The sequence below is a fragment of the Cornus florida genome, unplaced genomic scaffold (genome assembly GCF_030987335.1).
Source record: "Cornus florida cultivar Cherokee Brave unplaced genomic scaffold, ASM3098733v1 CherokeeBrave_3.0.0_Hap2_Chr10, whole genome shotgun sequence".
NCBI lineage: Eukaryota > Viridiplantae > Streptophyta > Magnoliopsida > Cornales > Cornaceae > Cornus > Cornus florida.
Genome location: NW_026775580.1, coordinates 70,137,037 through 70,209,125, shown reverse-complemented (window position 1 = coordinate 70,209,125; position 72,089 = coordinate 70,137,037). Strand labels below are relative to the sequence as shown.

General features: G+C 33.8%; 1 protein-coding gene and 1 pseudogene across 1 annotated transcript; both read right to left on the bottom strand.

Moving 5' to 3' along the window:
- Nucleotides 1–18,669: 18,669 nt before the first annotated feature.
- On the bottom strand, nt 18,670–25,868 carry LOC132277815 (LOB domain-containing protein 29-like; annotated as a pseudogene).
- A 23,239-nt stretch (nt 25,869–49,107) lies between these two features.
- LOC132277813 (uncharacterized) lies at nt 49,108–50,268 on the bottom strand. The gene is made up of 3 exons (XM_059779656.1): nt 49,866–50,268; nt 49,520–49,738; nt 49,108–49,433 (listed from the first exon to the last, which is right to left on the bottom strand). The coding sequence occupies exons 1-3, from the start codon at nt 50,266–50,268 to the stop codon at nt 49,108–49,110; spliced, it is 948 nt and encodes a 315-aa protein (XP_059635639.1).
- Between the last annotated feature and the right edge of the window lie 21,821 nt (nt 50,269–72,089).

The window sequence follows — 72,089 nt, the reverse complement described above, 5'->3', positions numbered from 1 at the left end:
CTGGAAGTTGGATCGATCGAAGATATTTGATCGATCTAAGAATGAGTTCGAACGATGGGACCGAGAGCTAATTTTGGATGCAAGTCGAAAATTTTTCTAAGTGTTGAATGCAATCCACAGTTCGATCGATCGAACTCCAATGTGGGATCGATCGAACTTTGCCAAATGCTCAATTATGACATAAAAGTTTATGCAATCCTCACCAAAGTTCCTTTCAATGCATGTGAACCTAAAACAAGTATCTAGACTTCGCAAGAAACAAAATGAAAGATACAAATGGGGGAGGAATAGGGTTTTGACACCATACGAATGTCTTTTTGCTAGTTTTTAACGTTTCTAACAAGATATTGGGCTCTTTTAGCCCGGATCAAAGATCTTGTAATGCATCCCCTCCTTGTTGGGGTGATAGATGCTTTGAACTCCACCCAACAAATGGTCCTTTGAAGAACTTGTTGGATCAAGCTCAAAAGAAGCTTTTGATCCTTTATCTATGCAATTAAAACCTTTGGGCTTCCATGCCCTTTCAAAGCAAGAATTTGAAACAACACTTTGAGAATGCAAGGTTGAAGATGATCCTTTGGAAGTTTTGGTTTTACACAAAAGCTCATTTCTTTGGCATTGAAGATCATGACATTTTTCTACAACATTGACCTCTCCTTCATACTTGTCAAGTGAATTGGGTGTGGGATTAAAGATATTCAACTTTACCTTCATGTGGCCAAATGAAATCTTTATCACCCCCGTCCTACAATTGATGTTGGCATTGGCGGTTGCCAAGAAAGGACGGCCAAGGATAACGGGAATTTGGCTCTTAAGATTGGAAACCGGTTCCGTGTCAATGACAACAAAATCAACCCGGAAGAAGAATTTATAAATCTTGATCAAAACATCCTCAATGACACCCCTAGGTTTCTTAATGGATCGGTCGGCAAGTTGCAAAACTATCAACGTCGGTTTCAATTCACCTAGGCCCAATTTAACATAGACTGAATATGGAAGAAGGTTAACACTTGCTCCTAAGTCAATAAGTGCCCGATTAATGATATGATCACCAATGATGCATGATGTAGTGAGTGAACCGGGGTCCTTAAACTTTGGAAGAGTGTTATGTTGCAAAATTGAGCTTACTTGCTCGGTCAAAACCACTTTTCTTGGTGCTTGGCTCTTGTTCTTTCGCTTTTGGGTGCACAAGTCTTCCAAGAATTTGGCATAAGCCAGAATTTGCTTGATTGTATCCAAAAGTGGAAGATTAACTTTCATTTGCCTAAACATTTCCATGATTTAATTGGTTTTTGCCTTTTGCTTGTCTTTTGAAATGGACCCTTTTAAGGCATCCGAAAATAAAATTTTTGGTTCAAACACTTTTTCAAAATTTTCTTTTGAACTCTTTTCAACAAAACTTCTTTCTCAACATCATTTTTTAAGACTTCTTTTTTAAACACATTTTTTAAAACTTTCTCATTTGCAAGATCATGTGTATGCAATGAAGAATGAATGGGATATGAAACGGGACGAGTGGTAACTTAAGGTTGCACTGGTTCACTCTCTTTATTGGACATTTCAACTTGATTGCCCACAACTCTACCACTCCGCAAGGTAGTCACCGCATTAACATGTTCAATAGTATGCCCTTCCGATGAGAAATGGGTTTCCACAACACATTGTTGTTTAAGTGGGGCATCTTTCCCTTCTCTCTTGCATTAAGAGTGCTTGCTATTTGCGCTAATTGGGTTTCTAGCTTAGCAATGGATTGAGAGTGAGAATGAAGTAATTGTGTGTTTGCCTCAAGAGTCCCCAAAGCATTTAAAACTTTTTCTTCAAAGGTGGGACTTCTAGTGTTTCCTTGGGAATAAGATTGGTTGGGAAAATGAGAATTAGCAAATTGATTCCCTTGTGATTGATAAGGTCTATAACCTTGGGATCCTTAGTTTTGAAGTGGAGGTGGAATGTATTTCCCTTGGAAACCGCCTTGAGAAGGGTTTGAGCCTTCTCTTTGGTTTTTCCAAGAGAAATTCGGATGATTCCTCCAACTTGGTTTGTAATGAATACCATAAGGATTGTTCCCTTGGTTCACAAAAGTTGCATTGACTTGTTCATTAGCTTCATTTTGCACTTGTCCATGAGGACAATGAGAAGTAGAATGAAGAACACTAGAACAAGTCATACAAGTTTCATTTGATGCATGATGAGAATGGTTAGGAAAGGAAGATACTTGGTTCGCCGAGTTTTGGTTAATCAAGAATTGATCAAACCTTTGAGCTAAAGACTTCACCTCGGCGGCTATTTCATTTGAATGGTCGACTTAATGTAAGCCAACACTCTTCCTACCTTGTGAATTTCTACCATTCTTGGATGATAATGTTCTATGCAAAGAATTTTCACTCATGCTTTCATAAAGACGCCACACGTCATCCTCATGCCTATCAATGTAAGAGCCACCCATGGAAGCATCAACCATATCCTTATAGTTGTCCGATAAGCTCTCAAAGAAATATTGAACTAATTGCCATTGGGGCATGTTATGATATGGACACTTCCTAAGCAATTCATTGAAGCATTCCCATGCCTCATGAAATGTTTCTCCATCCCCATGTGAAAATTCTCGAATTGAGGTTCTCATGGCATTGGTCTTAGAAACCGGATAGTACTTCTTTAAAAACTCTTGTTGCATTTCCACCCAAGAAGTGATTGAAAAAGGTCTAAGATTGTTAAACCAATATTTTGCTTTGTCCTTTAAGGTGAATGGAAAAAGTTTGAGTCTTAAGACCTCTTCCGGCATGTCCGTATATTTTACGGTGGAACATACTTCAAAAAACTTATCCAAATGCTTGTAAGGTTCTTCATTAGGAAGTCCATGAAAGTTAGAAAGCATTTGAATAGTTTGTGCTTTAATTTCATAATGATGTGCTCTAAATGGTGGCAATTGAATGCATATGGGTGCATTGTACTCATTAGGCACATAGTGATCTCTCAAAGCAAGAGGTGGATTAGCTACTTGAGGTGCAACATAAACACCTTGATTTTGAATTCCTTGATTAATGATGGGAGGTTTTGGAGCATACATTGGCCTTGGCATTCCATATGGAACTTGGCCTTGTTATTGTGGTGGTTGGATGAATGGCCTTGGCATGCCTAATGGTACTTGTATGTTTTCATTGTGCACATTGGGATGAAGGATACCTTGTTGGTCTATGTGACCAAGGTCCTCAATATAGTCATCATTATGGTCATCCATTGATAGATTGGTTCTATTTGAACTTCCTTTTCCCCTAAGATTTCTAATGATGGATTCAAGATGCAAATCAAGAGGGACAAGAGTTAGTCTCAATAAACGACGTCCATGCATGCACAATGCAAAACAACAAACACAAAGAATGACACACACTTCACCTTCACAACAATGCAATAAAACTCCCTCCATAAACACTTAACCTATATTCCTATGCTTTAACAAAGATGATGCAAAGAACAATAAAATAGCCTCCACGCGGGCTCACGATTTATCTAAGAATTGAATTACAAGCCTCTATGCGGGCCGATGATTTAACTAAGGGATTGAGTAAAGAAAGTCTCACAAAGGCCCTTAAGCACTTTAACTCCAAATTTAAAGCTTAGCTTAGCAAATTTTTTTTAAGTTTTTAGCATTTTTCCTTTCTTTGCTTAGCTCCTTTGCTTGGATACTCCTTTGCTTGCCTCTTGCTCAATGCACCTTGTCAAATATGAACAAACACAATAAATAACTAAAAGAAAAATAAAAACAAAGTAAAGACACGATCAAAAGAGTACTAATTCCTAATCGATTCCACAACTACGACGTTGCCTAATCCCCGGCAACGGGGCCAAAAACTTGCTGGTCCTTTTTTTAGGTCGCGGTGACCACAAGCTTGGAGAAGCGTGCAATTTAGGCGAGGGCCAAGTTTTACATTTATAAAAGCCACTAGGGCGAGTAGGGATTGTCCCAAGGGATTGGAGTCGGATTTGATTGTGGAATCACTATTAGGGTTAGTAGGTCGAGTGATCAAACAATTGATTGGTTGGTTGATTAGATTAGAGAGCAACTAAATTAAACTAAGTAATTGAATGCAATGGAGAGTAAGTAAGAGAGAGAAGAGTCTTGAGGTTTAGAGATCACCACCAAGCAATGCATTCCTATATCATTGACAAGTGACTAATGAGGGCAATTAGGGTGTTGCAATATTGGGGTGTGTGTGTTTGGTTGATTCAACAAGTAAGGATGACTAGTTAAGCATGTATTGTCTAAACATCATGTGAAAGGTACAATATATCTAAGCGATGACGTATATATTGTCTAAACAACATGTGGAAGGCACAATAAATCAAAATAAGTCATTAATCCTTTTCCTTGAACTTACAACCATGCAGAACACAAAATTAGAGACATATGCTACTTGTATTCAAAAGCTTGGACCATCAAACAACAAGCATGGATTGTCCTCTCATTTAACACTACACTACATCTAAACTACTAGCATGAAAGTAAACTAGGAAAGAGGCGCAATCCATCAAGGAAAAAGTATGAACCATCAAGAGAATCACAATAACATTCCTTTAAGCACTATGTTTTGATAATCTCTAAATCCATGGCATCAACATACATAGACATGCATCAACAACACAAAATCTAGAGACAAGAACATGAACATCTATTCTAGCATACATAGACATATGAATAGAATGAAATGATCAATTGGAAGCATTAAACCACACAAATCATTAATTAAACAAGATCTATATATATCAAAGTGTCAAAACATTAATTACAACACTAATCCCTCAATAATACACAAGATTAAGATATAGAAAGCATGCTTGGGGCTAACTCTAGCCCCAAGAGGATGTCTAGCCACTCATGGTGATGATGCTCCAACCCTCAAGGGCTAACTCCATGGAAGAGGTTTGCTCCTTGTTGATGAAGATCTCCAATTGTGTTTCTAGCCTCCTCCTCCAAGCTTCCTTAGAGATGGTATATCTAAAAAAAAATATTCAAGTATTGGTCTTCTCTTTCCTATGTGTCCCTCACTAAAAAACAATCCTTATCCTTATATAGGTAGGTTAAAATCACTCCCCAAATGAGCTAGGGTCGTGCACAAAATATTCTCTAATGATTGGATAAAGGACAACTTTCAATGAGCTGGAATTTTAACTTTTTGCACTTGGAGGAAATTCGATCGATCGAATCTTGCACTTGAATCAATCGAACTGGCTGAGATCGATCAAACTAAGGCTAGATCGATCCAACTGGCTAAGCTTTTTGGGAAAAAACAAATCCGAGATATTTTGGGAGATATTTTTGGGAAAAGGACAAAGGTGGTTAGTGGGTGGACAGCTATGGATTAGATCAATCATTTGGATAAGGATAAAGGTGTTCGATCGATCGAAGAATAATGTTGGATCGATCGAACTTTTGGACTTAAGTGCTTTTGGGTCAAGGCTTAGATCTATCTTGAAGTGTTGAGATCGATCAATGTTCGATCGATCGAATCTTGGACTTGGATTGATCGAACTTGCTGCTTTGCTTCATTTTGCTTCTTTCTTCCTCCACTTTGCTCCTTTCTTTGTTTAATCTCAGAATTGCTTCAAATAAACTCTTATTTGGTTGAGTTAGCTTATTTTCGGGATAAGTGCTTGAAAATGGAAATAATACGAAATTAATCTAAAACGGCAAAGTAAGATAGATAAAGGTACTAGAATGCCTAAGCTTAAGAGGTTTAAATACGCACTTTTCAGTGCTCATCAGTCAACTCAACCTCTTACTGCTCAGCCTTCCCTCCTCCTAGGTCCAACCTTTAATCCACAGCCGAACCCTCAGTGCAATTGCTTTGTTTTTCTCACAATCGCTCTCTGTTTTCTCTCTATATTTTAAGTACATGAATAGGGTTTTTCCAACCCTTTTTGCAGACTTATAACACTATACTTATAGGCATGAATAAACCTAAGTCCAATTAAAACCCTAAACTGAACCCTAGTTGACTAAAAGAAAAACCTAATTTAATTAAACAAACCACTTAATTTAAAACAAATAAATAAAACAATTAAATACATTTTTTCATATAAGCATACATTAATGAAAATAAAAATAAAATTAATTCAATTAAACCACCAATTAAACCAAAAAAAAAAAAAGTAATTAATACATAATGAAGCAATTAAATAACATAAATAACAAAACCATTAAACAATTTAACAAATAATCAATTAAATCAAACACAAATGCAATAAAACCATAATTAAAATACCGAAACTATCCTTTTAAAATTAGGGGTATTACACATTGGTCGTGGCGAGGGAGGAATGAGAGGCGACAGACAGGATATATACCTTATATATATATATATATATATAGCAAAATTAATATATATAAATAATAATATATATACATATTCCTATATATATATTGTGATACCCCTCGGATCCGAGACACGGGTTGATCAGGGCCAAGCCCAAACCCGAGGAAATATCAAACAATTAATATTTTAAAGCGAACACAGAATATAAAGATTTAAGAATTTAAATTACAAAACTGAAAGAATTAAGAAATATAAAATCCTCCAAATAAAACTGAATAATAAAACTCCAATTCTCCAAAACCTCCAAAAGTATAACTTGGGAATCCATCTCGTGGACCCCTAAATAAAATCCCAACTGAACTGAATAACTGAAAACATTATTAAACTAGAACATCGAGAGAAGTCCTACGTAAGCAGATGAATAAGAGACTGTCCTCGACTAGCACGATCAAGCTCTAAGGCTGGAACCGTCCTGTACCTGAAAAGAATAAAAGAGTGGGTCAGACCCACAAACAAGTTCTAATCTAACTGCAATCCATACAGTGACCCGATACGCAGATACACCCTAGATACCTCACAATAGCTATCTAGTCCATAAGTATATATATATCCACACTAAGGGACATTCACTGGACTACAATAGGGGTCTCAACCTGAATAGAAGGCAACATGCAAAAACGCACCCAAAGATGGGCATGAGTACCTAGACCTAACAAGGTACACCTCAACCTACCATAGCCAGCTACGCATCCACTGTATATACGCACCATAACCAACGAGCCTGAGACTCAAGCTCATCTCGTGGTACCATAACCATATATCTAAAGTACATCCCAAAACTAGAGTATGTCATTCAATTATTCATTGAGGTGACATACAAAACATAATCCAGTTAGACACTCAACTTATTCAGTTGATATGACCTAACTACAACCAACTAATCCAAGAAGTCATTCAACTTAGTCAGTTGATCTGACTTAAACACAAATATGATTTAATATTTTACAATCTATTCATTTCATCCAATAGGTTTGGTCTTAGCGTTTTGAGCTAAACCATCCCTAGTATGCCACCGTCCCATACCGGTGCATACAATCCTCCAGATCCATATAAATTACCACACATAAATAATAGTTTAGCAATTTACAGTCCAAAATCATAATCCAAATAATTGTAGAAAAATGTTTAATATTTCAGCAACTATAATCTAAGCGTTAATCTATGCAATTACAGAAAAAGGTTAAATATTTCAACAATTGACATCCAGAGCATTCATGGATCAAAACAAACAAATAGATGACCCCATCATGCACTTAAAATATGTTTTATAATCATACTATATCCCATCAATTTGCTAAAATTTAGTTAAGCAATCAATTTGCCTTTCATCCATTAATAGCGTAAGAAGTTGTATACTTTTCTACTATTCCATTCATTAGCCTATGGGTATAATTTATGCTATATGAGGTTTTAGTAATTCATGAAATTATATTTAAAACCCTCGGTACACTTCCAAAATTACTTCAGAATACTAAACTAGTCCCAAACAGTGCCCCAAAGTCCAGATTTTACGAAAATAAGGGAGTCTGCTCTTAAACTTGTAGAGCAGGCTCCAAAAATTGGTAGAGCATGCTCCAATATTTATTGGAGCAACCTCTAGATGGGTAGAGCCAGCTCTACACCTCCTAGAGCTCGCTCTACACTTGGGGGGAGCCGGCTCCCTCATCCATGGAGCCGGCTCTCTCCTTCTTTGAGAGCCGTCTGCTACTGTCGACTGTCGTTTTCGACTCTGGCCACTTCCAGCATTTCTGTTTGGTTTTTAAACTATTCCTAAGAGTCTTATTAATACCCAGTAGCATCCCAATGGTGTGTTTACAGCAGTTGGAATTAAATACAGAGATTAAAATTTCTATAGACTTAACATGCTTTAAGAAACAAAACTGAAACTAGACATGCACGAACTGTAACAGAATAGATTTCAACACATACAGATCATCAATATAGCATATAGTATACATGTAAATCTCAGTTAATGATCAATTAAACCCTAGAGACTATCTAGGTGTACAGAACATGAGCCAACGGGAAAGAGGAAGAAAAGAACTTGCATGTGATTTCAGTTATGAAATCCCGATGTCGTGTCCACGTTTCCGGCAACACTGCAATACTGTCTAGCCTCCTATTATTTCTGCTCCTCCCTTCTCCTAGGTCTGACCTTTAAGCTGCAATCGAAACCCTCACCGAACGTATTCTGTTTGCTCAAAACCCCTCTCTGTTTCTCTCTGTAACTTTGATACGTGAACAGAGGTTGTGTATTCTAAAACCCTAAGTCGACATATTGTTCTATATATAGAGAGACTTAAATAAAACCCTATTCCCTGTATGATTAGAGTCAGAGCCCTAATGTCGATCTTAGTCGGCCTATAGAGCAATCTAAGATAATCTATGTCGGCTACACATACTGACTTCCTAGAGGACCCTAGTTAATTAACGTAATTTAAAAAAAAAAAAAACTCATTTAACTTATTTACATTAAAATTAATAATTACTAAATTAATTCAATTAAAGAACATACAAAAAACAATTAAATAAAACAATTCAATTACTGAAAACAAGAAATCCATTAATGCAATTTAAACTCATAACACATAATTAAACAATTAAATCAAATAACAAATTAAAACAATTAAACAATTAACAAATAAGCCAAATAATCACACAAAATACAATAAAACAATAATTAAAATGCCGAGACTATCCTTTTAAATTAGGGATATTACATATATCAAAGTTAATATATATATATATATATATATATATATATATATATAATTGTAAATTTGTAAAGTATTTAGGGATATTATAGTCTTTTTATTTAATATTTTAACTTAGATAGTACTTTTGACAAAGTCAAAGGGTATTTAAGTCATATTACATAGTGTTAGAGCTCAGTACATGACAGTCGGGGTGTGACTAAAAGACGGAACAAACATTTGTAGTGTAAGTGATAGTTATTTTCAAAAGATATTTGAGTGTGATATTTGGCCAAACCTGAGGGGGTGTGAGTGAAATTAACCTTAGTATTAAACTTATCAAAAAATATATATTAAACTTGGAAAATGTTTTTTACCTGTACGTCCCACACTCCCACTTCATTGTGTAAGAAAACGTGTGTATTCTCAGGGTACTTAATTAGGATCTGTATTTTTATATATATTCATGTAAATATTGGATGGTCTCGGTAAAGAGGTATTGCCATTTTCTGATCAATTGAAAGCTTCTTTCAGATTAATTACTCACCTTAGGACTTCACATGATAATTTAATACAAACACGTCCTTTTTTTCTTATTCATATATCTATCTTTCTCTGCATAGGTTACTTTTTATTTGTAGTTTTGTGCCCCAAAATTGTTCTATTTTATTTATTATTATTATTTTTTTGTGTTTTAGAGTTGCAATAATATTTATCGAAACAAAATTTCAAGTTATTATATATAAATGTTCCACAATCCATTTTCAAAAATCAAAAAAATCAATGAAAAACATTTGGTAATACCGTAATAGATCATCATACATTTGGTAATCTAAAAGCAAAAGATCTGAGAAGATAAGATAGGTACGAAATACCTACCAAACTGAGACCGAAAGTCAAAAATTTGAGAAGACAGAGACCGATCCGACCGAATCAGAGGCGAGTCGGCGCCGCGAGAGTTGCGAGACTGTGATCTGAGAAGATAGAGACTAGTTTGAAGAGACTTCTAAGAAGATAGAGACCAGTGAGTTAAGATAGTGAGAGGCTGAGAGGAGATGAGGGGAGGCAGAGCCGCAGAGTGAGTTTGAGAGGTTAGGTAAAGTGGTAAACGTAAAACTTAGGTTTAGGTTTTGAGTTTTGATAGTTTTATGATTTTAATTTTTAATATTTTATCAAGATTTGAGAAAGATGAGAATATCTGATAATTTGAATATGTGGATTGTGGTAAGTGGTTTAAGTTACAAACTTATAACTAGTAGGCTAGCAACCATGGCCCATAGCCTATAAGTATAATTATATATATATATATATATATATATATATATATATATATATATATTACGGTTCGGTTCGGTTCCGGAACCGAACCGTGAGACCAGAACCGGAACCGAACTGAATCTCAACGGTTCCTCATTTTAGGAACCGGGACCAGAACCGAAACTGTGAGAACCGGAAATTAGGTTTCGATTCTCACGGTCCAGGTTCCACGGTTCTTTTGTGCACCCCTAATGTGCAAGTTATGACGACTATGAAAGGCTCCAAAATATAACTCCAATATCCTCCATAAGCACGTTCACAGAGAGACAAATCACCAAGTCTTTGTGTCATGTTGCCCATAAACTCTGAAAGAAGTAAGAACTCATTTATTTGTTGGAATACTTTTACTATTTATAAGCTACTACATGCTTATTCACGAAAGGACATGTCTTTTCTCAAAAGACTTTTCACCATTAACTTTTCATACCCATTCAAACATTTTACGATTACAAAAGTTTTAAAAACTTTATTGTAAAAAACCTAACAATCCCCTGCAAGTTTTTAAAACTTTTTAAAAAATCATATGGAGATTTATAATCCCCACAAGTTTTTTAAACATTTTAAAAAATTATATGGAGATTTAAGTATAAATATAAGTATATAAAAAATAAAATAATTATGGCAACTGAATACTATGCAATAGGTGCAAGTGTCTTCTGGACTTGAACTTGCACTTAGTGATACTATCTCCATCTGAGGAACTCAAGAGACTAGGTCTTGAACTCAGCCCTTTAATTCAGACTTCAACATATAGCACACACAGTATTGACTTAAGACTTGGTTAGCGGTGTAGCGCTATTAATGGCTGGTATTTTGATTCTCATGAGAGTTACTAGAGAACAACCCAATTCTCATAATCATGGCCTCACGACTACTCTCACTGAGGTAAGTCCTTCAAAGGTACATGTGACCAATACCTTGCAAAAGTTTGCTTGCCTCGAGCTCATTCAGGGCAATGTCCTTCCTAACGTCACACTAAGCAGCACTGGTGCCATAGGGATGGGTAGGAGTGGATCTTCATGAAAAACCTCCTAATAAGAAAGTGTTGTAAATAAGTCACGCAGTACGGATTGTTTCTACCCTTTGAACCTAATTCATGGGATCTCCATTCACAAAGGATGGGTTACTTCCGAAGGTGACTCCCTTGGGGCTTAGGCCGATACCCCTCGACACTTCTAGGACTACACTCCTAAAAAAAATAAGACATCACCAGTCTCATTATTATTTTATTTCTCTAAAGAATTCTAAGACTACACTCCTAGAAAGAAAAGACATTTGCTCTTTTTAGTTTAATTCATCTTTGTAATACATGCAACTTCCAACTTGAGTTGTCAAATTAGATTATTAGCTTGTATAATGGACTAAAACAGCATAGTGGTTAACTTACATATAAAATTTTCCTTTGAAATAATATAAAGAAGTTTAATTGCATATTTATATGTTGCAGTATACAATACGTAATTCTAAATTCTTCAAGTGACGCACCTCTGTCACTTCTTCTGCATAAAATAATGCGCTGAAATAATATCTCTAATTTGTGCCCCATAAATGCATTCTCAAATAAATAAATTTATTTTGAGTAATAATGAAGCATATAATTGTTGAAATAAACAAATTCTCAACTTTAAAATAAATTATCAGAAAAATATAGCTTCAACTAAATTTACCCCACATTTCAAAGTTATGATACAGATAACAAATATCATTTTTTTTTTAATTATATTATATATATATATATACATATATATACATATATGCCTACCTTTTTTATATATGTATGTATGAAGTATGATTCAAAATATTGTCAAGTAGCTAACATCATTAATAGTCTCACTCTCATTCATGTTATAACTAAATTAAACTCAAAATGACATTATGTAACTATGACCATTGTAAAATTCTTACAAGATATGTTTAAGATTTCAGAAGAAGCATAGTCTTTCTCTGTATACAAAGCCTTATAATTTAAAAATTGAACAATTCACAAAAGTCATTGTCAGGCGTACAGAAACTAACACTAGACTGTAAATTTACATTGTCAACAACTCTTAGAAACTAAAAAGATAAAGACTGATTTTCATTCTTATGCAATTCTATTTATATGTGAGACAGTATATAATTTTATTTTATTTATAATTATTATATATTTTTTTTTGAAAGAAAACTGAACAATAAAATTTTAACTTTAACAAGGTAATAAACTTCCTGAATTAATATCAATTTATACAATTTGTTTATTGTATTTTTGAAGACAAGACATTTCATTATTTTCCAACTAATCATTAACAAAATTATCAAAGAGGTAGGGACCAGAATACAAAAGCGTCTTAAAAATAATTTATACTAAACGGAATGGTGTCTCCCAAGTCCCAACGCTGCTCAGAGTCAGTATTTCAATAATGTTATAATTACTCATAATAAAAACAATTGTAATTTTAATCAAATTAAATTACTATATGAATATATAGAGATCCAATAGTTATATCAGACCAAACTTTCTATAAACTTCTTCTGGTTATACATTTTTGCTAAGAATAAGAGACGTGACTTTCACTGTTAATTTTATGTAAGGATGAAAAACTGTTTCACTTCTCGGTTAATGTAAGTGTCCCTATATGAACGCTATAAGAATGAGGGCAGGGCGCACTCAATGCCCGAGTTCAAGTCTTGCCAGCCCCTTTATTTCCCTGGATTACATGGTGCATCCTATGGGGCCGGACGCTGCACTCTCAGTTTGTAGCCTAGGGTAGGTCCAAAGGCCTGCCTAGGTGAGTTCTGAGTTCCAAAAAAAAAAAAAAATGATACAACAGCCACTTTCACATGCCAGATATAAAGAAGTTAACAATTAACGGCTACTCTCATTCATGCTGGAAAGGAGTCTAAGTTAACACTAAGTCCCTAACTAACCAATCACCCAATCACCAATGTCAATCAAATTATGTGTTAATTGTATAAATGCGTGTAGATATATTATAGTTACTGTTTAGAGTTATTCTACGAAGGATTCTAACTAGTCATTCAAATATATATATATATATATATATATATATATATATATATATATATTAAACATTCAAGAAAGTATCAGTTTCAGGAATTAAAACTAATCAAAAACATTTTCAATAAACTTAAAATGCTACATATATAACTGATACATATATAGATACATATATATATATAAAGATATACCACTTTTGTTTTTCATATAAAATATTATTTCCATAATTACCACATTTAGAGACCGAGAACGCAACTTACGACTGAACCGGTGTATATCGCTCTTCAATCTTTTAATAATGTTGTACTTGTAACCATGCATAGCATATAATAAAACAATTTTAATCAAATTAAATAACAATATGAAATATTAATATATATATAATTTGATTAAAATTGTTTTATTATATGAAATATTAATATATATATATATATATATATATATATATACACATGTGTAATACCTCTAATTGTAAAAGGATATTTCTGGTATTTAAAAGGATATTTGGTCATGTGTCGTTTTATTTGATTATGTGCTTAGTTGTTTTATATTGTGGTGTGGTAATTGATTTTTTATTTAATTAAAATTATTTGTATCTGATGATTTGAACTATTTGTATTATTAAATTAATTATATTTATTTATTTGTGTTATTTGAATTAACTAAATTAATTGCTTTAATAATTAGTAACTGTAGATCGTTTTGTGAACTGTTTAATTATTTAGGGTTTTAGGTTTCACGGATGGGCCGACTGAATTGTAGCTAGGTTTTATAGTTATACACGGATTAGGTTTATTGTTTTCACCTATAAGTAAAAGCAATACACGGTTTAGGGTTTTAGAAAAATAAACGTAAATTCTGTAAAAACAGAGACCGTAAGATACAGAGGGAAAACAGAGAGAGATAGGAGAGGAAGGCTAGGTGGGATCAAGGGAGAAGGAATGTGGTTTTGTGGAACAGCAGTGGGGAGTTTAACAGACAATTCAGAAAACAGTGGTGTTGAGTTTCAAATCTGAAACTCAAAGGTAAGTCTCTGATTCTTCTCTTTCCCGTTAATTCGTGTTCTGTGCATGCCTAGTTAGACTCCAGGGATTTAATAAAGACTAAAACGGATTTAAACAAATGTTATAACAAGTCTTTTATGCATATATAAATTTTATTTGATCTCGTGGAATTAACTGGTTTGCATGAATCTGTGATATTCTGTTATTTGTTCCTCTTGTTGTTCATGTTTAAGTTTTGGTTAATGAAGGTTAGTAATGCGAATGGATGCCTTGTATTTGATCTGGGTCTAAGATTAAATCCTAGAACAGGTATTTAAAACAGTATTTAAAATCCATTGAATAAATCTGTTTTGAGTTGCTTTAAACTATTAACTAAATTTTTGAAATCGTTGCTTTAACCTTGTGTTCCATACATGTTTTAATTGGATATCAGTGGTCTAAAATTTATTTAGGACTAAGATTGAACCTATAATAAGAATTAGAACACATTACAGAGGTTCTGTAAATCACTGGAATTGAAGAAAAATGAAGCTAGAACGGACGACGTTGGTAAGAGGAGGGAGAGAAGGCTCCCAACCTTCTTAGAGCCGGCTCCCAAAGGGGAGAGCCGGCTCTTGGTGTCTTAGAGCCAGCTATAGGTGAAAAAAATAGAGCAGGCTCCCATTTTGAGAGCCTGCTCTCTCTTGAAATGCACTGTAACGTGGATTTTTAAAACTGTTTGGGTTTTCTGGGTTTCTGCAATTAATTTAAATTGTTTAAATGATGTGTGGGATTGTATAAGGCTGGAATTGTGATGAAAAAATATAAATTCACAATTGGATTGAGGAATAGAGCAAGCAAAACCCAAGAGGAAATTTGTAGCTTGCACACTGTTATGCTAATTTTATTTACTGAAGATTGGCAAGAGTTTTATATATGATCTAATTATATATAATTATATATTTTTCCAGTGTTATAGGTATGGTGAATTAATTAAAATCAACTATACTTAGTATGGATTTAATTGGTACTTCAATTGTATTAGATTGTATCAATTCATAAATCTTGTTGGAGGATGTAAATGGTTGCATATGTTATAACAGTTTACAACATTGGATATGATTTTAGGCACTGTATTGAATGCCTAATATTTATGTATATAGATTAATTTATCTTGTGCATATTTTGGAGTATGGTTGATGACTACTTAATACTGTATTGTCAACCATGTTAACCGAATGATTGTATGTACCGGTATAAGACGGTGACATATTAGGTATGGACTACTTAAGGTATGGATTAACCATATAGGTTAAGTCCATCACCTACTTATGTCATGTCAATCTAATAATTGAATGACCTATTGTGGTTTTAGGATAGAGTTGTTATACATGTATCAGACCACTATACAGATGGATGATATTTTGTATTAGGAGTACGGACTTTATATATTTATTATATGATGCCGTGGTATGAGCTTGAGTCTCAGGACCATGGTTAGGGCACGTATATCGCTTAAGATGGATAGTTGGACAGTAGTTGCTATTCCCTGGTAGGTCTAGGTACACATGACCACGTAATGTGCGATTTGCATAGTATCTCTACTAAGGCTGAGACAGACCTATTGGACTAATGAGCGTCCTATAATGTGTAATATATACATATATGGACTACTCTAGATATTGTTGAGTCTATCTAAGATGTATCTACGTATCGGATTCTTGTTTGGATAGTAATAGATCAGGACTTGCATGTGGGTCTGACCCACTCTTTTATTTTTCAGGTGCTCGTCAGTTCCAGGGTTAGAACTTGGTCGTGCAGAGCAGATACAGTCTTCTATTCCACCAACTACGTAGGATGGCTTACTTTGTAGCTTTGGATCTTATTTCAGTTATTTCATTTACAGTTGGAATTTTTATTAGGGGTCCACTAGATGGATTTCCGAGTTGTTAATTGATTGGAGGTTTTGGAGTTTGGATATTTATAACATTATTTTGAGGATTTTCAATTAGAGTTCTTTTCAGCTTTTAATGTTTATTCTTAATTCATTTTGTCATCTGTGTTCGTTTTAAAATACTTTAATTGTTTGATATTCTCTCGACTTTGGGCCTGGGCCTGATCAACTCGTGTTACGGATCCGAGGAGTATCACAACATGATAGTTATATCTAACCACATAGTCCTTGTTATATAAGGTATCATTAAGACTTGGGCAAATTTTTAAAATTAGCGTGTTTGATAACATTTAGGTTACCACTAAAAATATTAAACGGTATCTTAAAACAGGCCAAAATTTTAAACAAATATTATATTTTTAAGTTCTCCATCACTTTTTCAACTCTTGAAATTAAACGTATTGATACTACTTTTGAAATTAAACGTATTGATGGACTTTCTATTTCCACTTTGCATTTCTATTCCGATGGATTTTTTTAATTTCTTAAATGTTTTATTGTACTTTTCTTCTCAAATAATATAAATATAAATAATATTCAACAAAATATAAATATATATATATATATATATATATATATATATATATAACTGCATAGTTCACTCAAGTTTATAATCAACAATCATACAATGAAACCTTCATACCATTGTTATGATGCAAATCTACTATATAAATAAAAATCAATTGATTTGTGTGTGAATTCTAATCTCCTTCTCATAAATATTTTATTTTCATAAGTTATTCATTTTATATGTTGATTTTAAAATTTTTATGATCAATTTTGACATTAATATCCATTGTTAAATTGATATACTTCTTTGGTGAAATTTATTATTTTATATATATTTTTTAATATAATATATTTTATAATAATATTATGTGTAGAAGATACTCAAGGCAAAAATGTAATATATATAACATTCACATTTCAAATTTTGTATTTAACAAACAATCTTAATGAATTAAGCGCTTAAAATTAATACAATATCAAACAAGTTTACAGATTAATATATTCAGCGCTTAAAATTTTAACGCTTAAAATTCAGTACTTGAAATTTTCAATGCTTAATTTTTAGTTTTATCAAACAACACCTTAGTATTCTTCTTTTTCCAAACTGTCCTCAATTACTACCAATCATAAATTGCAGCATATTTATTTCATATGGAACAAACTTTCAAAAGAAGAAAAAATAGATAACAAGTCATTCATTAGCCACGTATAAAACAAAATAAATGTGAATGAATTCAAATACAATAGAGATTATATAAGTACGTAAAAGACTAATAAAGGCTTTAAATTGTTGGAGATTTTTGGATATTTTTGTATATTCTTATTTAATTTTAAGTCTATTCAAGTAATTATATCAAAATTCACTTTAACTAAAACACTTCTATATATATATATTTATATATATTTTTTGAAAATTAAACACTTCTATATTCATATCACAGTGTAATCATACATAATATATATATTATAAATAAAACATATAATAAAGTAATACGCCAGTAAAATATATAAAATCAATAAATAAAAAAAAGAGTAAAGAAACTTCTGGCTTGTGTTAGTATGCGTTGTCCTAAAACTTTTACAGTCGTGCAAGTTATGACGACTATAAAAGGCTCCAAGATACAATTCCAATGTCTTCCATAAACTCATTCACAAATAAACGAATCACCAAGTCTTTGTGTCATGATGTCCATAAACTGAGATATATAATTGAATATACATAATATAATATTTGGTTGAAAAATGAAGGAACGAGTTTTAAAAAGAAACTAAATGAGAGAAGTAAGAACTCACTCATTTATTTGTTGAAATACTTTTATTATTGATAGGTTACTACGTGCCTATTCACGAAAGGACATCTCTTTTCTCAAAGACTTTTCACCATTAACTTTTCATACTCATTTAAATATTTTTACTATTAAAGAAGTTTTAAAAACTTTATTGTAAAAAACCTAACAGTGTTAAAAACATAACGGTCAACAAGAGACTCAGGGAAATGCCAATGGCCATCATGAAAGAGTGTAGGCGATATCTGGTCGGGGTGAAGAGGTGAGCTAACTATTATATCTCTTGTGACTCTCAGCGAGAGAGGTCCCCCCTGCAGCCAGTAATCATCCTAGAAATAGGTTGTAGATCCATCCCCAACTAGTAGTGAATTACTAGTTGTTCTTCAAGTATACTGACTGAAGATCATTGGTATCCTATTGAAAAGTGCACAGAGAATCCATGGAATGAGAAGCCCTTTCAAATCTAGTACGTATAAGAAACATCTTCGCCCAGTATGACTGAATTTGCATGATCTTCCATAGAGTACTCCATGAGTCCATTCTGATAACATGAAAGGGTTTCAACACCACTGGTTTGGTTTGGTTTGGTTTGGATTGAATTGTGGCATCATGTTTGAAGTTTCAGACTGAAACCAACTTTGAAGATGATGATGACCTTGTGAGTAACAAGGAAATTTCCCATGGAGTCCCTCATTAGAGTTTGCATTTATGGTGGGATTGGGAAAGCTTTGAGCTGCTATTTCCGTTAGAGAAGCTAGTTGTGCTTGTAGATTCACAGCCTGAACAAGAGAAGCTAGTTAGTGGTTTTTTTTTTTTTTTTTTGAGTAGAAAAAATAGTTAGGGTTTCAACCTCTTTAACAAATGCAGGGTTAAATGGGTACTAAACATGTTTTTGAAGCGCGAAAATATACAAAACATAGCCATAAATGGGATCTTGAAGCCTAGCTTAAGCTTCATATGAGATTGTAACCACGGCTTCACACCGGTCAGTGGTCACTCAGGGAGGTGAGCAAGGAGCTTTGAGGCATTGCTGTAACAACCAGATATATATATATATATATATATATATATATATATATATATATATATATATATATTTTAATTTTTGAATTCATGTTTATCCATATAATATATATCTATGTGGAATTATGAGGGTTATCGTATAATGGAATTTGAGAGATATCAGGCTATCAGTTTAGTTGATTTTTATTTTTTTTATTTTTTATTTTATTTTAAGAGTCCATATAGAACTCAACTACTAGATATATATCTAGACTTGGTGTATCGGCATTATTTTTTTTACGGGCAATACTATTCTGTGAGTAACGAAGAGGCTTAAGCAGATTCCATTGTCAGGCAAGTTAATTCTTGCTTTTATTTTCGTGTATATGTAGTAGCATGACCTGTTATTTATTATTGTTTTATAGTATATGTTATTTTAGGCAAGGAATGATAGGGTAATCATATTTAAGATTGCACTATATATGATCTGGTTGTTGCCATTTTGTAGTTGGTCTCTGTTTCCAAATTAATCAGAGGTTGCAGAATGAATATAGATCTGTGTACATAAATATCATATATATATATATATAGTTATCCACCATGAATCATGATTTAAATAGGTGATAATTTAGATAATGAAGATGGATCGGTGGACTGGGGTGAATGAATATTGAAGAAAACATGGGTATGGTAATTACTGTTAACTCAATCATGCCTCGGTGGAGCACCAATGTTATTAATTATGGATTACTCATATGATATCTTAATGAGCATGTACAGGACTAGTGTAAAATGAGAATGCATCAGTAAGTTGGTTAGTGTGTGTAAGTCTTTACACGCATGGTAGTAAGTGGGTCTTCAGTTAGCAGATATTTTAAATGGACATGGATGAATTTTGTATGAAGCCTATAATTATGGTAGTATTTGGACTCCCCTAGAATTGGATTTTAAAATACTGAATTATTAATTTTGGAGGCATTTGGTTACCAATCAGGTGTAGGCATTAATTGAACAAAGTATAATAAATGATTTGATGATTACATAGATGTTATAATGGACTTTTAGAGATATTTATACACATGGCAGATGGTGTATATCTACGTATGTATAGGTGGAGCAAGTGTTCTGTTCAATTAATCATTCAATTTTGGTTGCTGGCATGTACATCTATGCTATTAAATTATTATTATTTACATATAAGTTATGTACTGATGTTAAGTTCTGAGGATGGCTACAGTGATGTGTTAAAGGATCTGTAATTGGCCTATTTCTAATTGTAGCCTTATTGAATATTCGATTGACTCGGTGGAAAATAAGCCAGGTTTCGCTAGTGCAAGGCAAGGGATCACCATGATTAAAAAAAAGAGAAAATTTCCACTATAGAAGGGAAAAAAAAAACAGTTGGGTCTTCATGGGTTATATTGATTTAGAATTATTAATTCTTAGTTTTGTTATTACTGGTGACCACAAGAATTTATACTAACTACCAATGAAAGAGAGATTATGGGTACTGGTATGTTAGTATTAATTAATTTAAGGTGTTTGATAAACTCATGATATTATGAGTAAGAATTATTTAAATGTATTTAGTGATTAATTGATGTGTTTAAACTAGCTGGAGCAGTAGTCTGGAACTTATACAATGATGAGTTGTTGAGCGCAGTCAGGGACTGTCTATGGGAGGGGAATTACTTTTTTGTTATGGCCATTGGGCTAAAGGTGCCCTTAGTATGTGGACGTGGTCAGGGGCCATCTGGGTGAGTAGACGTACAACCCAGCCACATGTGTGTATTTGGTAGTCAGGGACTATGCAAATCACACCATTTATTTGGAGTGGAGCCAGGGGCTCATGTGAGGTAATGGCATTAGAATGCCAATTAGTTGAGGGGAGCCAGGGGCTCATGTGAGGTAAGCGGGAATTTTAGTAACTTAAATTCTAGATGGGTTACAATTTTCACAGGTTGAGTTAATATTATAGAATGACGATGATTAGTAAATATTTCGCGGTCACTTATATATGTATATATATATGGATTTTAAGTAAGGATTAGCTTGCTGAACGATGATAGTGTTTAGCAATTTCTTGCTGAGCTTGTGAGCTCACCCCTTTATTACTTTCAGGTGCATATGGATTAGCTTGCAAAGGAGGCTCAGTGAGAGAAGGAGATTTCCGGATTTCTACATTATGATTTTATTATTGTTTCTTAGTGAACACTTTATAATAAGATTCACTTAGTTGGTGGAATTATGAATTAGTTGGGGATGTAATAAATTTCATTTGGATTGATAGATTTTTGAATAAAAAAAATGTTTTCTTATTGATTTAATCATGGATTATGGTGGATGAATGATATGAGTCACGTACCAAGTTTTAGTATAAGACAAGGGTTCTTGTGTTAGAATGTGCGGGGCGTGACAGTTTGGTATCAGAGCATAAGGTTTAAGAATCCTAGGGTGAAGGGAATGTTGTAAGAATGGAATTTAAGATATGAAATGTGTTATGAAATGCGTAGATTATCTGCTTCCGTAGCATGCTCCATCTTAGGTTTGATTGATCGTTAAGACTAATGATTATATCATTTTTCATTAAATAGGATGTCGGGAGCTGGTAGAGGCCGAGGACGACCTGCTAGAGGCAGAGGTCAAGGAGGCGCCGATCAGGGTGGTGCAGGCCGTGGCATAGCTCAGATGGATGAGGCACTTCAAATGCTGAATCCTAATGCGGAACAAGTTCCCATGACTACATACATAAGGGACATATGTAAATTAGGAGCTATTGAGTTCGTTAGAGCCGCCGATCCACTTGATGCCGAAAAATGGATCGATGACATGGAAAAGTATTTTGAGATGATGGACTGCACTGAAGTGCAGAAAAGGATGATAGCTGCATTTTTCTTGTCGGGTGAGGCGCGCCAATGGTGGCAGACCGTGACTAGGACTACTGTGGACATAGCCGCTATGACTTGGGAAGAATTTAAGACACGGTTCTATGAAAAACATTTTCCGCGGTCCGTGAGAGAAAAGAAGGGAATTGAATTCATGGAATTAGAACAGAGCAACACAATGACGGTTAGTGACTATGAGACAAAGTTCACGGAACTCTCTCGGTTTGCTCCTCACATAGTGGCTAATGAGGAACATAGGATTCGAAAGTTTGAGTGGGGTTTGATCTCCCATGTTAAAAGATTGGTAGTCGGGCATAGGTGTGACACTTATGCAAAGGTTGTGGAATGTGCCATGGCAATTGAAGAAAATAACAACAATATTTTTCAAAAGAAAAAGGAGCAACAGTCAGAAAAGAAAGGAAAAGGAAAGGGTACTTTCCAAGAAGCTCAAGGAAGTAAGAATGATCAGTTCCAACGTGGCCAATGGGGTTCAAAAGACGAACAAAATGAGCAGAAATGGAAACGACAAAGAATTGAAGGTGCTGGACAAATCAAATCAGTAGGGCCAACAAAAACGGGACAGGAATCATATAAATTCTGGGGAAATTGTTATAATTGTTTGGAGAGTGGACATATGGCAAGGTTTTGTCCAAAGCCACGTAAGAGTTCTGAGACAGGTGAAAAGGAACCGCAGCCGCAGAAGTAGGAGGAAGAGATTATGAATGAAGATGTGGGAATTTATTATTATGATTATTTGTTTTTCTCTCTTTAGCTTTTGGCATAGGAATAAAGTAGAGGTTTGTGGTTACCTGTTAATGGTTGCTAAGCATTTTTTTTTTTTTATCCTTGAACATTTGGTTTGTTCTTTACATTTGGACATGAAAAAAAATTTGGATTTATAAGTCTTGTAAATTCATTGATTATTATTGGATGGTTGCCATTGATTTTTTTTTTAGGAGTGAAAAAGTTAGACGGACTTTTATTTTTTATTTATTTATTTATTTTTTTATCTGATTGCACTTTAGAATCAAGATGACTGGAAAGAAAATTAATGAGAACAAACAGGAGCAAAAGATCAATTTATCGGCTTGTATGCGAGGGAGAACTCAAAAGATAGGAATGGTTATCAAAAGTTCTATTCCAATATGTGTTATTCCAAAGTACAAACTGAGAAAGGTATCTAGTGTACGAGATTGGCCTCCATTTTACGGACCCAATGCAAACCCAGTTCTTCTCAAAGAAATGAAAAGTGAAGCGGATGATCCTGAAGAGGATCCTAAGGCGGAGTCGTTGGACCATAAATGAAGGTACATAAATTTCGAGGACGAAATTTTAATTAAGGAGGGTAGAATGTAACAACCAGATATATATATATATATATATATATATATATATATATATATATTTTAATTTTTGAATTCATGTTTATCCATATAATATATATCTATGTGGAATTATGAGGGTTATCGTATAATGGAATTTGAGAGATATCAGGCTATCAGTTTAGTTGATTTTTATTTTTTTTATTTTTTATTTTATTTTAAGAGTCCATATAGAACTCAACTACTAGATATATATCTAGACTTGGTGTATCGGCATTATTTTTTTTACGGGCAATACTATTCTGTGAGTAACGAAGAGGCTTAAGCAGATTCCATTGTCAGGCAAGTTAATTCTTGCTTTTATTTTCGTGTATATGTAGTAGCATGACCTGTTATTTATTATTGTTTTATAGTATATGTTATTTTAGGCAAGGAATGATAGGGTAATCATATTTAAGATTGCACTATATATGATCTGGTTGTTGCCATTTTGTAGTTGGTCTCTGTTTCCAAATTAATCAGAGGTTGCAGAATGAATATAGATCTGTGTACATAAATATCATATATATATATATATAGTTATCCACCATGAATCATGATTTAAATAGGTGATAATTTAGATAATGAAGATGGATCGGTGGACTGGGGTGAATGAATATTGAAGAAAACATGGGTATGGTAATTACTGTTAACTCAATCATGCCTCGGTGGAGCACCAATGTTATTAATTATGGATTACTCATATGATATCTCAATGAGCATGTACAGGACTAGTGTAAAATGAGAATGCATCAGTAAGTTGGTTAGTGTGTGTAAGTCTTTACACGCATGGTAGTAAGTGGGTCTTCAGTTAGCAGATATTTTAAATGGACATGGATGAATTTTGTATGAAGCCTATAATTATGGTAGTATTTGGACTCCCCTAGAATTGGATTTTAAAATACTGAATTATTAATTTTGGAGGCATTTGGTTACCAATCAGGTGTAGGCATTAATTGAACAAAGTATAATAAATGATTTGATGATTACATAGATGTTATAATGGACTTTTAGAGATATTTATACACATGGCAGATGGTGTATATCTACGTATGTATAGGTGGAGCAAGTGTTCTGTTCAATTAATCATTCAATTTTGGTTGCTGGCATGTACATCTATGCTATTAAATTATTATTATTTACATATAAGTTATGTACTGATGTTAAGTTCTGAGGATGGCTACAGTGATGTGTTAAAGGATCTGTAATTGGCCTATTTCTAATTGTAGCCTTATTGAATATTCGATTGACTCGGTGGAAAATAAGCCAGGTTTCGCTAGTGCAAGGCAAGGGATCACCATGATTAAAAAAAAGAGAAAATTTCCACTATAGAAGGGAAAAAAAAAACAGTTGGGTCTTCATGGGTTATATTGATTTAGAATTATTAATTCTTAGTTTTGTTATTACTGGTGACCACAAGAATTTATACTAACTACCAATGAAAGAGAGATTATGGGTACTGGTATGTTAGTATTAATTAATTTAAGGTGTTTGATAAACTCATGATATTATGAGTAAGAATTATTTAAATGTATTTAGTGATTAATTGATGTGTTTAAACTAGCTGGAGCAGTAGTCTGGAACTTATACAATGATGAGTTGTTGAGCGCAGTCAGGGACTGTCTATGGGAGGGGAATTACTTTTTTGTTATGGCCATTGGGCTAAAGGTGCCCTTAGTATGTGGACGTGGTCAGGGGCCATCTGGGTGAGTAGACGTACAACCCAGCCACATGTGTGTATTTGGTAGTCAGGGACTATGCAAATCACACCATTTATTTGGAGTGGAGCCAGGGGCTCATGTGAGGTAATGGCATTAGAATGCCAATTAGTTGAGGGGAGCCAGGGGCTCATGTGAGGTAAGCGGGAATTTTAGTAACTTAAATTCTAGATGGGTTACAATTTTCACAGGTTGAGTTAATATTATAGAATGACGATGATTAGTAAATATTTCGCGGTCACTTATATATGTATATATATATGGATTTTAAGTAAGGATTAGCTTGCTGAACGATGATAGTGTTTAGCAATTTCTTGCTGAGCTTGTGAGCTCACCCCTTTATTACTTTCAGGTGCATATGGATTAGCTTGCAAAGGAGGCTCAGTGAGAGAAGGAGATTTCCGGATTTCTACATTATGATTTTATTATTGTTTCTTAGTGAACACTTTATAATAAGATTCACTTAGTTGGTGGAATTATGAATTAGTTGGGGATGTAATAAATTTCATTTGGATTGATAGATTTTTGAATAAAAAAAATGTTTTCTTATTGATTTAATCATGGATTATGGTGGATGAATGATATGAGTCACGTACCAAGTTTTAGTATAAGACAAGGGTTCTTGTGTTAGAATGTGCGGGGCGTGACAATTGCGGTCGCCAAAAACTTTTTGGATGGCAGCAAAATGAGTAGCACCTTGTTCATGGCAGAAATAAGGTGTGAAAATACAACCCCTCACACATTTTCTCCTCAAGAATTTGCAGGCACCACAAGGAGAACCAGAGCCAGTCATGTTGAATTCTTTGGGGTTATGAGTGCAAGCAAGCATTATCATGATGTTTATAAACACCAGGGGAAGAGGGAAGTGGATCATATTTCAATGAATAATTATATTTCATTATCAGATCCGTGAAAGAAGGAAAAGATTTGAATTACTAACATCTACTTTTGCTTTTATAAAAGCTGTATTATTTCTTGGGGGTCTTGGCGGTTCTTTCCGTAACTTTATTATCCTAAAAGCAAAATTTTTTTTTTTATTTATTTTTATTGGAATACTTTTATAAGAATTCTATAAGAAATTAATTTTTACAAAATTTAGAACAAAATTTTCATTTGAAGTTTTGAATATAAACAAAAATTGATGATTAAAGAATCTAACTTATTATTTTATTAATTTGTTTGTGTTTTTTTATTATAGTTATTTTTTTTTTAAATTTTCAATTGTTACTTTTTTAAAAGTTATTTTTGTTATTTTTTTTTTCTTTTTGTAAGTAAAGAGAATTATTTTTGTTAATTTATTTTTGGATAGTTTTTGTTTAGAAAGGCATTTTATATTTTAATTTTAAATTACCTATTTTTCCACTGCCATTTAATGCTTTTCATCCACACTTTTGACCCTTTTGTTTTGTCGTGTTCCCCCACTTGAATTTGTTTGCCCTTTTTTTCCTGAGAGAAAGAGAGTGTAAAGAGACAAGTTTCACATACAAAGAAAGATTATATCCTTACAATCTTGATTATATCCTTACAATCCCTTATTTCAATGTAACTTCCGAAAATAAAAAAAAATAAAAAAAAAAATCCCTTATTTCATTGCATACATGTATTGATTTGACTTAACGATTCACTTCTTTCTCACTGATATACATGATTTTATGCACACGTACTGCAATCCAGGTTAATCTCAAAGTTTTTTTTGTTCCTCTCTCTATATAAATTTTGCATGTATATATGTATTTTTGTGTGGGTGTGTGTTTGTTTTTTTTAGCTTTCTTAAAATTGGATTGAATTACACTAATTAGTTATGATTTTCTTAATCTCTAGAAAAGTTGAATTTCTCAAAATTTTACTTGATATATTGTTGTATTGAATTTTAGTTTATAAGAATATATAAAATTCTTTCCGGATCTAATAGCTTCATTTTTCAATATTAATACTATGGTATAGTTTTGTTTTGAATCTCAAATAAGTTTCTAAAAAAATAACAATGTTTATTTATCACTTTTTTTTTTCTTTTTTTTTTTTCCTTTTACTTGCCAATATTCTTTGATTTAAGTTAGTCAAAATTGATTTATTGTTGTTTGTTTTATATTGATATATTGTGTAATGATTATTAATTTGTGCAAGTATTACATCAATTTTTTATTTTGTTTAATTGAAAGTTTTTATAATTTTGGCATAAATCTTATTTGTGTTTGTTGAGAAAGTTTGATAAAAAGTTTCCTTAAATAACTAGTTTTTTTATTATTTAAATAAATTGGCAAAAGTTTAAATAGATATATTTTTGGGTTAATTTCACTGACACCCCCAGTAGTTTGGCCAAATATCAGTCTAAAATATCTTTCGAAAATAACTATCACTTAGGTCCATTTTCGTTTTTCCGTTACTGCCTCCGTTAAAAACATGAGAAAAGACATGTTTGCCCCTAATTTTTTAATCACATTTATTCTAAAGAATTAGATAACCTAATTACTATTTAATAATTGAAATGACATATTTACCCTTCTTTGCCATTGAAATCAACTAACCACCTCCCCTTCTATCTCTCTCCTTCCAACACGAAGACCACTCGATGACATCGGACGACTGGGTGACAGCGGTTCTGGTAAACGATGCGGTGGTGGCAGAGCTGTTGTTATCGATGAAGCATTCATCGGAACCTTACGCACCGCTGCCACTACAGCTTCCGCCGCTCGGGTGGGGACACCACCAGCAGCGTTCGAAGCCGTCGACGAAGAAAGACCGCTACTCCACGAGATGCAGCCCCACAACGCCGCTCTCTCGGAGCGGCGCCACCGCATCTCCCAGCGACGCCTGTGACGAGTCCAACCGACCCTCCAATCCCTCCTCCGCCACCAGATCCAAGGTCTGTATTCGTATCTCTCGCACAATCTCACCTTCCTCTAATTGTTCTCCTTATCTCCGGTGTTGGGTCAGTTTCCGGGCACCTGTTATCGTGTGTCAGATTTCCGGTTAACTGAAACACTCTCGCAAGTGAGGCTAATTATTAGATTAGATGGACAAGGGGATGAGGAAAATTGGAATCCTCGCCGGTGTTGGTAGGAAAATTGGAATCCTCGCCGGTGTTGGTGGTGGTGTTGTGCTTGTGTGTAATATATATATATGTGTGTTGGGGGGGGGGGGTAAAAATGTTATTAGAATACTTAAAAAAATAATTTAGTTAGTCAAATTAAAGTCAAATGAGGGTAAACATGTCATTAAGTGGGTCAAACCAAAGTCAAAGGGTAAGAATGTTTTTTTACATGTAAAAAGTGGTCTGACACACCTGTCAACTAACTTTTAGAGTGTGAGTGAAAAATGGAACAAACGTTTGTAATGTGAGTGATAATTATTTTCGAAAGATGTTTTAAACTAATATTTGGCCAAACTACTGGGGGTGTCAGTGAAATTATCCCTATATTTTTATATGAATATAATGAATAGTAAAATATTTTTGCCTATGTAATATATTTTTTTTCTTCAAAAATTCTAACTAGATAATGTTGTTTATAATTTTTGCCCACAATCTCAAAATCCTCCGCCCCTGTTTGTTGGATAATGCAAAACATTACTACAGTATTTTGTATAGTGGTCAAGTTGATAGATCACTAATCATAGGATTCTTTAAAACATTGTATTGAGGTGGGCCGTCACCATTTTTTACCACATGTAGGGAAAAAAAACCGTTATCTTAATAAAAGCCAGAGCATTTAAAATATTCAAACAAACAACTATTCCACTGAAGTTTGCTTATGATTTTCATCGCAAATCCATCAAAAAAAGGTAAGTGAAGGAATTATCAGCAACTAATACAAATTATAGTTAAAATTTGAAATGTCAGCGTTTAATGTAGTCCTACAAGTATTCCAATACTGTTAGTTGTAATAACTCCAATTTTCTCTGTTAAGTAAAGCTAATGCTACCGTAAATGATGGCCAAAAAACAAAAAATGCAGTGTAAAGACACATTTAAATTTCATGAGTTGTCCAGGATTATCCTGTATAGGGTAAGTGCAAAAAAGTATTTTCAAAAATGTGCAAATAACACCCCTATTATTCAAACTTCACCCCTCTAGTTTCAAAAAGTTGCAAATAAGGGCTTTTTGTCAGAGGCGTAGGTAAAAATACGAAAATACCCCCCAATATTCTTTATTCAATAATAATAAAAAAAAAAAATAGAGAAGTTGAAATTACCCAAATGGACATTGACCTAAACTACATCGTTTTGGGTAATGAAACAAAGCACAATTGCAAATTACGTCGTTTAGAATCCATCAACCATGCTTCATCACCACCACTACTCACCCCCTTTCTCACTACCGACATCGTTGTCTCATCGGCCGACCTCATCAATCCAGCCAACATCAAACATAGAACCCGTGTATGAGGGTGTGTACATGTATATACACGAACATATAACAAAGCAAAAAAGACCCAATTGGAAAATCGCAGAAAAACCAACTGGGTTGAAAGATGAAATGAGAATTAGATGTACCAGCACGAAATTGTTCTCGCAACCACGCTTCTTTGGATTCAAATCGTCGTCGTGAATGGTGATTGTAGTAGAATAGTTGAAGATGAGTACAATTACTGCACAATGTCCATTGAAGTTGACGAAGCTTTGTTTGTGCATCTCCATTGAATCCGGGAAGCATTTGTCAATGCCGAGTTTGGTTGCGCAACCGATGGTGGTGTTGCTGGGTTTCAATTAGGTTTTGTAGACAATTCAAATTGGTGATGGTGGTGGTGTTGGGTTCGATTAAGGCTCTGCAAGTTGTCTGCGATGATGGTGATGGTTTGATTTTGGGTTCCTCTTGGGTGCGAATGGGTTCGTCATGGATCCGATTAGGTGGTGATGATGGTGGTAGAAATAGTGATATATATATATATATATATATATATATATATATATATATATATATATCTTAGATTTTGGGAAAGAAATCCCAACATGATTCACGTCGGCGGCATGGTTCAGCTTGCGACACCTGCAATCTTTGGCGTGATCCAACTCTTCTATCGTTGTCACAACAATAAACAAATCGATTTACACCTGCCATCGTCGCTTGATCAAGATCCTCACCAAACTCGCCCAAATCTGAACTCCCAAGAACCTTAAAAAATAGGAGTATCAATCATCTCCCACAACCATAATTCGGCTATGATCTAAACTCTTTCATGAAGATAATCGAACATATCAGTCACCTTACTTCAAAAATCGCCTCCCACCGTTGATGTCCCCAAAGAAAAAAGACGATCTTCCTCAACCTGGACGAGACTGTGGTTCATTCCACGCCGGAAAAGTACAATTTCATTATCCGGCCGACATGACAGTGTAGAGAGAGTATGTAAAGTTGATGTGTAAAGATTATTGATGAGGTGTAATTTTTCTGGACAGATGGATTGCTAGGATTGTCTGGGACCATAGATGAGGTGGTGCACCGGGACTACCTAATAATCTCATTGACGGGTAGTATGGGAAGTCCAAAAGGGCAATGTTGGTATTTAGGAGCATTTTTTGGTCACATGACATGCACATGTCGCTTTTTGGGGTCAGAAGCCCTCATTTGCTCACTTTTCATACTACGGGGATGTGATTTGAATACGAGGGGTGTTATTTGCACTTTTTTCAAACTAGAGGGGTGTTTTTTGCATTTATCCCTAATAAATTTTACCTGGGATAGATATTTGGGTCAACCTTAGATGTCATGAGATCATTAGCGCGGACAATCTTTTTTATTTCGGTCCTGATAAAGTAATTGTACGAATCCAGATGTTGCTTCACCAAACCTCTCACCTGCAATCAGTAGGGGTGACAAAGTTTGACACGACCTGCCAATACGACATGAGTTAAATGGGATTATGTTGACTTTAAACGGGTTCAGGACGTAAACAGGTCGACACGATTAACCCGTTTAGTTAATCGTGTCGTGTTTAAGTTGAGGAGTTCAACCCACATAACCCATTTAACTATATGTGTTGTAAACAAATTTCTAATTAATTTCTAAAATAACTATCTAAACTTGTATCTTATAATTTATTCTTTTGTAAATTAGAGATTATTTAGTAATTTGGTTGGATTGATACTTATATTTTTCTAATATTTAATGTTTTATAGAGTATTATTAATAATTTAAATAATAAAATATTTAATTTTATTAAACAGATCATTAAACGGGTTACACGAACACGTCGGTTTAGTGTTTGAGGGTTCTTGACACGATTATTAAACGGGTCGTGTTCGAATTGAACTATTTAGTAGAATACCCTTAAATCGACACGACACGATTACGACCTGCGAACACGAATTGTCACCCTACGTACAAGTCCCAAAAGATCAAAACATAATAATCTTTCTATATATGCTCATCAAACCATTGTCCCTAATATCTTGAGAAATTTTGTAAATACATAAATAATTGCGCTCTTCTCAAAATTATATATGTGTATATATATATAAATTAATAAATATATATATATAGACTTCATAATTGCTGTAGTGCAAAATAAAGTCATGGAGGCAAACTAATTGAACAGAAAATTAGTACAAATGACCAGACCATTTTGTTTTATAAAAAGGGTCACGTATTCAAAAACAGATTGCGCCGATTTCACCGGAGCGGCCAAGCGAACCTATATTCCAAAGCTAACAAAAAGATTACAAAAATATTAAATAATTAAACCCTTACAGTAGCAGACTTGCTAATTTTCTTCCACGTATAACAGAGAGAGAAAGCGGAGTGTGATTTGATTTGATCATATCATGGGAGAGAAAGAACAATCTTGATTTGATTTGATCATATCATGGGAGTCAAAGAACAATCTTTTGTGCATGGCAATAATAGTAAAGAGTAGGTTTTTCTATATACATTTATATACACACAGATTCTGAGTCACACACACACACACACACACACACACACACATATATATATATATGTGCACATGTTTCTGCATATTGAATTTAAGTATAGAAGAGTTTGTTTTACTTATTTAATTATTTAATTTTTTTGTAATCTTTTTGTTGGCTTTGGAATTTAGGTTCGATATTGACAAGCAATTCCTGGCCACTCCGGTGAAATCGGAGATCGATAAGTCTCAACTTATTTCAGAGTTCTTGAGGGTAAATCTGTTTTTGAATACGTGATGTTTTTATAAAGCAAAAGGGTCTAGTCAATTTGTACTAATTTTTTGTTCAATTAGTTTGTCTTCATGACTTCATTTTGCACTACAGAAAATATGAAGTACTGTATATATATATATATATACATACATACATAATTTTGAGAAAACTGCAATTATTTGTGTATTTAAAAAGATGATTATGTTGTGATCTTTTGGGACTTGTAGGTGAGAGGTTTGGTAAAGCAACATCTGGATTCGTACAATTACTTTATCAGGACCGAAATAAAAAAGATTGTCTGCACTAATAATCTCATGACATCTAAGGTCGACCCAAATATTTATCTCACGTAAAATTTATAATCTATATAAGGCAATCCTGGATGACTCATGAGATTTAAATGTATCTTTACACTGATTTTTTTTTTTTGCCATCTTTTACGGTGGCATTACCTTTACTTAACAAAGAAAATTGGAGTTATCACAACTAACAATACTTATGGGACTAGACATTTCAAATTTAACTACAATTTGTACTAACTGCTGAAAATTTCTTCACCTACCTACTTTTGATGGATTTGTTATGAAAATCATAAGCAAACCTCAGTGGAATAATTGTTTGTTTGAATATTTTAAATGCTCTGGCTTTTATGAAGATAAATATTTTTTATTCTTACTGCGGGTACAGGTACAAAGATGTTTCAGTTGGTGAACCTTCAATGACAATTGATGGTGTGACTGAAAGGCTCAGTCCCCATAGTTGCCGGCGCTCTGATATCGCGTAAGCAATTGAACCCCTTACCATTGGAAATTCAATGATTTTATCTTCAAAATTTTCATATATTTATCTATTGACGAACGTGAGTTCGGAAATTTCTACTTCTTGGGAATCATCTTGAGACATTTCCTTCAATTTCTTAAATGGTTCCCACTTCCTCAACTCAAATCCACGATATACAGACTGAATAATTATAGCAGCTTCAGTATTTGACAAGTTCTTAGCTTCTTTTTCAGACTTTACGTCTTCTGCCTCATGTTTTTGTTGGGATTTATATGCCCTGGCATAGCAAATTCCTGTTTGGATTAATTGACATATGTTCCTGACATTTCTGAAATATTTATGTTTTATACAATTGGTGAATTTAATGTATTATATTTCGATTCACTATGAAATTGATAGTGTCCATTTAATTACAAGAAATATTTATATATATGTATGTGATGGCAATCAATGCATGATATATAAATAGTAATTATAAATTGTTCATAGTCGGTAATTATGGATGGACTCATAATTAATTAAGACTTGAACTGGATCCGCGTTAGGTTGAGATATATTGCGAGAGCCGTCGTATGCAATTACTCCCTATCACCGTCATGGTATTTGACTCTTAAGCATGAGAAAATTATAGACTCTTTTATTAATTAATAATTACTTTGATTTGTTCAGCGGATTCTTCGGGATCCTTAGACCGACACTTCGGGTAGTTATGTAATTAATAGTTAGAGGGTTATATTTTCAATATTTGCATCATTGCTACTTGTATTTATTTTGTATTGATTATGGTTGATCACAAAGTAAATTCGAAGGCCTTCGTATGATTTTAGACAAAATGATTTATTATATATATTTATTTATTAAATTATTATTTTTGTCAAACAAATATTTTATTGTGATCGAGCCAGAAATAATCAAAGGTATCAAAATAAATATATTAATTAAGTAGTCGGATTGATGGCTATATTTATCCGATAACTAATTATGCATAGAGGGGTCAAAGTGCAATATTGACTTAGAGGTTATTTATTATTTAATTGGAGTTCAATTAATTTCTTTTAGTGGAGTAGAAATTAATTTATGAATTAATTTAATTGGGTCCATGGACCGGGCCAATCATTAATTCATTGTAGCCAATAAAATAATAGGCCCAATGGATTCTCACTCATAGCCCAACTTGATATTGGAATCATATTAGATTTGAGACATGTAAATTAGAGATTGAGAAGGATTCGTTGTTTCCTTTTCTTTACCTTTATGTTGCCTATAAATATACATGGTTTATGTATATTTTAAGGGTGAATTTTATGAGAAGGAAAAAGGAATATATTTTCTCTCTCTAGAAAATTAGGGTTTATGTTCTCATCTAATGGAGGCTCCCACAAGCCTAGTTTTCCAAGGTCATTCATGGAGGCTTATGAGTGATTCCTAAAGGCAAAACAATTACCAAGAAGATGGAGATCCATGGAAAAGGTGTCTAGCAAAAGGGATTTACAATAAGTGAGAACATTCACTTTAGAGGAGAGATCTAAGGTTTACTCAAACCTTGATGTAAGTATTCTATCTTTTAATTGAATGATACATCATGTTTTATTTTTGCATAAAACTTGTCTCTATGTGATGAATCAAGATCTATGAATTTAAATCCCTCGAAAAGTTTTTAAAACTAGTACGTTTCCCAACAGTGGTATCAGAGCATGGTTTGATTCATTACTAGAGATCATGATTTTATGAAAATCATCATTCATGGATCCAAAATTATATTCATATATATTTTTATTGATGTATGTTGATGTATGATTTAATATGTTGATATATATTGATACATGATAATGTATGAATAATTGTGAATGAATGATGATGTATGTATGGGCCATGGATGAAGCTTATAGGAATATTGAATGTAATTTTAACTTTGGATGAATGTAATTAAGGCTTTGATTTAGCCGTTTGAAAGTTCAATGATGTAATTTATTTTTCCCATTGTATTTCAAGTTGTAAATATTTTTAAAGCCATGTAACATTCATCAAAGGATGCTATGAAGCTTCAAGAAGGTCCAAAAGGGTTAAATTATGCTTCAGTAATTTTCTGGAATTTTTCCGAATTTTTTGGAATTTTTCTGGAATTTTTTGAGGCTTAATTTAATTTTCTGGGAATTTTTCTGATTTTTCTGGAATTTTTCGGCGTTTTTCCGGTGGCCGGAGCATCGCCGGCGGCGAGAAGAGGCGTCGGAGGAGTCTGGGATCAGATGTGGTGCATGTGGGGTGAGCTTGGCGCGTGAGGAACACGCGCCAGGAGGTGACATATGCTGGCGCGTGCATTGCACACGCCAGCCAAGAGTGTAGGACCTCCACGCGCGTGTAGGCGCGTGGAGGCGCGTCCCACGCGCTACACGCGCGTGCCAGCGCGTCCCAAGCGCCCCAGGCGCGTGCCAGCGCGTGGGGGCGCGTGCCTTCACCTGCAGCATGCCCCAGGCGCGTGTGGGGCCCTCCAGGCGCGTTCCAAGCGGTGTTTTGCTTCTCCCGGTGCGTACCAGCCTTATGTGGGTGTTTGCAAGCCGATGGATGATCTTCCCGCGATACTTAGAGTAGTTAAATGTTAAAAGCTGATTCCATTAGCCGTTTTATTTGTTTTATCTGTTATTTATTTATTTATGCAATGTATGAAATGCATGGAATATATAATTGTTAATTAATTATTATTCATGCATTGGATCCATGATATTTATTTAAATGGCTTGATTTATATTAGTTAAGTTATGAAAATTAATTGGATTTGATTACTAATTAATTTGAGGACACTTATTGGGAAACGCAAAATTATTTTTGTAAATTATTTTTAAAGTGTGCTTCAAATTAAATATTAGTGAATCGTTTAATGTCCAAATATTTTCTAAATTTAATTGGATTAAAATCAAGACGTTTTGCATGCATTATATCATGTAAATAAATAAATTCAAAACCCTAATTATGGATGATTAAAAATTGAGTGGGAGCGGGGATTTTTATACATTGCCCCATGGCCTTCGTTATTAACACCATTGTAATTAGGTCTTCAAAAATAAGGCCCCACGCATGATTTGAAGAGTCTTAATATTACAAGAATGGTTATCTCATAAAAATAATAATATTAAATGTTCATTGTAATTAGATCTTTAAAAATAAGGTCCTACGCATGATTTAAAGAGTCTAGATTATAATGACAAGATATTTAATGTTTTATTTTTATTAGAGCATTAATAACGTTATACACTCAATCTAAAATCAATAGTGTTAGCTCCCCAACGGAGTGGTCTATACTAGGTGATTTTAGAAAGGCTAAACATAATCGGAAATCATTTCATATAGATAGACAAGGCATTGTCTTAAGAGATATGGAAATGATGGGATTTGCCCGCCAATAACAACAATGAACTTCGCCAACCGAATAAGTTATTGATGTATTGGTTATCCGATTTTTCATGCAGTGGTTAAGGGACCCACATATTATTATTTTAATGGAAGTGCTCGCCTAATAGCAAATGAATCTCAATAATAGTAATAATGAACTCCTCCAACAGGATAAGTTATTGACATATTGATTGGTTGATTTATTATGCTACAGAATTGAGGGACCCGCATTAATTAAAAGGGATTGTTCACCAATAATGATAATGATCTCTTGTTCGATTGAGATTTATTATATTATGTGGTTAACAAACTCATTTTAATTTTAAATATGCATGACAGAATTAATAATTCACCTTGCATGTTGTATGAATGCATTTATATTCAGATGAATTATGTTTAATCCATTTTATCTGCTTGCTTACATATTCTTTGATATTGGACCTTATTTATAATGACTGGAAAATGAACTTAGATATTTTATTCACAACGTAAGGGTACAAAATGTGTTTATTACTCCTATACCTATCTCTTTTACTTTGAAATACCAAATTTGACATTAATGCTTTTAATAAATTAGATAAGGCAAATGATATGACTTGGTGCAATATTCTAGAGTTTAGCTCGAATATACTCCAAAGCTAACATTTGTATTATTTTATTTTCTTCAAGCATCATATTAAATGTCAATGAGATATTTTGGTGAGATTAGATAGAGCATATGCCTAAGTACTGTGTCAAATTTAAATACCATCAAGATAGCCTCATGAACTCCAGTTTGAAATCAAATTTTGGAAAATGATTGTTTATTATTTAAAATTAGCTGGAGATCAATAGGGCTGACTTGGGTGGTAAGTTTCAAGTTGACATGATTATTGTCTTGTTACCAAACTCGTTCGATTCTGTTACAGTGAACTAAATAAGGAATCAGTTTGAGTTCACACTCGCTGATATTCTTATAGAATTGGTAACAGATGAAGGGATAATCAAGAGTATGGGCGTTCCTATCAATCTAACCTAGTCTATACCATCTTCTTCTAGGCCTAAGTGGACGGGCAAAGCAAAGAAGAAGGATGATAATAGGACTAGGCTAGCACAAAACATAGGTATCCAAAAGGTTAAAGGGAATAAGGCAGTGTATGTTGAGGGCAAAGAAAACTGTTTCTTTTGTCGCTAACTAAGACACTAAAGGACAAACTGTCTAAGCAATGACGTGGCATAGGAAAATATATATTTAATCATTGAGCCAGGTTCTGTGGTTGTATCTATTAATTTCTGATGAATAGATTCTGGAGCCACTAAACATGTTTGCAATTCATTGCGCGGATTTCAGGAATCCAGAAGTCTCGATGATATGGAATATATTTGTACTTGACCTGATGTCAATGTTGTAACTAAGTCAGTGGGAGTATTACATCTGAAATTAGAGAGTATGAGGATATTAGTATTAGAGAATTATCTTTATGCACAGAGATTAGACGCTATCTAATTTTTGTTTCACTTGTGGTTTATAAAAACTGTGTTGTTATTTTCTAAAACTGGTTTTATAAAATTGAATAGATGTGCGATTGCTTCTGGTGCATTGAAAGATAGTTAATATACTATAATCACAAACTCTTAAGATTTGCAGGATGTAGAAACTAATGTTGCATCTTCTAGATTGAATGTTAAGAGAAAATTTGTTATTCCTGACTCATTGTATTTTTAATGTCTATTTTTGGGTTGTTATCAATCAAAATGAGATTCAAAGATTGGTCAAAGAAGGTTTATTACCTAGTGAGGCAGAGGAGCCTAAACCAAACTTGTGAACCCTGTTTTGAAGGATAGATAACTCTAAGGGCTTAATCAGCCAGATGAAATAGACATAAAGGACAATGGGAGTCGGTACACATGGACACGTGTGGTCTTGTGAACATCCAAGCAAGATTACTCACGTTTTGGATAAATTTACCTGTTGCGACACAAGTCTTATACTTTTGGTATATTCCGAGAGGGTTAAGACTGATGTGAAGCACAGATTAGGTAAACTTATCAAGACACTTCGATCTGATCGAGGATATGAGTTTTTCTTGGGATAGTGCAAAGACTATATGGTCAATGAGGGTGTTGTGTACCAGTTTTCCGCAATTGACGCTAAATTAATTTAGGTGTCAAATAGGAATAATAGAATTCCACTTAACATGGTTAAATCTATGATCAATTATGCCACATTATCTCTTTCATTTAAGAGTTTAGCGTTAATGACATCGATGCGCATTATGAACTGCATTCCATCTTAGTCTGTCTCAAGGATACCGTTGAGCTGTGTTTTTGACTAAATCTTAGTTTGAATCACATGCACATATGGGGTAGTCTTGCACATGTGCGCTTGATATGGACAAGTAAGTTGGAAACAGATCATATGCATGATAGATTTGATAGCTAATCTAAAATGTCACTAGGACTGATTATTTTATGATCTCAATGATAAAAGTTGATTGTTTACACTCACTGTTTATCTATAGGAGAATCATATTATGAATCACATACCTAGTAGCATAGTGTTAGAGAATATGGTAAGAGTACCAGATGTACCACATATAAACACACTTATTATAGAAATTGAGAATAATATATGAATTCCCTATTAATGCGTTAGCATCATCGATTTCTGCATCGGTACATTGATGTAGTGGGAGGATTATCATCCAATTCGACAGAATCATGTTTTTAGGTGAGACCATTATGGACATCCCTGTTAAACATGAGTTGGACCCAGTAAGCTACACGGAAGCGTGAACCGATGTGGATACAGATCGTTTTGGTGAGTTACTATGAAATCAGAGTTGGAATCTATGTATTCTAATAAATTCTGGGATCTTGTAGAACTTTCTAGTAGGGTGATTCCTATGGAAGGCAAGTTAATCTACAAATAGATACCAAAAGATTTCTTAGTGAATAAATCATGATTGTACAAGGGAATGTCATTATTTTTCTAATTCTATATATATATTGATGACATCCTACTCATTTAGAATGATGTGGAAGTTTTGTCATTAATAAAGAGGTAGTTGTTCAATTACTTTTAAATGAAGGATTTTCAGGATGTAAGCTGGATTCCTAGGATCAAGCTTTTGCAAGATCAGGTTAAAAGGAAAATAAGCTTATCTTAATAATCCTACATTGATAAAGTTCTGACCAGGTTTGGTATGCATAACTCAAAGAATGAGTTCTTGCTTTATTGATATGGATGGCTCTATCTAGTAAGTAGTTTTTCAAGACTATCAAAGGAGATTGAGCAAATGAGACTGGAACAATATGTTTCGGCATATGAGAGTCTCATATATGCCATAGTCTATACCAAACAGGACATCCGCTACATAGTAGGGATAGTCAGTAGAGATCAGTCCAATACTGGACTTGACAACTGGTCTACTGTGAAAAATATCATTAAGTACCTAAGGAGAATCAATGATATCATACTCATTTATGGATGTGATGATATGGTCCTAGTCAGGTATGCTAGTTCTGATTTTCAATCAGAAGTAGATACTATGAGGTTCATGACTTAGTGTATGTTCACTTAATGGAAGGGAAATCAGTTGGTAGATTGTCAAGCAGATTTCAACTGTTGACTCAAACCTGCAGGTGGTGTATATTGCAGTCTTAAAGGTGGCAATATAAGCCTATTGGTTTGATCTCACTGATTTAGAGGTTGTGGAGCATACTAGCCTGCCTATCGAGCTATATTGCGACAATAGTGCAGAAGTTGTCCAAACCAATTACCCAAGGTTCCATAGATGAACAAAATACACTGATAGGAAGTATCATGTTCTACATGATATTGTCCGGCAAGAAAATGTACTTGTAGCTAGAACATTGCATTGGAACAGAACTTTGTTGATCCATTATCAAAGGTGTCATTGATCAATAATTTTGATCATCATCTGGATAACATTGGAGTTAGGTGCAATTTGAATTGGCTATGAGGGCAAGTGGGAGCTGTTGGGATTTATATGCCCTGGCATAGCAAATTCCTGTTTGGATTAATTGACATATGTTCCTGACATTTCTGAAATATTTATGTTTTATACAATTGGTGAATTTAATGTATTATATTTCGATTCACTATGAAATTGATAGTGTCCATGTAATTACAAGAAATATTTATATATATGTATGTGATGGCAATCAATGCATGATATATAAATAGTAATTATAAATTGTTCATAGTCGGTAATTATGGATGGACTCATAATTAATTAAGACTTGAACTGGATCCGCGTTAGGTTGAGATATATTGCGAGAGCCGTCGTATGCAATTACTCCCTATCACCGTCATGGTATTTGACTCTTAAGTATGAGAAAAGTATAGACTCTTTTATTAATTAATAATTACTTTGATTTGTTCGGCGGATTCTTCGGGATCCTTAGACCGACACTTCGGGTAGTTATGTAATTAATAGTTAGAGGGTTATATTTTCAATATTTGCATCATTGCTACTTGTATTTATTTTGTATTGATTATGGTTGATCACAAAGTAAATTCGAAGGCCTTCGTATGATTTTAGACAAAATAATTTATTATATATATTTATTTATTAAATTATTATTTTTGTTAAACAAATATTTTATTGTGATCGAGCCAGAAATAATCAAAGGTATCAAAATAAATATATTAATTAAGTAGTCGGATTGATGGCTATATTTATCCGATAACTAATTATGCATAGAGGGGTCAAAGTGCAATATTGACTTAGAGGTTATTTATTATTTAATTGGAGTTCAATTAATTTCTTTTAGTGGAGTAGAAATTAATTTATGAATTAATTTAATTGGGTCCATGGACTGAGCCAATCATTAATTCATTGTAGCCAATAAAATAATAGGCCCAATGGATTCTCACTCATAGCCCAACTTGATATTGGAATCATATTAGATTTGAGACATGTAAATTAGAGATTGAGAAGGATTCGTTGTTTCCTTTTCTTTACCTTTATGTTGCCTATAAATATACATGGTTTATGTATATTTTAAGGGTGTGTTTTATGAGAAGGAAAAAGGAATATATTTTCTCTCTCTAGAAAATTAGGGTTTATGTTCTCATCTAATGGAGGCTCCCACAAGCCTAGTTTTCCAAGGTCATTCATGGAGGCTTATGAGTGATTCCTAAAGGCAAAACAATTACCAAGAAGATGGAGATCCATGGAAAAGGTGTCTAGCAAAAGGGATTTACAATAAGTGAGAACATTCACTTTAGAGGAGAGATCTAAGGTTTACTCAAACCTTGATGTAAGTATTCTATCTTTTAATTGAATGATACATCATGTTTTATTTTTGCATAAAACTTATCTCTATATGATGAATCAAGATCTATGAATTTAAATCCCTCGAAAAGTTTTTAAAACTAGTACGTTTCCCAACAGTTTTTTCTTCATATGCCAATATCTCATCTTCTTCGTCTACACACCTAAAAGATTCTTCAAATGTTGAGGTGCCATCTATAGGAAGTGACACAAATGTAATGAAGCTTCATATTTTCATTAATCAAAAGAGCTGTACATATAGAGTTAAGGAAAAACTAATTCACATCTAGATACAAGGCTAGATACAAGGAAGGATCCTAGTCTTAAGGAACATGTAACCAATTGCTGAATACAAGAAAGTTTGAATTTAAATATAGATTTTAATAACAGAACAAATCTATATGCTAATATGCCCCCTCAAGATAGGCCACGTGTAGAGAGGCCAATCTTGTCTCGTAATTTCTGGAATTGGGAACGGGACAGAGGTTTTGTTAGAAGATCAGCAAGCTGGTCTGCAGATGAAACATGAGCCACGCGAAGGGCACCAGATTGAACTTGATCACGAAGGAAGTGATAATCAACTGCCACATGCTTCATTCGAGAATGGAAGACTGGATTTGAACTTAATTGTGTTGCACCTACTTTGTCGCAGTAGACGACTGGGAGGCGGACCAGATTGATGCAAAGTTCAGAGAGCAAAAAGCAAACCCAACAGAGTTCAGCAGCAACTGAGCGATATTCAGCCTCAGTAGAAGAACGAGCCACAGTTTTCTGCTTCTTAGAGCTCCATGAAATGAGATTGCTACCAAGGTAAACAAGGTAAGCACCAGTTGAAGCGTAGTCATCTTAGTTACCTGCCCAGTCAGCATCGGAAAAGGCATGAATCGAGTCTGAGAAAGCATGAAGGGATAGCGGTGAGTTGCGATAAAGAAGAAGGCCATCATTTAAGGTACCACTGAGGTAACGCAAAATTCTTTTAACCAGAGTCCAATGTTCATATGTTGGTTGATGCATAAACTGAGACATTTTGTTAACTGCAAATGAAATTTCTGGACGAGTGAGTGACAAGTATTGAAGGCTGCCCACTACAGTTCTATATTCGGTGGGATCAGAGAGAGGCAATCCAGATGATAACTTGAGGGAGGACGAGCTGGTTGGTAAAGGAGTAAGAACTAGTTTAGCCTTCTGCATATGTGTTCGAGTAAGTAGATCCTGTATATATCTCCGTTGGGAAAGGAGGATACCTTGCTGATGAGGAACAACTTCAACACCAAGGAAATAGGAGAGAGGACCCAGATCCTTGAAAGAAAATTGTTGTGCTAGACAAGCAACAACTTGGGAGACAAGGTTGTTATTGTTTCCGGTGAGTATAATATCATCAACATAGACCAGCAGGTAGAGCAGTTTGGTGCCGATCTTGAGAACAAACAAGGAGGTGTCAGAATGGGAGTTTTTAAACCCGTAATCAACAAGGAATTGGCGCAACTCATGATACCATGCCCGAGGAGCTTGTTTGAGACCGTAAATAGCTTTGTGGAGTTCACACACATGAGTGGGATTATCAGAGTCAATGAAACCAGGGGGCTAGGCCATGTATACTATTTCTGATAAATGGCCTTGAAGGAAGGCATTGTTGACATCTAATTGGCGCAGGGACCAACCATTGCTTACAGCAAGACTAAGCACAACTCGGACAGTAGTTGGCTTGATGACTGGAGTGAATGTTTCAAGATAATCCACTCCTGGTCATTGATGAAAGCCTTTGGCCACAAGGCAAGCTTTAAACCTGTTAATAGAACCATCAGAATTCCTTTTGATACGAAATATCCATTTACAGCCTACAAGGTTGGTGATACCAGTGGGAAAGACAAGTTCCCATGTGCCATTGCGAACAAGAGCATCATACTCTTCTGACATTGCCTTTCGCCAATTTGGGTCTTTTAGAGCCTGAGTAATGGATGATGGTTCTGGGCTAGGGGAAGGGGTTAAGTGAGTGTGAAGGTTTAGTTTTTGAATTGGTTTTGTGATATGGTTTTTGGCTCGGGTAATCATGGGATGGCGAGGGGGTGGTGTAGTGGCTGGTTGTGAGGCAGGGGAAGGTTGTGGTGAAGAGTCTGCTTGAGGGGATGAGGATGGTGATGTTGAAGAGAGATCTGCAGCAGGAGGCAAGTCTGGAGCTTGTAAATCTGGAGTGTGAGAATGCGGCTGTTCTTGAAGAGGTATGGAGACTGTAAGAACTGGTGGAAGCCATGTTTCTGCGGTGGTGGAGTTGGGACGGGGTAGCTGAGTGTTGAGAGAGGTGTAAGGAAATACGGATTCTACAAACTGAACATGGCGAGAGACATATGTTTTAGAAGTTGATGGTTCAAAACAGAGATAGGCACTTTGGGATAATGAGTAACCAAGAAAGACACAGGGTTTAGATTTGGGTTCTAGTTTGTGAGATGAATAAGGACGAAACCATGGATAACATAAGCACCCAAAATTTTTGAGTTTAGAGTAGTTTGGTGTGGTTTTGAAAATTAATTCAAAGGCACTAGAGAGGTTGAGAGTAGGGGTGGGCATTCTATTAATTAAATAGACAGCAGTAGTGAATACATGATACCAAAAGGTTAAAGGAAGAGAGGCATGGGAGAGTAGGGTGAGTCCAGTTTCGACAATGTGACGATGTCTACGTTCAGAGTAGCCATTGTGTTCAGGTGTATGAGGTGGAGTGGTTAGATGATTAATACCAGCTTTAGAAAGGAAATCTTTGCGGCCTAGATATTCTCCCCCATTGTCGGAGTAGAGAGTGATGATTTTGTGGTTAAAATAATTTTCAACACTGGTTTTATAGCGCTGAAATACTTCTTGAACATCAGATTTTCTTTTGAGGGGATAAAACCAGATGTATTTGGTAAAGTGATCGACAAAAATGACATAGTATTTAAAGCCATTAGAAGACATAACAGGAGAAGTCCAAACATCAGAAAAAATAATTTGAAGAGGATGTGTAGACACAAGGGATGAAACAGAAAATGGTAATTTATGACTTTTATTGCAGAGGCATACATTACATGAGAAATCTTTTGTCAAAGATGAAGATGATTCTAAGTGGTATTTAGATAGAATATGCTGTAAAATGGGAGAAGCTGGATGTCCTAAACGATGATGCCAGTTGGTGGATGTTGTTTTGGTAGTTGAGAAGGCTAAAATCGGTGTAGACACAAGTGTGGTAGCCGGCCATTCATACGCTCCATCCTTAGTACTGCCCTGGAACAGAATTGCCCCCGAGCGAAGATCCTTCACAGAAAAAGAAGAGGGTAAGAATTCAACGGAAGCATTATTAGTGATGCAAAACTGAGAAATGGAAATCAGATTTTTTTTCATAGTTGGTACACAGAGTACATCAGACAATTTGAAAGTTGAGTTAGGGGAAGAAAGATGTGTAGAACCGGTGTGTGTGATGGAGAGACTTGTACCATCTCCAATAACATCATCTGATCCATTGTAAGGCGAGTGAAGAGACAAATTGTTTAAATCTGCGGTGACGTGATGAGATGCGCCACTGTCAAGTAACCATGTCGGGTTGGTGGCTATGGTGTTGGCTGCAAAGTGAACTCTAGGCTGCCAAGGAGCTGTAGGATTGTTGGATGATGTAGGCGCACTAGTAGAGGACTGAATCGGTATCACCTGAAAGGAGGGACATCTCTTGGCTGTGTGTAGGGATGGAGGGCGATTATTTTGATATTGGGAACGTGTGTTTGAGAACAGAGGGGGATGACCATTTGTGTCAGCTGAAGGACACCAATTTGAGTTACCAGCAGGTGAGGAATGAGAGGGACGCCAATTGTTGTTGGTTTTGGGTGGACACCATGTTTGATTGGTCTTTTGTGTGGGATTAGCTGTAATGGGCAGAGAAGTTGTTGGACTGTTGGTTGCTGATGTGGAGGCTTCAAAGGAGAGAAGCTTTTCGTTAAGCTCATCAAAGGAAATGGATGTGTCACGAGCTTGGACTGCACGGACAAGTTCTTTGGAGTCGTCTCCTAGGCCATCCAGTATTTTGTCTGTGAGATCTTCGAGATCCAATGGGGCACCTAGTATAGCCAGTTCATCAACACGGGCTTTAACAGAGTGTAGATACTCAGTTATGGTCAGAGTGCCTTTGGTTGGGTTTTTGAGTTGGTTTTTGACCTGTTTAATACGGCCATGAGAGGGTTTTGCATACGTGTTTGCAAGTATGGTCCAGGCTTCATTAGTAGTTCCTGCACGGGCAATAAAGGGAATGATGGTAGGGGAGAGAGAGCCAATCAAGGCATTGAGCAGTAGCTGATCTTGGCGAATCCAGAGTTTATGAGAAGGATTCACTATTGTGATGTTGTTGTTAGTAATGGTGGTTGGAAGACAGGGGGTAGATCCATTGATATACCCAATGAGGTCATATCCAATGAAGAGAGTTTCAAATTGAAGTTTCCAGGAGATGTAGTTTGTGGATGTGAGTTTGAGAGGTGCTTGAGCTGAGATATTTATTGTGATAAAAGGGACCTCTTAGTTTTGAGAGCTGGAGGGAGAAGCAGTATCTGAGGAGTTGGTTTGGGTGGTCATGTTGTGGTTGGATGAGAAGGGAAGAAAAATGGAAGGAGATAAAAATAAATAAATAAATAAATAAAAATAAAAATAAAATAAAAATTAATGGAGGAGAATATTGAGATGCTCTGATACCATATAGGAAGTGACACAAATGTAATGAAGCTTCATATTTTCATTAATCAAAAGAGCTGTACATATAGAGTTAAGGAAAAACTAATTCACATCTAGATACAAGGCTAGATACAAGGAAGGATCCTAGTCTTAAGGAATATGTAACCAATTGCTGAATACAAGAAAATTTGAATTTAAATATAGATTTTAATAACAGAACAAATCTATATGCTGATACCATCAACATAATTCCCAAGATCATCCTCAAAAAAAGAGTTGTTTTCCGTCAATATTTTGGCTGTTTACATTTCTTGAGAACTTGGCGGACTTGCATCCTTGAACCTTCGCAATGTGTAAGACCAATATTCAAACTCTTGGGCATCGTTCACCTCTGTTGTCCAAGTGTTTTTTTACTTATACTGATGTGGCAGCACCCAATTTTTGCACTTTTGAACTGTTTATGCTGCTAAAGTCTTTCTCTAGTAGGTTCAGTCCAATTTTCACTTTTGAAGTGCTTATACAGCTGAATTCTTTCTCTAGTTGTCTATTTCTGTCCAATATTCGCATTGATCTGCATCCATTTGTCTCTTATGCTCCGTCTGGTTGCAGGGATGGAAAAATGGATGGAAGGGGAGGGGGAGGGATGGATGAGTAATCCCTAGGAAAGGGAAAGTGTCTCCTTCATTTTTTGTTTGGTTGAATGGAAGAGATGACAGAAAGGATTGATAGAAGGGTAGTTTTTTTTTGTTTAGTTGGACGGAAGGAAATGATAGTTTTTATACACTTTTTACTAATATACCCTTACTATATAAAGTTATAAAATTAATTAATTTAAAATTATTTAATAATATTGAGTTCTAGTAACAAGTTGTCTAAATTGAATGTTTTATACGTACCATGATAGTTTTTTTTTTTTTTTTTTTAAATGAATACTTCAAAATTCAGATGTTGTACTATTAATGGGTTATCTGATTGGCAAATTCAACATTTCATACTTCTCACAATATACTTCAAAATTCAGATGGTGTTAAATAGGTTTTTCTAATTAGCAAGTTCAACAATTCATACTTCTCACAATATTCAATCACTGGAAAATGCCCAGTGCGCAATTACTGATTTATAAGACAGAGTAAAACATTTCATAAGATATGTTTGAACCTTTTGCTATCATTAGAAAAATCACTCCTATACTTTACATTCACTAATATTTTCATGCCACAAAAATGAAAGTGAACAATGTAAGAACATCTTGAATAAAATTTAATGAGTCCTAAAAGAGCGACCAGTTTATTTTATTTATGTAAATGAAGAAACCAAATCTTCAACCAAAACAAACAAATAAAGTATATAACAATAATTGAAATGTAGTGCATGAAAAAAAAAAAAAAAAAAAAAAATGCATGAACAAAAAATTACTGACTCTTCAAGAGTCATTTCCTCTGTCCATCACCATATTAAGCAATTCAAGACGCCTCCCAGTTGGAACAGCAAAAAATGCGCTTTTGTGCTGAGGGTATTTGATAAGGAATATAAATACATTCAACTGTTTATTATCAAGAACTCCAATTCTCATTAGTTCAGCAAATAATTCTTCATCTGGATGATAATTAGCTTGTGTTTTCTCAACTATTGCAACTCTCTTTGCTGCAATTTCGAATCCCTTCTCAGCAACAAGATTTCCTTTTTCAATTGCCTTGATTACTTTGTTAATTCCAGATCCAATAACTTCAATCTCTCTCTCAAACACATCAGCCATTATATCCTTTCTTTTTGAACCCTTTGAAGAACCACCCCCCCCCCCCCCCCCCCCCCGCCCCCCAATTGTGAATTTGACTCATGGTTGTTGTTTTGAGTACTACTTGAGGTACCATTCTCTGTTCCCCATTTGCGAACTTTTTCCTTTGCACTTATAGCACCTTGACCAGTAGCTCTTATCTTTTGTAAAAAGTTCAAACAACTTACCATAATGGTTGATTTTGGTGTGCCTCCATTTTGAAGCTAATGGTTTTGCCTAAAAGTAAGAAACATATATCATGCATTATTCAAATATATATATACATGATTAAATAAACTAAAAGCAAAATAATTAAAATAAATAATAAAATGATTGCATACCTCTATGAGGGCCTTCCATACTTCTGGTTTAGCTTCAAAGAGTTTTGTTTTTGGACTCCATGATATCCCACTTAAATTTTGAACAAGTCATAACATGTGTTAAAATTATTTTTCATTGTTTTCATACGATTTTTCACGCAACATTTGAATATGCAGTAGATGTGAAAGTTCCATCAACTCTGTTCCCATTTTCTTGTTGCTCCAATAATGCATGAAGTAATATATCATCCATTTCTTCAGTCCACTTTAATGAATCTTTCTTAATATCATTCATATTCACATTGTTATTTGATTTCTTTATTTCTACGACCTGTAATTTTTTTTATATCATATAAAAATAAATTCTCTACAGCACATATTTAAAAAATAAAAAATAAAAAATAAAAAGAAGTAAAAATATAAACCCACAAATGACAAATTTTAATGTGAAATAGGCATCTAACATAACAATATATAGTAATTAGAAATAAAATGTCATCATGATTCAATAAATTAAAGACATGAAAATGTTGTAACAAATATAAAGAAAAAATAGAAACATCATAGTTCGTAGTCCTCCCACATGTTAGTTGCTATGGCATTCCTTATAATTGATCCTTGCTTAGCTTCGTCATCATTAATGAGTGTGTATCTCTCCCCATCATTATGTACATCCATGTTCATGAGGTCTCATTCAACTTCTTTAATCAATCTTTCATCAGGATCTACACCCATTAGATAATTATGTAGGATACAATATGCTAAAACAATCTCTGTAACTGTATCAACTGGGTAATGAGCCTCTGCACCCATTGAAATAATTGGAAATCGTTTTTTAAGCACTCCAAATACTCTTTCAATTACATTGCGCAAGGAAGAATGTCGAAGATTAAATAATTCTTGAGCATTTTCTGGTGCACGTGATGAGTATTCTTTCAAATGATACCGAACACCTCTATATGGAGTTATTAGTCCACTCGTTAACATATAACCTCCATCCACTAAATAATATTTACCTTGAAGAAATAAAAACATTATAAGTTACTATTTTTAACTTATGTCATCATAAATCATAAATTTGATACAAATGACTATAAGTTACCTTCAGGGATTATTAGTTTTTCTTCTCGTTCTGAAAGGGAATTTTTTATGACCCTTGAATCAGATGTCGTTCCTTCCCACCCAGGCAAAACATATGTAAATTTCATGTCAAACGAGCATGCTGCTAGGACATTTTGTGTTGGATAGTCTTTTCTTCCCCGATATCTTAGTGCATTTTTTTTAGATACTTTCACACGAATATGAGTCTCATCTATGGCTCCTACACGAATAAAAGCATTTTTTTAAAAAAGCTATTATTATTATTCTATATGTCATAAATATTTGAAAGATAATATTAATCATATAAATTAAATTTTTTACCTTGAAATAGGGATAAAATCTGTTACTATGGCGTATTTCTGGAGGGACTTCGGAACCTCTTGGTGGTTGTAGGTATAAATCTTCTAAACTGATTATTGCTTTTAGTACATCATGAAAATGACGACTAATGGTCTCGCCGGATCGAATAAAGAAGAATTGAATGGCACGATTCTTCACATTATGCAACAAGATATAACGAAACTTTGCTACTTTCTCCTCAACCAAAACACTTCTATTGTCCTTGAGACGACCAGTGAAACGAAGTATGTTACACAATTTAGCAAATGCATATGGTCCCATACGTAATATATCTCGACAATTCTCATTAGAAGCAAGTTTTTTCATTAGTTGTTCACGCATACTAAGTTTTTCCCCATCAATATCATTTATTGCCCTATTCACATGGTGTGAATGGAATGTCATTCCCATCATGTAAAGGATACGAACAACATAACAAATAAGTTGAACCACCTGTATCTTTCGTCTTCATTCCCAGCTATTTAAATATTCTACAACATTATTACCAAAAGTTTCTTCTTCACAGTCTTGTAGTTCATGTGTCTCATTCTTATCCCCACTCTTATATAAATCTCCTTCTATTTCCATCTAGCAAATGTATGTAATCAATAGATAATTAGTAAGACAAATGAATTAAAATTTAAAATAATTAGTCAATAATGAGTCGCCTAATTTTTTTTAGTCAATTATCATTGATATATGTATATAACTATATATTAACACTAAACCATATATTGACAAAATGATAAAAGTGCAGCATGAGAGAAATTTTATCATTAATAAACAAATAAAACCATTAACTAGTCATGAGAAAAATTTTAAAATTAGTTAATCATCATAGAAGATAAAATATAAACAACAGAGATGATTAAACAAAGCAACAAATATAAATGTATGTATGTAGTGAAATAAAAGTATTAAGTGTGTATATATATCACATATAGTTGCAAATACATTTCCTCTGGCTTGTGAGATTAAATTTATAATAATGGCATGTCCATCAGGTATATATATATATTGTATGGTAGGAAATTAAAACAAACAAAATGTCTGTAACACAATATCAGTGTACTAATCGATTAATGTACATATTCTTGGCCTTAATACAAATGAATAAACATGGTAGGAAATTAATACAAATGAATAAACTTTAGCATAAGAGTATCAAATGAATTGGGTGCGGGGCGACCTCAAGCAGCTCGATTGGCAGTGGGTGTTGCAATATTAATGGTTGCTATAGAAAGCATTTTGGTTGCTGGTATAATGAAATTGGGGCGTAAAATATGGGGGTATTGTTATAGTAAGGAAGAGAAGGTAGCTTTAACTAAAAAAAAAAACAAAAAAACAAAAAAAGGAAGAGAAGGTAGAACAGACCAAAATGATCAAGATGAATATCAGAAAACGTGTGTAGAGAAAAAATTTAGTAAAAAATGATTTATTTATGGAGATATTTATTTTAATAAAGTTTCTATATTGATGAAACTCTACTAAGTAATTAATAATTGACAATACCCTATCTGCAAAAGAAATAACTGTATGAAGTTTCTATATTGATGAAACTCTACTGGGTAATTAATAAATCTTGTGCTTGGGGTTGGTTGTTACAGAAAAAAAAAATATATATATATATATATATATACACACACACACAAAATTAAAAGTGTAGAAAACAGAAAAGGTACCTGAGTTGTGCTTTTCAAGAATCTATGTTCAACAAAGTTTATCAGCTTCAATGAAGTTTGCCGGCAAAATAATCAGTATAGTTGTATAACGCAGTAGGGTTTTAACAATTTTTAGGAAGGACAAAAATGAAAATTACAACCAAAATTGGTAGTTATCCTTTTTTCTCTCCACTCTTCCCCCCAAATTTGGGCAGATAGGAAAATGTATAGCAAGGATGGATAAAGCATCCCTCCTTGCTTCCTCCATCTCTTCTCTCCTCCAACCAAACATAAAAACATTGATCCATCCCTCCCCAATCCATCCCTCCAACCAAACATAACATTAGTGTCCAGATTAAGAGGAGACACAAAACCTCAAAACTAGTAAATTTAGATACAAGACTTAATTTAGAGAAAAATAAAAGATTTAAAATAAAATTTTAAAACAAATAAATAAAAAAGAAAAAGCTATACTAACAATATTCTAATAAACAAAATTTTCAAGACTTTTTTACTAACACCTTGTAATAATACCCTTCAATGTAAATTACAGACCTCCCATGAAATTTGGACAAATATCACACAAATAAAACTTTCCATATTTATTGTTTGGGTCGCGCGCGAATAACTCCCTATGGTATTCAAATTGTGCGTATAACCCCCTTCCGTTTGTTAACCACCCCTCTTTTAATAAATAAATAATAAAAAAAGAATGTTGTGAATTAGCCCCTTTTGTCTGTTCTTCGATCCCAGAACTGCGAATAGACTTAAATACTCTTTTCCTATATGATTTTAAAAAATAATTAAACTAACATGAACTGTGAAAATACAAAAGAGGCCAAGTCAATACGGCGTTGTCCATAATTAGGGCATCTTAAGCTGGCTCAATGTCCTTTATCTTCTCACTTTACGCATAGAACACTCTCTGTAAAACACAATGTCTCTCTCTACAACATAATGAGATCTAGGTTGTGTGCAAGTGACCATTTTTAGGTTCTTCACAGCTCCCCACAGCCATTCAGTCATCGTCGCCCACTGCTCTCCACAACCCGCCGTCCATCACAGCAGCTGCCATCACGTCGCGAACCGCACGCCCATCGCCGGATTTGTCTCATCGACCACCATTCCTCTCACGACCGAGCCCTCCACCAGCTGAGCTCCCCGCCGTCCATCACAGCCGAGTCAGACCATCATGGGCCGAGCTCTGCCGCGAACCGTCCATCTCCGCCGCCTCGCGCTCACAAACAGCCTGTCTCCACCTCGCCGTCACAGCCAGCCCCCCTTTCTTTCTCACGCATCTGTTTCTGTTTCAAATCGTCCAGTTCTCCTTCCATTAGAGCAAACAAATACTTCAACTTTAATATCATATCCATTTCCCAGTGAATAATAAGCACAACACAATGGTGTTTCCCCATTGTTTTTTAAACCCAAGCTAATAAGAGCAACTTCATACTCGGATTCAATAGCCATTAACACTAATTGTCAAAATTCGGAGCAAATGCTTACAAATAGATGAACATAAAAAAATAATCATAATATTATATATATAAATCTATACTATTACTAAATGTGCAAAGAGTTTCACTATTTCAGTATTTATTTATATAAAACTCTAAAAAGAAAATTTATGAATAATTATCATAATATAATCGGCTTGACCCATTTATAATTATGCCATTATCAAGAGAGGATACATGTCATCATCCTATTAATTCAAGAAGTTTATAAATAGAGATATGGAAAAAGGAATGAGGACGAGGACGAAGTACAGAAATTAAGAATTCTAAAAATCCAAAATTCGAGAGTAAAATACAGAAGCTCGAAAGAGTTTTAGTATTTCAATATTTATTTATTTATATAAAAAATATATTTATTAATTAATATAAAAATAATTTTTATCTACATTTTTAGGTCTATCAGTATTTACTTATTGATATGAAAAAAGTTTTTATTAAAAAAAAAAAAAAAAAAAAAAAAAAACCTAATAAAATAATTATTAATTGACATAAAAAGAATAGTAATTTTTTACTAATTGATATGAAAAGAGTTTTTATTAAAAATAAAAATAAAAAAAATTTACAAAAATCTAAAATTTAACAAATAAAATATTTATTAATAGATATAGAAAGAATAGTTATTTTTTATGGAGTTTTTTTTAAAAAAAAAAAAAAACTTCTATAAAATTCCAAAATCTATCTAACTTCTATAAAATTCCAAAATCTATCCAATAAAAAAATAAAACAAACCTATTTATCTATTTATTATTATAAATTTTTTAATTAAAAAAAATCTAATTAGACAATAATTATTAATATAAAAAATATTTTATTATAAGGTTCATAATAAAATGAAATCTAATAAAATAATATCCATAAAACTGTATCAAAAAATTTTATTTTCAATAAAACAAGACAAAAATATATTTAAAGAATTCCTATAAAACACTAACACAAATTACTTATTTGTCTATTTATTATGAATTTTTTTAATAAAAAGAAATCTAATTAGACAAGTATTATTAATATAAAAAAATTATTAATTAATTAATATAAAAAAAGGTTTTAAAAGAGCTTCTATTAAACTCTAACACAAATTACCTATTTATTTATTATAAATTTTTTAATAAAAGAAAATCTAATTAGAGAATAACTATTAATATAAAAATATTTTTTAATTGATAAAAAAAATGAAATAATTTTTCTAAAACTATACCACAAATTACCTTTTATTATGAGATTTTTTAATAAAAAGTAATCTAATTAGACAAAAATTATAAATATATAAAAATATTTATTAATTCATATAAAAAGAGTTTTTAAATTTTTTTTTATAAAACTCTAACACATATTACCTATTTATATATTTATTATGAGTTTCTTTAATAAAGGAAAATATAATTAAACTAGAATATATTTAAAGAAAATAAAAAATTTCTATAAAATTTCTAAGTGTACTCTACTTCAAAGTTCAATAAAGAAGAAAGTAAAAATATTACAAGGGAGAGAGAGAAAGAAAACTGAAAGATACATTGAGAGAAAACATTGTCCTGTATTTATACATAAAATTTGGACTTGAAATTAAAATTTCAAGTCCGCATAGGGGATAGTTGGCGTGCTGGAAAATACAATCGATCGCCCACCACTATGTTCTGTCTCCTTGTTGGATAGTAATGATATACTTCTGACAGTGGTAGGGAACGGTGGAATCAAAGACTTTTAAAGTTCCTCGTCTTCCTTCTTGTAGAATCAAAGAATCTGGAGAAAGTGCTTTTGCATCTTCTGTCGGCATGATAAAAAAGAATCTATACTGTTTTGGAGGTTTCATCTTTTCTACCAAATGAATTGTTAGAGAATCCCAATAATCTTCAGTTGAGGGATCCTCTTGGATAAGATTCTGATCTGGATCTTGAGCTTCACCAGCTAGACAAGAAAACTGATTACCTTCTTGATTGGATACTGACACCATGGATATATCATCCCGAACTTTGGAAGTGGAAGAACCAAATGTGTTAACAAATTTGTCCTTCACGAAATCCATACATTGTACCCTTAAATTTGTTTCACTGATTAATATTTGTTATTTTTTTATCATATCTTTAACTAATTCAAAAGGATTAAAGATGGCAGTTGCATTTAGGAACCGAGTAAATGTCAGTTTAGGAATGGCATCATGATATGCCACAGTCTTTTGTTTGATTAGGGTCAAGAGTGCTTCAATTGGTTCCTGCCCACCATCGATAAAAGAAAATCCTTTGTATGACTAGTAACTTTTTAGAATTGCAACTACATTGAAAATCTCATTTCCAAATCTAAGGAATTCCAAATTCTGGGAAGAATAATAGGGTGGATTTCCTTACAGGAATATTATCCTGGCCTCTGAGCTGAGGATGAAATTGTTGCCACAGGAGAAATAAGTGCCCCACTGCATCTAGTAAAATATCCAAATCTAGTTCAAATATGGCCCACCAAGATATAACCCAATTCGAAAAATCAATCTTAATTGATTGAGGGCATATCTTGAAGAACCAAGAATGTTTGTATTTAGGATTCTGATAAAAGACCGAATATGTCCAGGCTAAGATATAATCCCAGTAATTGTAACTGTATCCGAAAGTAAGCTTTCGAGATAAATTAGGATTTAATCCCCAATCAGAAGGCCTCATAAACCTTTTAAAGATAACTTTACTATAAGTAAAGACTATTTTTCTAATTAGGGAATTACTTCATGTGGATAAATTCCACAGAGAAAGTTTCAGTAAGCATGGCTTCATAGACATATCTATTTCGTCCATCTGGAGTAACATGCTATGTCTGGAAGTATCTGGATTTAACTTCCCATGGATTTGGCATCCATTGCTCATCCTGAGAATCTAGGATTAATACTGTCTGGATATACCTTTCAGGTATCCAAGGAGTTTCTTTTTTAAAAACTTCCTTCATTGTTTTCTTCTGTGAGCTTTCTCCTTTATTTGGAGTGCGAAGCAAATCAGAGAGATGCTCCAAAACAGGATACTAATCATCTGTTAGTGGTATAACCACCTTAGCTTTTGTTTTGCCTTTGCCACGGCCTTTTGTGGTATTACCACGGCCCAGCCTGCTAGTAGGTTGACTCATGAACCCTGTAAAAATTCACAGGTTAAAAAGCCAGGTAAAGAGTTATAACTACCTTTAATATATTCAATTAAAAAATCAAAAGCAGATAAATCAACCTACCAACTGGCAAATATCTGTTTAGAAACTATATTCTTAACATCTTTTTCCAGTACTTATTTAGCAACACTATAATAAATGCGTAACAAGAATTTTTGATTAATTAAATCATTTTAGAATTTATAAATGCATTTAACTAAATAAAGAATTTCCTTCTTTATAGTAAAATAATTTAACTAAGCATTTTTTCCAAGTTCCTGAAGTAAAGCAAACAAGTTCCTCTGCTTCTGTTTCGGGATTCTTTTGCTTAAGAATTCCACCATATCCAATGTTGGATGCATCTGTTTCAACAATTTTAAACCAAGAAGAGTTTGCTAGAGCCAAGTAAGGAATCTGTTTAGCTCGAAGTTTGATCTTCTGGACTGCTTTGGTATGTTCTAAAGTCCAAGGGGAAGGTGATTTCCTTAGCCTTGTACACAAAATTGCTTTATCATGTACAAGATTCTTGTACTGATTACGAATATAATTCAGAAAGAATCTTTAAAGTTGAGTTTTGTCCTTAATTTTATCAGGAAATTTAGAGACAAACTCAATATTGCAGTCAATGCGTCTAATCTTTCCATCACAAATTTCATGACCAAAAAACTTTACTTGAGTGAGGAAAATTTTAAGTTTTGGGGCAAAAACTGCTAAACCACTTCTGTAAATAACATCTTTGAAAATTTTCAAATGTTTATAATGTTAATCCATTGATTTTGAAAATATAAAAATATCATTAATATAAACAATAGAGAATTCAGTATAACTGTTAAAAATGTCATTCAAAATATGTTGAAATTCTGAAGGGGCATTTTTAAGACTAAATGGCATTAATGTCCATTCATACTGTCCAAAAGGTAGGTACATAAAAACTGCTAAACCACTTCTGTAAATAGCATCTTTGAAAATTTTCAAATGTTTATAATGTTAATCCATTGATTTTGAAAATATAAAAATTTCATTAATATAAACAATAGAGAATTCAGTATAACTGTTAAAAATGTCATTCAAAATATGTTGAAATTCTGAAGGGGCATTTTTAAGACTAAATGGCATTAATGTCCATTCATACTGTCCAAAAGGTAGGTACATAAAAAGCAATTTTATACCTGTCTTCTTATGCAATTTGTACCTGAAAGTATCCTGATTTAAGATTAAATTTAGAAAAAATTACAGCAGATTGTAATCTAACAGATCCTTGATGTTTGGAATTAGGTATCGAATCCAACTTAAAGCAAGGTTGAGAGGTCGATAATCAATAACTAGACGAGGAACTCCTCGTTCTTTTTCAGAGTTTTTATTTACATAAAAAGCTCTGCAACTCCATGGGGAGTAACTGGTTGTAATTAGCTTCTTTTTCATTAAGGAGCTAATTTCAGCTTTGTAAAGTTCTAAATAGTCAGCCTTCATATGGGTTGGACTAACTTTAGAAGGGATCATGATATCGGTAAATCCTTTTTCATAAGGCAAAGAAACAATATGCTTTTTCGATCCCAAAAAGCATTAGGGACATCACTGCAAATATCTTTCAGAAGACTTTGTCTTATTGACTCTATTTTCTGTTGCTCAGTGGGCTGTACCAATCTCTTGATTGATTGCCAAGGAAGAGACTTCCTTTTGCAAATAATTCAGTTGTTTTTCCTTAAAAATAATACTATCTTTAAGAGCATTGATATACTTGTTTACTGATTCAGTCAGAAACTCAAAAGTTATTGACTGACCCTGTAAAACTGAGCATATACCATGAGAATCAATTTTCTCAATTGCCATAATCCAAAGCTAAAAAGGGAATGCCCAATATAACCTGTTGTGTCGTGTTTTTAATGAGTAAAAAGGTATATGGAAGACAAATACCTTGTTTACATATAAAAACATGATTAAGTTTAATCTGCATCTTACCACCACTTGCACTGGTAAGACCTTGAGTGGTTTTCTCAAAATATTGAGTAGTAACCAATCCTTCCTGGATGCAGTTCATATCTGCAACACTATCAACTAAAGCAAAATAGTAAATTCCTAATTAATAACCAAGTTAATGGAAATGTACCATTTTTTGGTAAGTAACCTAATTCAAAAGATTAAGATAATCCTTTTCATCAGATTATGGATACTTCAATCTTTGAAGATGAAGATTTTATAGCATAATTAGCCTTGTTCTTTTAAAAGCTTAATTTCCAAATCCATATTGGTTTGATGGATTTTTAATTGGCGAAGTTCAGCTTTTAAAATGTTAACTTCCATTCTTAAATCGGGAAGATTTGCAGGACGAAAGGTTTGGCTTTGATGTTCTAATCTGTTTAGAACTTTTTTCATGCTATAATCTTAGAAAGTCTGGAATATCATTATCCTCTTTAGGATGTGCAATGGCATAACCTATTTCAAAGATCTTCATTTTAATTTGAGGATCTTGAACTTGATCTATAAGATCCAATAAAGATTGTTGATGAGTAGTTAGAACCTTTAAACTAAGCACATTTATTTCAACAATAGTTTTATAATAATCATGTGAAGGATTACAAGAACATTCTGGATTGTTGTTTCTACTTCAGAGGAAGAAAAAGACTGTAATTCCATAACTATGTCCTCGGAATCAGATAAGCCATTCTCAGACGAACTAGTATTAAGCAACAATTTGCTTAATTGGAGTTTTAGCTCTCCGTTTATTTGAAGACTGCTAAGTTTCTCCTTAGTTCTACAGTTATTGGCATAGTGGCCTATACGCCCACATTTAAAACACTTAGCCTCTAACTTGGGTTACCCTTTACCCTTTTTGCTTTAGGAAAATATTTCCTCTTAGGCTTAGTGTACTGTTTAGAATCATCAATTTTCTTTTGATAATTCTTCCTTTTGGAGTTTTATAGGCAAATTGATCACAAAATTCATCGACCTCTTTTCTACCAGTTAATCACTGAGCTTTTAACTGGGACTGTAACTTTAAATCATTACAGAGTGCTAAACCTTCTTGGATTACAATGTTTACTAATCCACCATAGGTATAATTTCTGTAAGGGATAGAGATACCATTATTCATATCTCTTAACTTCTCCCTTATTCTTTCTGCAACGAATGGAGGAAGACCATCCACAAATTTTGCCTTCCAATGTTCATGGTTAGCATCACTGAGTTGTAAAACTTTGGCTAAGAATACATCCTTATACCACCTGAAGTGGGTCAGTGATGGACATGTTAGATTTTGTAACAACTCTTTACTACGTTCACTATTAGCCCCTTCTGGACCAACAAAATGTTGAACAATAGTAGTGACAAGGTTATACACCGCATCAGGTGTCGGTCCTTCTTGCTGAGTATTTTCATCCTTGATAATCTTGACTGCTGAAAATATTTCATTCTTCTGAACATCTATGAGAACATTATCCCACCATCCTTTAAAGATTCTTAAAAAACCAGCAACAACAAATTTAGCAATTGTTGGGTCAGTGTTCTGATTGTTCTTACAGACTTGACTATACATCAACATTTGATGTATGACCTCATAATTCTGATAATCAGATTTTTCATCTATGTTCCATTCATAAATGGTTTTCAAATGAAAAAATTTCTGCGTATGAAAATAATCTTCTTCATACAAGATATCTTTAGGGGTTGGTCTAGGATAGTAATATCGACTCGAAGCAAGGGCTGTATTGGAGTGGATATTTTTATCATAGACAATTTTATTGAATTCGGGCATATTGAGTTCAGGCATTATGGAGTTCCGCCTGAAAATCCTCAATATGAGGAAATTATCATTTTCAGAAACAGCTTCAGAATCATAATGGGACAAAATACTAATTTTTAATCCCTGAATTTTCTGAGAAAGAAGAGTTAGGAATTCCTCATTTTTTTTTTTTTTTTTTTTTTTTGATGTGGCAGCTTGAAATCTGAAACCTCGATTACAAGTTGAACAAGAGCCTTAGACAGGGTTGCTTCCGGGGGAGGTTTTACAGTTATGTATTTGGTATTAAGAATATTTACCACCATATCCATACCTGTCTCAATTCCCCCTAATGACGACGGCCGTTCCAATACGCCAAACTAAATGTAGTGAATGTGTGGTTCAAGAAAAGCCTTTTATGTCAAATTTAAATTTATAAAAACCACTACCAACACCACTACTAACGTAGCAAGAGTGAGTAGGGATCGTCCCAAGGGATTATACGTGTTGGAATTTCAACTTCGACTCTAGCGTACCAAATGATTGCAAAAGAGAGTTGGGCTGGTTGATTACTTCTAGAAAAGAATTAATTAAAATGCAATAAAAATAAAACTAAGTAGAGATAGGGATTTAAGAGATGAGAAGAGAGGACTTAGGGTGTTGGAATCACCACTAAGCTCATGTAATTAACCACTTGCTTTCCATTAATGGGGAATACATTGTTGTGAACAAAATTGGTTCGACTAGCAAAGGTGACTCAACAAGTGTATAATGTCTAAACAACATGTGAAAGGCTACAATATATCTATTGGAAGAGGAATATATTGTCTAGACAACATGTGAAGAGAACAAAATATCAAATCAAGTCATTAAACCTTTCATTAAGCTCATAGTCTAAATAATTCACAAGGATGACTTAGTTAAACATGTATTGTCTAAACATCATGTGAGAGGCCACAATATATCTATTGGGAGAGGAATATATTGCCTAAATACATGTGAAAGATACAATATATCATAACAAGTCATTAATCCTTCATTAAGCTCAAAATTCCATTACACCACAATATTAGAGCATATGCTTCTTGCATTCAAAAACATGGAACATCAAAGAACAAGCATGAATTGTCTCCCCCATCTAACACTACACTACAACTACACTACTAGCATGAAAATAAACTAAGGGAGAGGTACAATCCATCAAGGAATAAGTATGAACCATCAAAAGACATAACAAGAGCATTCCATTAAGCACTAATGTCTAGCCATCACTAGATTCTCAATCAACCACACATAGACATGCAATTAATATAGAAAAATTAGTGTAGAGATCAATTCCCCAAATAATCACACATAAGACAACATGTAATTAAAATAGAGAATCAATGGAAGAATTAACCCATATGAATCATGTGAGACATAATTCCTAATTCAATTACACATAGACATGTAAATAAACTAGAGAATTAATAGGAAGAATTAGACCATGGAAATCATAGAAATATACCAAGATTCATGAAATTCACAAGGCTAGAACACTAATCACAACAATATATATATAAATCCCCAAAAATAGAAATACAAAGGTTTAGATTACACAAGACTTAGGGCTCATCCAAGCCCTAAGTGTAGATCTAGTCAATCATGGAGGAGGTGGATGTAGTCATGGAATCAAGCTCCAAACATGGCTCCATCTTCTTCTTCCTCTTCTTCTTCTTCTTCTTTTAAGCTCTAGAGATGGAGAGATAGTAGATTTAGAGATGTGTTCTTGAGATGTGCCTCCACTTCTCTCATTTCTTCTAACCCTAATCTCTAACTTTTCTAGAGAGAGAAATAAAAATTACAATGTAGAAAATAAAATGATAAAAAGCCTAAAGAATCCTCTTTTTACAAATGAGTTGCTTCCCTTTATATAGAAGGTTCTTTTCTTAGTTACTAAGTCTAGAATATATGCCCAAAAATATCTAATCCCGCAACTTTTTGGTAGGTGAACTTTTGGGCACGCACGGAAAAAGTGACAGCTTGCTGCCAGTATGTCCAGTTCAATCGATCGAACTTATTTTCGATCGATCCAACTTTTTCAATCGATCCAACTTATTTTTCGATCGATCCAACTTTTCTGATCGATCCAACTTTTTCTGCGATCCATCCAACTTTTTAGCTTTTCAGTATTAGCTTCTTTTTGCTCCAAATCAGCCTCTTTTTGCTCCGGATCATCGTTAAGACTTAGTTTGACTCCAAAAAGGCCTTAAGAACTCATTTTTAACCCATTTTAACATTATTGACCTGAAATAGACAAAAACACAAATAAGTACTAAAACGGGTAAATAAGATAGATAAAGGTCCCAGAATACTCAAGCTTAAGGGGTTTAAATGTGTACTTTTCAGCGCTCATCACACCCCCAAACTTAAATACTGCTAGTCCCTAGCAATAAACTACGAAGTAAGGAATGAAATGAACAACCAAACAACTATGAACTAGAAAGCAATAAAATGATAGCGCCACTTTCGTAGGGAACACGATTGCATTTAGCATATGCAACAAGCCTTTTAAACCCCTAGGTTACCCCTAGTGGACGAGTGAAGTCTCGTGAGGGGTTCCAGAAATGGTACCCACAAACATTAAGCTCATTCTTTCAAAAGAGGCACCAATATTGCAAACAAGCATTGGGAGAAAACTACCTCAAGTATGCAATTTTTCAACCATTTCCAAGCAATCTCCCAAAATCTCAACATCAAACAAGCAAGCATGGTCCTCCACACATCAAGAAAATGATTATGAAAATCAAAACAAGTCTAGAATCCATGTGAGAGGTCCGGCATCAAGTGTGTTGCTATCTTAGCCAACTAGAGAAGTAATCGCATCCTTACCCTCAAACTAGCACACAAATCTAGTACCGATCATCAAGATAAGAGAGTGGACCTTTTATTAAAACTTTATTCTTCTAGGTGCGCTTATTCTTTTCACTCTATTTCTTTTTTCTTTTTTCTTCTTTTTTTATTTATTTATTGAGGATCAAAGATGGAAATATTGTGCAATGTGTTGATCTCTTAAGCTTTCTAGAAGATTCATGTAGCGAGCTTTAGGTCAATGACTCCCAAACCAGATGGCTTTAGGGCATTAGGTGTTAAGACACCCCTACGGACTTACAAACTCAAATCAACTAGGCTACAAATCAAGACAACAACCATCTAATCATTTCCTACTTCTCACCTTTTGGGAGAAGTCCTCACTTTTATTACTTTTGCAACTTTTTCTCTTCTTTTTTTTTTCTCCTTTTTTTTTTTTAATCAATTATTAACCTAGAGTTTGGGCCCTCCACCTTTCGGCGCGAGAAGTTCACTGCTTAATGAGGCAAGAATCCCGGCTACTCAATGAAAAGGGGTTGTTATCCACCTTTATCAAGAATGAAAGCTTTCAATGCACTACTAGCCAAATTGGGATATAACCAATTCAATAATCAACAAAGCATGTACCCCACAAATGAATGCTAGTGTGCATCGGTGCTAGTGTAGAATCCTAGAATGAATCTCAAAACAATCACAAATTTAGGATGATGTAGACCACAAATGCAAGCAAGATATCAATCTTTTGAAAAATTTACTCCTAAATGGCATCCTCAAGGCATACAAGGAGTATTGGACTCTCAAGTCAAGCAATTTTTAAATTTTAAGTAATATAGTCCTCAAAAGATCAAAATCATAACTAACATCAATCTCAAATCTCAATCATGCATTTAAAGCTCAAATCTTAAGTAGAATGCAACAAGACACCTTACCCCCAAACTTAAACCGCACATTGTCCTCAATGTGCAATGAGAACAATGGAAAAAAAGTGGAAAGAGTATACCATGGTGGTGTAGACATGAAGCCCGGTCATGATCCAATTCGAAAGACGTCTCCCCCAAACTTGGAATCAACAACATACTTGAATAACCACGCTAGCAAACTCACATCAAATATCAAATGGGATAAGAATAATTAAATCAAGCATTCTAAGGCAATGTAACACATGATACAAGAGAGATATAAGATCAAGCCCTAACTAAAGCATAAAGTATGCATGACTACACATAAAGGCACAATGATGAATCTTTTTATATTTTTCATTTAATGAAAACAAGTATATACAAAATGCAAGAAAAACAAAGAATAAAATGCATGAACAAAATATAAAAAGAAAATTAAATAAGGCAAAATGTAATGAAAGAATATGTTTAATGCAAGAAATGAAAAAGGAATATATACAATGTAAAACAAATGGAAAGAATATGTACAATGCAAAGATATACAAAATTTTCTTACTTTTTGTTTTTCATTTTTTTTTTTTTTTTTTTTTTTTTATGTGTGAAAACATGCAAAGAAAAATGAAAAATGTAAGAAATATGCAAAATGAGTGCTAACTTTAACGTCTCTAGTAAGACGGAATGTTTCTTTGAAAAACCGTCTTTTTTTTTATTATTATTATTATTTTAGACAAAACAAATATGTACACAAACAAAAATAAAAAGACAAGTGAATAAAAATAAAAATAAAAATGCAAGAAGTAAAAATGTCAGGAAATAAAGAATGCAATTTTTTTTTTTTTTTCGAAATTAAAAATTAAAGTTAAACAAAATATTTTTGGATTTTTGGAAATAAGATAAAAGGAAATAAAATAAAATAAAAGAAATATTACTATTTTTTTATATATATATATATATATATTTTATTTTTAATACCAAGATAGAAGTAACTAAATAAAATAAAATAAAAATAGAAATAGGAAAAAGTCAAAAAGTCAAAGGGTCAAAGCTGTGATCGATCGAAGATGAAGTTCGATCGATCGAACATAGCTGTGATCGATCCGAGATGAAATTCGATCGATCGAACATGTAAAATTTTGGAGATCCCGAGAGCATGTATTTTGGAATTTGGATGCAGGTCCAAAATTTTTTCTAAGTGTTGGGACTCAAGTGGAGTTCGATCGATCGAAGAACAATTCGATCGATCGAAGGTGCTCTTGTGATCGATCGAACTGGCACCAAATGCCTAATTTTGAACTGAAAGTGCAGATTATCCTATGTTAAGCCCCAATAATGGTAACAAGAAAGAAAATTTGAAAAATAGATGGAAGAATGTACACAAGAATGAAAAATAAAAAGAAATGAGGGAGGAATAGAGTTGTGAAACTCTACGAATACTAGTGTTTAACGTCTCTAGCAAGACGTAGGTCAACTCACTAATCAAATGAATCAAAAACTGGATATGAAACATCCTTATTGACCCTCTTTTCACTTTTCTCATTTAATGTCCCACTTATGACAATAAAATCATCCTCCAAAAGAATGACTTGAAAAGAAATAAAAGAGATGATATTGTTCCTTTCATCCACGGTCTTGAAAACAAAATCAATCATGGTTAGGCTTGCCTCTTTGTTGTGTTCTTGAAACACATTCAAATGATCATCCATATTGATAATTGGTGAGGCATTGTCTTTCAAAGACTCATTTGGATTAATAAGAAACACCCTCTCTTCATCCCTCTTCTCCTCCTCATAAATTACCATTTCCTCACCTTCTAAGTAAGCTAAGGGGTCCATTAGAGAGTTTATTTCATTTTTAGAGCTTTTAAAGTCAAAACCACAATTTTTATACATTTCCAAAAGACACTCCTCAAGAGGATCATTAGAGATAATAAAAGGAAGGCCCTCTTCAACAAGTTCCTCCTCCTTCTCTCCTACCTCAAGTGTGGTCAACATCTCCTCACTCTCTAGAGTAGCCATGTCCGAGATAAAATCATAATCAAAACAAGGAAAGTCCTCATTAATCATGTTATGTTCTATTGGATTAGCCACTAACTCACTTGCCACTTCCTCCTCTATACAAGATAGAGTGCTAGGCATTAGCTCACTTGTTTCATTCTCCTCACTCTCATCATCCTCATCTATATACATTGAAGTTCTTGCCATTTTTTCATTTGCCTCTTCCTCTTCCTCTTGATGAGAAAGAGTACTTGCAATTTGCTCAACTTGAGCTTCTAAGTTGGCTAAAGCTTGAGAATGAGAATTAATAAGTGAAGTGTGTGAAATATGCACATCAAGTAAAGCTAACACTTTTTCTTCAAATCCGGGTGAGTACTTAGAAGGTGGTGGAATTGATTCATCATAAAATGGTGGTGGAGGGCAATAGTCATAAGAAGGATTAAATGAGTGATCAAGTCCATAATAAGATGATGCATGAAATGAATTGGACTCAATCTCATAAGGATTAAAATGTGATGGAGGAGTATAAGGTGAAGGGATGTAATTCCCCCCCAAACTTGGATCAAACAATTCCTCCATTCACAATAAAAACCCAAATGCAAGAGAAAAAAATTGGCCTCAACAAGGGCCTATGCTTGGACAAAAATTTAGCAATAAAGTGAGCTTCAACAAGGGCTATCACAAGTATACAAAGAAGTGAAACAATTAAAATACAAGAGTGCCAAGAATTGCTCACAATGGTCCTTTAGCGCTTCAACTCCAAATTTAGCTTTTAAGCTCCAATGATTGCTTTAAGTTCCAAAGTTCGTCTTTCTTGTAGTCAAGTACCTAATTGAACAAATAATAATGAGAATCAAGAGAAAAGAATATACAATGAAAAATAAAATAAAAATAGAAGCAATCTAATGAACACTATTGTCTAGTTTAATTCCAACAAAACCGTTAATCCCCGGCAACGGCGCCAAAATCTGACGACGGCCGTTCCAATACGCCAAACTAAATGTAGTGAATGTGTGGTTCAAGAAAAGCTTTTTATGTCAAATTTAAATTTATAAAAACCACTACCAACACCACTACTAACGTAGCAAGAGTGAGGAGGGATCGTCCCAAGGGATTATAAGTGTTGGAATTTCAACTTCGACTCTAGCTTACCAAATGATTGCAAAAGAGAGTTGGGCTGGTTGATTACTTCTAGAAAAGAATTAATTAAAATGCAATAAAAATAAAACTAAGTAGAGATAGGGATTTAAGAGATGAGAAGAGAGGACTTAGGGTGTTGGAATCACCACTAAGCTCATGTAATTAACCACTTGCTTTCCATTAATGGGGAATACATTGTTGTGAACAAAATTGGTTCGACTAGCAAAGGTGACTCAACAAGTGTATAATGTCTAAACAACATGTGAAAGGCTACAATATATCTATTGGAAGAGGAATATATTGTCTAGACAACATGTGAAGAGAACAAAATATCAAATCAAGTCGTTAAACCTTTCATTAAGCTCATAGTCCAAATAATTCACAAGGATGACTTAGTTAAACATGTATTGTCTAAACATCATGTGAGAGGCCACAATATATCTATTGGGAGAGAAATATATTGTCTAAACACATGTGAAAGATACAATATATCATAACAAGTCATTAATCATTCATTAAGCTCAAAATTCCATTACACCACAATATTAGAACATATGATTCTTGCATTAAAAAACATGGAACATCAAAGAACAAGCATGAATTGTCTCCCTGATCGGTTGATCAACTATACATCAACCTTCGCAATAGCACGAATCATTGTAAAATAGGGCTATTGGTCGGGTAAGTCGAACCACTAGGACTGCGCTAGTCTACGGCAACCTAAGAGTCTATAATACTTTTAGAATGATAAGGGGTAATAAAGGTTTGTTTGTTTGTCACTAAACTAGGAATTCAAAGATACATTAACAATAAAATTGTAAGAAATTTAGAAAGAGAGATCTAAGTAGAGAAGACTAAGGAGATGAATTCATACTACACCCTAAGTATATGCTAGATTAAGTCTAAATTGGGGATGGACAATATATGCAATGGTCAAGAAATACATGACAACACTTAGCTACCATATATTTGTTAAGAGATCCATTAAATTGGCACAAGAATGATCCTTCAAAAGCTAACACATTGAATTACCTAAACTAGGATGTAGAGTCAAATATATTATCTTAAGCTAAAGACCATCAAGCATTCAAACAAATGACAAAGCACATGAAGTAGGAAACTAGCATAACCCATCAAAGGAAGTTCCTAAGCAATGGACTATCCATTTTTCTATCAACATGCCTTGAAAACATTTCATAGTTTTCTCCCCATTGTCACCATGAGAATACAAGCAATAAGATTAATGTAAGAATCATCAAGTCAAGCTAAATAACTTACATCAATCATTTAAACATAATAGAGTTCATTACAAGAAGTAATATGCTCTAAACTATGAAAAGACCAAAATCTATACATTAAAATCCCCAAAATAGAACCTAATCTAGAACATGAACAACAAGGGGAGGCTTCATCACCTCCCTAGATAGAGTTTAGTTACCCATTGATGCACTAGAGGAAGGAGGAAGCTTGAAGAAAGACTCCATTTTCGTACTCCTTCCTTTGCTTCAAGAACACACCTTTTTTTTCTCTCTTCTCTCTCCTCTAATCTTGTAGAAAATGAAGGATAATGAAATGTGTGGCTCTCCCCCCTCCATCTAGATAAGAAATCCACCCAAAAAGCTCTCTCCTCTCCAAGAAACATCCACAACCAACTCATAAAGTAAAGCTTCCAAAGTAGGTAAAATCTGAGCACAAGTGGGCTGAGTCGTGTAAAATTCTGCCCTAATTTCGAGTGCTCGAAATAGGGCCTCGAGCACTCGAAAATTGGGCAGAATGCCCTATGCTTGGTTTGCTCCGCCCGGACCTACTTTGGTAAAATGGCCATAACTTTGTGCTCCGAACTCCGAATGACAAACCGTTTGAATATTTGGAAAGCTAATTCAGAGCTCTAAAAACTTCATGTTTTGGTGGAAATCTAATTCTTAAGGATGATTGGTCGAAAATGAAGATCAAGGCAGAATTTTATTGCTGCCAGGCAGTTCTGCGCACCTCTGCTAACAAGGCCATAACTCTCTACTCCGAGCTCCGAATGACAAACTATTTGAAGATTTAGAAACCTAATTCAGAGCTCTAAATATATTATTTTATAATGGAAGTCCAGATCTCGAGATTTCTGGGTCAAAAGTGGCAATCAAAATAGAGTTCCACTATTGCCTGAAATTCAGCTTTTGAGCACATTGTTGATCAAAAATCTACAAAACACCCTTCTTGCTCCTTTATTGCAATTGAACCTGAAAATGCACAAAAACATACAAATGAAAGTAATCTACATAATTAAACGAACAATGGACTTAACTAATGCAATTAAGGGCGCTTGAATATGCAATATTCGGCGTTTATCACTCCCCCTTCTAACACTACACTACAACTACACTACTAGCATGAAAATAAACTAAGGGAGAGGTACAATCCATCAAAGAATAAGTATGAACCATCAAAAGACATAACAAGAACATTCCATTAAGCACTAATGTCTAGCCATCACTAGATTCTCAATCAACCACACATGGACATGCAATTAATATAGAAAAACTAGTGTAGAGATCAATTCCCCAAATAATCACACATAAGACAACATGTAATTAAAATAGAGAATCAATGGAAGAATTAACCCATATGAATCATGTGAGACATAATTCCTAATTTAATCACACATAGACATGTAAATAAACTAGAGAATTAATAGGAAGAATTAGACCATGGAAATCATAGAAATATACCAAGATTCGTGAAATTCACAAGGCTAGAACACTAATCACAACAATATATATATATATAAATCCCCAAAAATAGAAATACAAGGGTTTAGATTACACAAGACTTAGGGCTCATCCAAGCCCTAAGTGTAGATCTAGTCAATCATGGAGGAGGTGGATGTAGTCATGGAATCAAGCTCCAAACATGGCTCCATCTTCTTCTTCCTCTTCTTCTTCTTCTTCTTTTAAGCTCTAGAGATGGAGAGATAGTAGATTTAGAGATGTGTTCTTGAGATGTGCCTCCACTTCTCTCTTTTCTTCTAACCCTAATCTCTAACTTTTCTAGAGAAAGAAATAAAAATTACAATGTAGAAAATAAAATGATAAAAAGCCTAAAGAATCCTCTTTTTACAAATGGGTTGCTTCCCTTTATATAGAAGGTCCTTTTCTTAGTTACTAAGTCTAGAATATATGCCCAAAAATATCTAATCCCGCAACTTTTTGATAGGTGAACTTTTGGGCGCGCACGGAAAAAGTGACAGCTTACTGCCAGTATGTCCAGTTCGATCGATCCAACTTATTTTCGATCGATCCAACTTTTTCGATCGATCCAACTTATTTTTCGATCGATCCAACTTTTCTGATCGATCCAACTAAAAGTTCGATCCAACTTTTTCTGCGATCCATCCAACTTTTCAGCTTTTCAGTATCAGCTTCTTTTTGCTCCAAATCAGCCTCTTTTTGCTCCGGATCATCGCTAAGACTTAGTTTGACTCCAAAAAGGCCTTAAGAACTCATTTTTAGCCCATTTTAACATTATTGACCTGAAATAGACAAAAATACAAATAAGTACTAAAACGGGTAAATAAGATAGATAAAGGTCCTAGAATACTCAAGCTTAAGGGGTTTAAATATATACTTTTCAGCGCTCATCACCTAACTGGGACCCTATCGTTTACATACAGATATTCGTATAATTATTTTGTCTATTTGTAAATATCTTTTTTGACAACACCACCTGTTTTGTCAATACAAGATGGCTGGTTATAAGCCTTAGCTTCCACTTTGGAACCAGTGTCACTTACTTTTCTCAAAAGCATAGTTTCAATAAGGGGATGGACTGAGTGGATAACTTTGTCCTCTTTTGTAGTCCATGTCTTCCAAAAATCATCCAAAACATTTAAATTCATAATGGAATGATTAATAAGACAAAACCAAGAAACAAATGGTATAGCTGCCCCTTTCTCTTGAAAATACTCATAAAACTGAGTTTTAAAAAACTGTAATTGCCCTTCATCAAAAGTCTTGAAATACCAAGTTTTGAACTCTTAATATTACTCATGTTGAAATTCAGCATTAATGGCTTTCCTATCTGGTGTAAAATCCATTAAAACTAAAATTCTTTTCTTTCTTTCAGATCGCCTAATTCTGATTCTGTTGGGGTGAAGTTCAGACCAAATTCCCTTCGCGCTGGACCTTTGGTCTTTTCTGACTCTGGTTCATACACTCCCATTGGAATTTCATTGGTTGACTGTTGGATCCCTTTCAGCTTTCTTACTTCTGTCTTCATTTCCTCAACTGTTTGGAATTCCAAGAAAGAATTTCAAGAAGAAGAGTATGAGACTTTATAAGGAAGATTAATTCCTCTATATTATGTAGCTCTGCGTAGATCTAGCGACCTTCTAAAGTTTATAAGAACATCACCATCTTGATCCTAGATTACACAATCCAAACTCCTATTTGCAATAGGCTTTACAGGAACTACGTTCGGAATTGTCCAATGTTCAGGAAATGTTATTTCACTCCAAGGAATCATCCTCTTTGTAGCAACATTCGAGGTGAACATATTTGTTTCCCATAACGCTGTTTCTCCTTCAGAGTCTTTGCGTATGGCATTAGGACATAAGGTACTTAATACATACACTTATCGTTTCCGATCCAGGTAAGAAATTATACCCATCAGTCTATACACGAAGACTAGCTGCTTTATATATGTTTTTTTCCGACAGACTAAAATATACATCAAAATAAACAGGCCCATGACATAGACTGGTTTCTAGAGCACCTATCAAAGAAGGGTGAAAATCTAAACACCTAGCATCTCTAAGTGTTACTTGAATGCAAGCATCCACACCAAGTAAGGTTAAAGGTTTAAAAGCAATTTGTATTAAACATATGTGGATGTACTTGTGTTTCTTCATATGTCTATGACGATCTTCACATATTAACTATTCATATATTTATTATGAGTTTTTTTAACAAAGAAAAATATAATTAAACAGAATATATTTAAAGAAAATAAAAAATTTCTATAAAATCAACCACAAATTAGCTATTTTATTTTCTATAAAAATCTATCACATTATTATTTATTTATTTATTTATTATGAGTTTTTTAATGAAATAAAATATAATTAGACAATAATATATTTAAACCAAATAAAATAATTTCTATAAAAAACAAATTAGCTATTTTATTTCTTATAAAACTTATCACATATAACCTGTATTTATCGATGTACTATGAGTTTTTTAATAAAAGAAAATATAATTAGACAAATATATATTTAAAGAAAAAAAAATAATTTTTTATATTCATTTAAAAATATATTTATCAATTGATATAAAATTAGTTTATTAAAACACTAC

Bases quoted from the DNA above. Each gene is read 5' to 3' on its own strand.
- LOC132277813 (XM_059779656.1), bottom strand. From the start codon at position 50,268: ATGGGAATGACATTCCATTCACACCATGTGAATAGGGCAATAAATGAT. The intron at 49,739-49,865 runs GTAACAGATTTT...TTATTCGTGTAG, and splicing joins CCCTCCAGAAATACGCCATA to GAGCCATAGATGAGACTCAT. The intron at 49,434-49,519 runs GTAACTTATAGT...TATTTCTTCAAG, and splicing joins AAAACTAATAATCCCTGAAG to GTAAATATTATTTAGTGGAT.